We start from the raw sequence: 72089 nt of genomic DNA, 5'->3' as shown, positions 1-72089 counted from the left end.
AAATGGGCCTTAACTATTAGCCTCTGGAGTTCATACCCCATGTCTTCATGAGAAAATTGGTTCTCCGCATGGACATAGGGATATGTATCCTCTCGAATTGAACTTGGTTCTTTTAAGCCTGTAGTGGGTGAGGACCGAGGGTCTGGCAGGCCCAAGGGGGCACCACCACTGAACAATTCGAGGACCTTTTAGTGGTACTGAAACTCTGTCTATTTTGTATCCAGGTTCTTTCCATTTTGTACTGAAACTCTGCCTGAAGTTTTAAAAGTGGAAACTCACTCTAACCTTTGCTTAGATTCATTTTTTGCAAAATGCATAAGAACTAGAAAAGTGTGTGGTTAGGTTTTATATTTCATACAAAGCATGTGAACTAAAAAGAAAGCGTTTAGGATTTATTTGTCGAATAAAAATATGGGGTAGACATCATGTTTGGGTATGACCTATTAAACCATGTTTTGGGTAGGCAATATGTAAGGGTAGGTTTTACTGGTTAATGATAGTTCTTACTATTTTGTTAATTATCTTATTAGGTTTTAACATATCTTTTGTTTTGATTTCCTTTCTTTATTTTGCATCATCATGCCATTTTCATCATCATGACGAAGAGGTGTTACTTCAAAAAATTGTTACAAAAAATGGGAGGTTTTCGTATTGATATAGTGGCTCCATAATTAGGTAGTTAAATCCAGATGATCGATGGAGTTAACCGAGGAAAGAAGAGCTCAGAGTCGATCAAAGACTCTCATTGAAGGCATAAAGATCGAGATGATATCAAATGGTCAGATACTAACTGGAACAAGAATGAGAAGACCCTATACGAGGCCTGAAGATCATTTTCCTCTTGAAAAATATTATAGCAATAGAAGTTTAAAGATCCAACAATTATAGTGAGCCAACATTAGCGAACACAAGGGCGATTCAACAATACCTACATCGTATCATGAGGAGAGACAAGACTAGAGATGTGAAGAAAATAAAGCTTGTAAAATTTGACTATATTATATGAGGAGAACTTGTGTTTTGACGAAAGTCTTCCTAATGGTGGCCACTTTTAGAATTGTCACCTTCTGCATTTTTCATCTTGCATTTTTGTGTTTACATTTTACATTTTTTAAGTGTTGCATTAAGTTATTTTACATACATCAATCATGAAAGTATGAGAATGACTCGTGGATGATTCTTTGTTAGAAATTTTGAAAGCAAATTGAAGTCACCGAAGTCATACCTAGAGAAAGATAGAGAACCATGGATGTGATACTATAAAGGATTAATAAAATTGCAGAATCAAAAGAGCATCTCGTTAAAGCAAAACAAGATATGAATTACCAAGTAAAAAACTTTCATGATATAAGAGAGCAAATGTAAATTTAGTTTCTAACCTACAACAACACCTGGACTATAACAAGTTCTTCTCGATGAGCTCAAGAAATCCTGAAGTTGAAAACTCATAACATTAATGTAAATTTGGTACGCTATTGTATGTTTGAAGTAAACAAAAAAAGAATAAAAACAACAAAAAGAAAAGAAAAAAAACAAACACATACACAAGAACGCCAAGGTGAATTCAACAAAGGTGACAATGCTCAAAGGTTCAGTTAGGAATGAGTTCAGACGGAAGATGGACTAAGGGAGTTGAGAAATACTTGTTATAGTCAACTCACATGAGCACTCAAGAATTTTATTTTTAGACTGATATTTCTGCACTGGTTTTGCTAAAGAAGTATACGTAGCTTGAACAAATAGAAGATTTTAGAGAATCGAAATGGAAACGTTCTAAAAGGTTTGGAAATTGAATATACTAGTTGTTTCATTTTGTCAGCATTATGTGGAAATGCCAAGCTAGGATAGAGGGGCATGCCACAATGTTCGCAAAGACCAAGAAATAAAGAACATTTCAATGATTGAAACTCTAAAAAATAAAAAGCCAACCTAAAACCAACCCATTGATCTTAACACGTCAAAGAGCAGTGATTTTTTAAAATAATAATTCTTGATTTACCTGATATTCATTGAATTTATGATTTGTTTCAATTGTGAGCCTTCCAGTTTGAAAAATTCTTTCATTTTTATTAATTCTAAAAATAGAAGAAAGTAGAATAACATTTTCAAACAAGACAATCTCTTGAGGATGAAGAAGGTCATTGGAAGCTGACAAAGCTTATTCAGCCTTGAGTGAAGAAGTGAGACAACAAACTTTAGTCCAAAGCAAAAAAATAAATGATGCCAAAACAATGAAGACATTCTCAATCTTGAAAGCAAAATGGTCTGAAAGAGAAAATACTTGAGGATAAAACTTTTCACATTTTTTTGGTGTTGTTTACATCAGTAATCTATCAAGAAGTAGAAGATCACCTTAGCCAGAGAGGGAACAATTTATTTTGAGATTTTCTAATATTTCAGCTCTTAACAAAGATTTAAGGCATTTCTATTGGAATAATCAATCACTTCTTGAGTGTCCATCCGGTTGAGAAATCGTAAAGAGAGTTCCTTATATTATTTGATAACAATTTTGTAGCATGTGATTCCTTATTAATGATGCAAGAGTAAGACCATATGATGTTGAAACCCACACTTGGGCATCACCAAAATTCAAATCATGTTGAGATAACAAGATTCAAATCAAGAGGATATTTAGAATGACCCTCACCGATTGGAGTGTTATGGGGAAAATATGAAAACAAGAGGATCTTACTTTGAAAAGTGAACCATTCATGCTTCGATTGGTAGAGGAATCCTAAGAAACAATTTTGATATAACAATTGAATTAGAGATTGAAAGAGGCATCAAGACCGTATTCCTGACTGTAGGAAGAATTAAAAAGCAAACATTCATTGTGAGACTTCAATGAAGAAACCAAAAGATAGAAGAAAGGAAAGGAGATTTGCATAAGATGATCATATCATTCCTCAAAAGATGAAAACTTGAGCTGACAAGTTGTCACACTAGTATTGGGGCAACCTCTAGGAAGACTACATTCTCTGCTTTAAATCCAGAAGAAGACTCAAGATCAACTTTTCTGCATATGTTGAGCAAGCCATACATTACAAGGCATTTAACTGTATTCATATTTTCATGCATAAGTGCATAAATTTTACAAATTTTACAACGAAAGATGACGACTCAAGCAAAGATAAAGATTCAGCGAAGAGAATAGAGAAAAAATTTACAAGACAGTGGAGATTAAACCACTAGAATGACATAATGCATGCTTATTTAAGCATTTGCAAAATAAGAACATACACATTCATTCCACTAAGTTTTGAATGTTTGACGGGAATTCAAGAATCCCAACAAAGATTTTATTTCACATTTTCGAACAGAAGAAGAAGATTTCAAGAAAGAACCAGTCCACATTTCACAGTTGAAAGAAGCAGATTTCAGCAAGGATTTGATACCTTCGTGTACTACCTTTGGGTAGTTTAAATACATATCACTGACATATGGTAATCTTTTACAGGTTTAAAATCATCAAAGAGAGGATAAACCAATCAACATTTCCAATGGAAGGGTTCATAATGAAAAGAACTTGTCCGATGAGGGAGAATAAGTTCCTAATGATAAGAACTTGTTCGACCTTGGCTCATCTATCACATAAGGAGTTGGACCAACACTTCAAGTGGAAGGGTCCATAATGATAAGAACTCATCCGATGAGGGAGAATAAGTTCCTAATGAGAAAAAGTTGTTCAACTATGGCTCATCCATATCATAAGGAGTTGGATCAGTATTTCTAGTGAAAGGGTTTACAATGAGAAGAACTCATCCGATGAGGGATAAGAAGTTCCTAATGAGAAGAACTTGTTCGACCATGGCTCATCCATCACATAAAGAGTTAGATCAATATTCCCAATGAGGAAGAAGAAGTTCATAATTAGAAGAACTTATTAACCTTGGCTCATACATCACATAAGGAGTTTGATTAACATCAATTTTTTGCCTGGTTCCCTCACATAAGGAGTTGGACCACCATCACCATTCCACTCAATTCAATCACATAAGGAGTTGGATCAACGCCACTCTTTTGGCTCGTCCATCATAAAATGAGGTGGATCAGTACTTTTAGTGGAATAGTTTGAAATGGGAAGAACTCATTTGATGAGGAGCGAAGAGTTCATAATGAAAAGAATTTGTATCTCAAGTATTTTAGCAATTAGGACATATAAAAATGGTGTTTTTTTTATCTTTGCTCCATTTCGTTTCACATCAATGAGCAAAGAGGGGCAATTGTAATCACCATTTTTATGCTAAGTAAAAAAAATAAAATATTACCAAATGTCTAAAATAAATTAAAGAGTTCATATATGTACAATAAATATAACAATACCAACACAAAACTAAATACCTACAATTACAAAGTCCGATCGCTCAACCCAATTAAGACCAATGACCCATTAAACCTTTAACCCAACCCAATTGACCCATATTTTAGGCTTACTGAAAAACCCTAGTTGAACCAACTATGTTGTCACCTTCTGGAATGTTCCATCATTCTAGTTTCTAGCTAGCATGCGTGAAGAACACATGCGTCCCATTATCTCCCTTTACGTACCCTTTCATTCTATGCTAGCAGCAGTCGTGGTCCTTCTCTCAACCGCCTCACCCACAGTGGTCTCAAAAGCCTCAATGATCCTCGTCAGCAACCCCCAACATGCGAGTGGGTCATTTTCCAAATCATCCGTGTAACAAACAATCCCCCGACAATGGCAAAGGCATAATGAAAAATGGTTTTGACAGCAAATCAGAGGGATCCTCACATGCAAACAAAAAATAAAGAATTGTAAACAATTTTTTTATTTCTTGTAAAAATTCGTCTACAAAAACTGAGAGAGCAAAAATGTAATGAAGCAGCAAAGAATAAAAAAATCAGATCTTTGTAGCATCTCGAAGGCATCTTTTTTTGCTATTTTTATTTTCGTTTCAATTTTACGTGTGTGTGTTTGGTTTCAAGTTTAAAAGAAAGGGCTTAGGGTTTACCATAGAGAGTGATCAAATTTGTGGGAGTTCTCGAGTAGTCAAAATGTTTGTCTAGATCTAAGGGGTTTTAGGGGTCTAGTTTAGAGGTGTTGGTCTCAAATTTAGGTTTTAGTTTGTAGATTAGGGTGTTTGGGTTCTTATGAGGACGGTTTTGAGTTTTCTAACCACCATAGACAGTGGTCAAAGGTTTGGGAAAGCTATCGATTTACGGAGGTCGGCTGCGTTTAGGCATTTTTTTGGGTTTTAGCTGAGAAAGAAAAAAAGAAAAGGGACAATTTTTTTAATCTTAGGTCAAAATGAGTTAAAAATTGACTTTTATAGCTTGACCCGATCTGTTTAGTGGACCCAGTTAGGGTTCACGTGTTTTACAAAAAGGGGATGTTGCGCTTAAGTCCCCCGAATTTAAGTGTGTTTTCACAGTTTGGTCACCATACCTTATTTTTTTAATTTATTGCAATTTTGACTCATGTTTTGCATTTCTCACAATTTGGTCACTTGTTTGTGTTGTTTTAATTTCACATTTGTTTCTATTGTTGTGTTCTGTTACATTTCAGTCTCTACATTTAATTTTGTTATTAATGTTCTATCATGTTAATTCATTTACTAACCTTACTAACGCCTAACTTCTAACATGCTAACTTCTAACTGTTAACCTTTGATTTTTGTTTGATTTACATTTCGTTATTTACATTTAAGTATTCTATTTTTCTGTTGTTTATACTTATGTCCTTTAATTTTATGCACTTTAATTCATTCCCTTTAAATTTCTAGTATGTACATTTCTATGATTTAGATTTCAAAGTTTATTTTTATGTTTGCTAATTTGAGCTTGATATTTTATTTCATTTTGACATTTCATGTTATTTTTTAGCTTTGTTTCACCTCTAGTGCATATAATTGTTTAGTACATTCAATAAATAGATGTGATGCCTTTTTGTTTGGAGAATTATGGAAAAGTCTCACAGATACAAGGTAAGTGTGTTTTCGAGGATTGTTCATACAAAATGGTATTTTTTTTATATGAGTAATCTACAAAGAAGTTTCCTAGATACAAGGGAAGTGTGTTTATGAGGATTGTTTATATAAAAGAATTCCTTTTTAAATAGATCATAATTTAAATATCACTCGAATTTACAATTTTCAAATACATAGATGATGTATAATCGAATAGGTACCGATTTCGGGCACTGTGGAGGTGCTCATCATTCCCCACGAAAAATCGACTTCCAAACCCTTTTCAAAATGAATTTTCGGTTAAACGCATGCTAGTTTTTTTTCTTTTAACTTGATTTTTTCTTAAAATTATTTTAAAAGACATTTTTAGGTATTCGACTTACCTAACCTAAAGGTCAATGACGACTCCAAATCATTGGTTTTATCAAACCCCAATCTTTTCAAAATTAAGCTGGTTCGATCCCATTGCAGCCCCAAAAAGCTTAAGGATCGTTTCAACAGTTATCTCGTTGATCTTCCCTACTTTGGACACTCGAATTGGATTTGCACACACAACATATGATCGCAGATAATTATCTCGTGACGCTTTGCTCTGATTTACATTTTGTCAGTGGTCTTTCAGTAGTTTAAATCCCCTATTGTGGTTTGTTTGCAGTAGCAGTCAGATATGTTTGTATCTACCCATTGTTCAAGGTTTTTTGGATGAGATTTTTCATCTTTTCCTTGTATGGTCCTGATATGATCTTGAGTGGCTAGTTTCTTAATATTTTAGAAAAATATCTCAATTATGTATCTAATTTATGATTTTTGTCGTAAATTTTATTGTAATTTTGAGTTTTTCTTATTTATTAATAAAATTAGCTTCTTTTATTAAAAAAGGCGCAAACCAAAAGGAGTACACTACCATGCACAACACACAACCATGAACCATAAACTTAAAACAGCAAAAAGGTAAGATGCTTTTATAATATAAAGTTTTCTAAAAAAACTAAAAATAAAAAACTGTATTTACACTAAAGTTTGTGCAATTACTTTTTATAATACAAATATTTATAATATAACAAAAAAAAACTTTTGTTTTGAATGAAAGAATATAACAGAAGATTTTAGTCCTATATATCCATTTATTGTACTGAATGTGACTAATATTTTGGGGGTAAGCCTGCTTTTCTATTCAAATTGACTTGTGAAAGAATTGGGGGCCAAAACATCTCTCTTAAGCTAAGGATGTCTTCTTAAATTTATTTGGGAGAAAAAGAGACCAAAGAAATGAGTGTACCATATGCATTCCCAAACTAAAGTATGCAATACTTGATATTCAATAATTACGCAAAAAGCTTTAAGCTTCCTTATAATAACAAAACTTATTTCAATTGTATTCTCATTGCACGTAATAATATATATATATATATTGACAACTTCATGCATGTTGCTGAAAGCAACCCTAGTTTTACATGATTGTGAAATAAATGAGAAAGGAATTATCTCATCCATAATCAGTATTATTGAACATCAATTGCTTGCCCTCATATACATCATTATTGAGTATTAATTCCCCTTTTCAATAGAAATTGAAAGTAACACGAGGTTTTATACCACTTTAAGCATGCAACCTAAAATTAATTTGTCACCGTGTTAGAGTATCAACAACTTGTCCCCGTATCATAGAAAACAAGTTGCTGCCTCAAAACATCATTCATCTTAAGCATCAAGAGTTTGAATCCTAATGTTTATGGATAAAGTGATGAGTTGAGAGTGTTGTCCCCGTATTGAACCTCTACAACATTGAACCATATTAGTCAATTAATAAATTGAATATCAGTAATTGTAAAAAAATAGTATCATTCGTCCCGAACTTAACAGTGTTAAAAGCAAAACTAAAATGGATGATGGAATGAAAATTTATGTATCAAATTTGAACATAATCTTCAGGTATCAAATTAAAAGATATGGACAATTTCAAATACTAAATACATATTTAAGCATTAATTTTTTTTAAGTCCATGGATGTTCATTGCTGCTTATTTTCATTAATTTCGCTGGAAATTTTTAAATGGAAGCCAAAATATAGAGTGCATTTAGATGGTTAAAATGCCATAAGAGTCTATTTCAATTCCTTCATTTGTGATTTATGTATTTTCTATTTGTATGATATCATTAATTAGTAGTAAATGTTGCTTGTCATCTGTATTATACATCGACGAACACTTTGATCTCAATATTCTTCCATTACGAAATGTCACTTTTGATCCAACATCCTAAATTTTACTATTCATTATAAATTGTGTTCTAAATTACTTGACTAGCCTATAAATGTCACTTTTGATCCAACTTCCTAAATTATTTTACTATTCCTTATAAATTATGTTTTAAATTATTTGACTTGTCTCTTATTCTTTAGACAATATGAAATCTGCCAGTGGTTAATCCAAAAAAATATTATGGATTGGACTAATATAAATAAAATAATAAAAATATTATCGATTGAGTTAATATCAATTGCCTGTGATAGTATTATTGTATTGAAATTTTGAGAGACTTAAAAATTGAAGAGTTATTATTTATTTTTATAAATTATTTATTAGATATATTGAATTACTTTGTTGGGGCACGAGGGGTCATGGCCTGGGTAGGCCTAGACTTGAATCCTCCCAAGATCTGCAAAGTTATCCAATCATATAAATACTAGAAAAAATAGCAATAGGTTTATTGATTGTCCCCCAATTAACTTTCTAGGCACTTGTAAACAGTTCATGTAATATCCTGAATTTCGATGTTTAGACCAATAGATTGATTTACTGAATCTGATCCGTTATGTATTTTTCGAATTATTTATTTATTTTATGATTTGAAACTTTATTTTTCATTGATCCTTAAAAAAGAAATAAAATATTATATATATATATATATATATATATATATATTTGGATTTGGATTTGGATTTTTTTCAAATAAATTGTAGATTAAAATTCGATTTTAAAATAACAGTGAATAATTATAATATATTTTATATTAAATAAATATATGCTGTGTTTCTTAATTGAAAAAAATAAGATTTATTTCTCTGTGTTTTGAATGTGCTTACATTTTAATTATTTTTAAATGTAACACGAATTAAGCTACTTTAGTGGTTAAAGAGATGGTTGTTATTCTTTGAGATCCTTGATTCGAGCACCAGGGATTGTAGAGTATTTAAGCATTAATTATCAAATGATTGAGAATCTTTAAAATAGATATTACCACTTGTAATCGCTTAAATTATTAAAAACAGAATACTTGATTTATTTTAAGGGTAAATTACATATATCATCAATGTACTTTTCTTTATTTCATATTTTACTCATTGTACTTTAAATATGTTCAATTTCATCATTGAACTTTATGCATTTAACGTTTTTGGCCACAAAACTTAATAAAATTAGTTTTTGAGTCACTGAGTTATTACATCCGACTAACAAAATGCTCACGTGGCTTTTTTTAAACTATAAACTTGCCACGTATGATTAGTTAATAAAACAATAAATAAAAGAAAAGTAAATTGTATATATATTTGAGATTACGTTTAGGGGAGTCAAAATCCCTAACCCTAAAATAAGCAAAATAGAGAAGGGTCGTGAAAGAGAACTCCAGAATATGTGAGGCAAATCATGTCCCAATATGTAAGTGTGGAATTCCAGCGATAGTGAAGACAACATGGTCGGACGAAAGCCCTGGGACACGTTTTTTGGTTACAATAATTACGGAAATAGGTAACGTCAGTCGTGTAATTTTTTTCAATGGTATGAGCCACTAATGACTCCTCGTGCAAAGGTGCTTGTGGTTGGGCTGCTCAGAAACATCAAAAATATTGAGAATAGTAGAAGAAATGAGATATTTGTTTGGGTTTTTGCTATTATATGTTATGTTCTTCTCACCTACTATAACACCCTAGAGGAGTTCGATACACAGTCGACCGATTAGAGTGTCACTCGGAACCACCAGAGTGACTAACCATATTTTTTCTTGAATAAAATGATTTCTTTGAAAATACTTATAATAAAATAATCAACCCCAGTTATATAAATATTTACATCATACAGACCACTTTAAAAAAGAGTTATGACTCGAATATACAAAATAAAATGGTCTATAAATATACATGGCCTTTAGAAGATAATCATGAGACGTACTTTGTACTGAAACTCGGTTTGGAAATGCTTCTACTCAAAAAGGCTCCTTGAATGCTCCATAACTAACTTGCATAAGGAAACATATTCCAAACGCTGAGATAACTAGCTCGGTGGCACGCCGACAACAAAGCCATACTAAGAGTGTTCAATAGATGCTCAAGCTAACTGGTAAAATACAACAGTGAGTATACTCGTATATTGCACTCTCTACTCTATGATAGACATCATGGTGTGACTGAGGGTTCAGCCTCTCGAAGCTCACACACCCCTCTAGTCTACCGAGGACGAGGCCTGAAATCTCTACATCGATCACAACACCCTCGTCTAACCCACCCCTCGTGAGTGTTGAGCCTCGACTCTAGTTAGTAAGTTTAAAGTGCCTCGCGCACTACCTAACGATATCCGGACTGATTCTACTGTTTGATACTAGTATCATTTGTTAAAGTGACTAGGGGTGTCCTGATTATTTCCCGAGTGCAAAAACAAGGCTAATTTTATTTGATCTTATTCATTTCCATTTCTATTATTCTCATATGAATTTCAGTTATCAATTGGATTCTTATCTGCTATTAATCTGAGTAGGTGGGTACCTCAAGTCTGATCCCATAATCCTTGGATTAATTATCCAGAAATGTCTGAGGTACTGATAATGATCCATCAGTATCAATACTAAACTTTGGGTATCGATACATACCCGATGGTATCCATACCACTACACTAATGTAGATTATTTGGATGGAGTAGTATCGATACACTAGGCAGAGTATCGATACTCTAGTGTCGGGGTATCGAAACCAAATATAGGTTCAATGTTTTGAAAAGTTCCCCAATATTGATACCCTGTGGGTGTATCGATACCACCCTTTAAAATTTTCTAGTTTAAGCTTGAAGGATGAACAATATATATACCATCACTACAAAGTGCCCTGTTTTGGAACAGAAACACCTATTCATCTACCCAAAAGTCTTATTTGAGGTCTATAATTAGGGTTTAAATATCTTATTTGATATTAGGGTTCATATATAAGGCTTTGAACAAGCTAAAAATCAAAAAACATAGAATCTATCATGAATGCTACATAACTCAAATTTAGACTTTAATGTATCTCTAATGACTTACAAGGGATATGAATAAGTTCTGGATGTGTTACCTTGAATTCTTAGCTGCTAGAAATGCCCTCAAATCACTCAAGAGGCAACTTTATCTTTTCCCCTTGATTTTGAGCTTTCTCTCACTTCATTCACTAATCAAAGGTCAAAAAAAGGTGTTACTAACTCAACTAAGTGGTTGGGAAAATGCTAAAAATGTTTCCTATAACTTGAATTTTAAAAAAAAGAGCTAGAATCCATAGATTCTCTTAAAACTCCCAAAAACCCATTTTTGGAAACTAAGCCTAGAACTTGAGAAATAGAACTTCAATTGAAGCTTGAAGAGTGGGGATTAATAATCTGACCTTGATTAATAAAACCTACACATGAATCTCTTAAAATCTTAACTTTTGCAAGGGAGAAGTAGAGATAAAAGATGGAAGGAAGAAGAAGAAGAGTGTTTGGTGAGGGATGAGGGGAGTGGTTACATGAAATCATGCTATAAGAAATGAGTTTTCATATTTTAAAATAACAAAGGGGAAATTTTTATAGTTATTCCCCTACTTTCTATTTCATAAAATACCCTTCACCATTCAATAACTCTATTGGCACAACTCAAGCCCACTATTACTAAACTTGGTCCAAGCTATTATAATAGGTCACTTGGGCTCAACTATGGATCTCAAGTTGACTCAAGCTACTAGCCCGAGATTCATGGCGTTACAACTCGCCCCTCCTAATAAAAAAAATTCCTTGAAATTTACCCGGATAGAAGAGATGCAGATACTAAGCTTCATGTCTTCCTTGGTTTCCTAAGTAGCTTCCTCGACCCCATGATTCATCTAAAGCACTTTCACCAAGGAAATTTTTTTATTCTTAAACCCTTTTACATCTTTAGCCAAAATTTGAATTGGTTCCTCTTCGTAAATCATGTCACAGCTCAATTTGACATGTTCTAAGGATAGAACATGTGATGGGTCAGAACGATACCTTCAGAGCATAGACACATAAAACATATTATGAATGTATTTCAACTCTAGGGACAAAGCGAAATGGTCAGTCCGATTCTCTCTAGCACCTCATAAGGACCAAAGAAACATGGGGTCAACTTCCCTTTACGTCTAAATAGAAGTAGTTTTTTCAAGTGAGACACCTTAAGGAGTACTTTTTCACCCACGACAAACTCAATTTCTTTATGCTTTGAATCTGTATACAATCTCTGCCTATCCGATGCCTCTTTTAGTATACTATGAATCATTCTGACTTTTTTTTCTGTTTCTCTGATCAAATGGGATCCCACTATTTTTCCATTCACTAAGATCAGTCCAACAAAGAGGAGTTCTACACTTGCATTCATACAAAGATTCATACAGGTTTGTATGAACGCAAGTGATCTTCTCACTGTTTTTCATTTGTATGCTCGATTGGTAGCTATTGTTACATGCGAACTCCACCAAAGGCAGATGATCTTCCCAACTACCCTAAAAATCTATAACAACACACCTAAGCATGTCCTCAAGAACATGAATAATGCGCTCGGACTAACCATCGGTCTGAGGATGAAACGCGATGCTAAAATATAGTTTGGTGTGAAAGAACTCATAAAGAACTTTTCAAAATCGAGAAGTGAATTTAGGGTCTCTGTCCGAAATAATTGATGCCAAGATTGCATGTAACATCACTATATCCCGAATATAGAGTTATTTTAAGGAGAAATTCATACTAACTAGTAAGAAGTGGCTGACTTGGTCAACTGATCAACTATCACCCATACCGCTTCATGCTTAAACCTCGTTATCGGTAACCTAATAACAAAATCCATCGTTACTCTATCCCATTTCCACTGAGGTATTTGAATTGGCTAGAGTAATCCTGAAAGAACTTGATGTTCTGCCTTAACTTGCTGGCACACCAACCACTTCGCAACGAACTCATACACTTCTCTCTTAATACCTAGCCAATAATATAGGGGTCTAAGCTCTTGGTATATCGAATAACTACCAGGGTGAACTAAAACCGGACTATAATAGGCCTCGTGAAGAATCTTATTATGCAAATGATCCATATCAGGAACACAAAAATAACCCCTAAAGAACAACCCCTCACCATCACGCAACTCGAACCCTAGGGCCTGGCCTCGGTGGACTAGCTACACGTGAGCCCTTACACGTGAGTCCTCACCATCACTTTGCATCCTTTTTTCCTTGCTCACTAATTCTGGTTCTCCTCAGAGTTCAACTAATAATACCCATTCATTAGATAAACTCATGTGCACTAATAAGGCTCTCAACTTTGACATCGATTTTCTACTTAGCTTATCCGTTACAACGTTCACTTTTCCTGGGTGCTAGTCAATAACTCAATCATAGTACTTTAATAACTCAACTCATATTCATTATCTCAAGTTTAGCTCTTTCTAGTTAAGAAAATACTTTAAACTCTTGTGATTGGTGAAGATGTGACACTTCTCCCCAAATAGATAGTGCCTCTAAATCTTGAGTGTAAAGGCTACAACTGCAATCTTTAGATAGTAGGTGGGATAATTCCGCTCGTGAGGTTTAAGCTTACGGGATACATAGGCTACTACTTTTTCCTCTTGCATCAACATGCATCCAAGACCATTTAATGAGGCATCGTTAAACACGGTGAACTAATTCCCTGACTTGGGTTGGGTTAAATTTGGAGCTTGGGTCAAAAAGGTCTTTAACTGCTCGAAACTACCTTCTTCTCACCCCACACAAACAATACTTCTTTCTAAAGAAACTTAGTCATTAAGGCTGCTATCATTGAAAAACCCTTTCCAAATCAATGATAATAGCATACAAGACCTAAGAAACTATGCACCTCGGTTACACTCTTTGGTGGCTCTGACTCAAGGACTACGTGGACTTTCTGAGGGTCAACACGGATGCCATCTGCTACCATGACGTGGCCTAAGAATGAAACTTCAGATAACTAGAACTCGCACTTCCCAAACTTGGAAAATAATTGGTTATCTCATAGGTTCTAAAGAATTATTCAAAGATGTCGATCATGCTCTTCCTCTGATCTCGAGTATACCAAAATATCATCAATGAAAACCATAAAAAAAATATTCTAAATACGAGTGGAAAACTTGGTTCATGAGGTCCATGAATGCCACCGGGTGTTGGTGAGTCCAAAAGGCATTATATGGAACTCATAGCGATCGTACCATGTTTTGAACATTGTCTTTGCTATATGTGCTTCCTTAACCTTTAATTGATAGTACCCCGAATCTCAAATCTATCTTAGAGAAGACACACACACCCTTGAGTTGGTTAAAAAGGTCATCGATTCTAGGAATGAGATAACGGTTCTTGATGGTCAACTTGTTCAACTGATAGTAATCGATGCACAACCTCATCAACCTATCATTTTTCTTAACAAAGAGAACTGATTCTCCCTAAGGAGAAATACTTGGCCAGATGAACCCTTTCTCTATCAACTAGTGGATTTAAACCTTCAACTCTTTTAATTTCATTGGTGTCATGCGGTAAGAATCAATGGACATCGGGGTAGACCCCAACATTAGCTCAACACCAAAATCTAACTCTCAGGGAAGGTGATAATCCTGGAAACTCCTCTGGAAATACATATGAAAAGTATCTTACAGTTTGGATGTCCTCTAACCTCATATCTACAACTCTTGTGTCGTCCAAGTGATCCAAGAAGGCTTCACACCCCTGATCCAATATACTTTGCACATTGAGGGCCAACACAACCCTTGCACTCTTGGGTTTTTTGTTGAACATTACGATCTGAGTCTCATCCTTTTTTCATAAGTTTGAGTAATCGAAGCTTACAACACTCGACAACCAGTTCATACCCAAAATCATATCAAATTCCCTAAATGGTAGCTCTATAAGATCATCCAGAAAGGTCTCACCTTAAATTTCAATTGGACATCTGCAATGGACCTTGTTCACTAAGACATCTAATCTTAAAGGCCTAGACACCCAAACCCCTATCTTGAGATTCTCAACTAGAATATTTCTTTCTTGTACTAAATCATAACATATATAAGAATTGGTGAATCCTAGATCTATTAGTGCGGTAACTAGAAGAGAAAACATTATAAAAGTACCTGAGATCACATCACTGGTGTTGTAATCCTCTTGAGCTCAGACTGCATACTAGTGAGCAGCAACTCTAGGCATTTGGTAAACCTGTCGACAATAACCCAAACTATGTCATACCATTGTTTAGTCATTGGTAACCCGGTCACGAAGTCCATGGTCACTATATCCCACTTCCATTGAAGAATATGAATCGGTTAGAGCAATCCCAAAGGAACCTAGTATTACATTTTAACTTATTGGCATACCAAGCACTTTTCCACAAACTCAGACATTTCCCTTTTCATACCCAACTATTAATACAACAATTGAAGCTATTGATAAATCTTGCTACTACCTGAATGAACTAAAAGAGGACTACAATGTGTTTTATGAAGGATCTTACAACAGAACTTCTCATTAGTGGGTACACACAAATAACCTCCAAAGTAAAATTCATCTCTCTCACGTAATTCGAAATGGGGGCCTTGCATCGATAGACTTTCTCCACCCGAGTCTTTAAATGATTGTCTGAACTCTGTAGCCTTTTAATTTCACCTACTAACTCAGGTTCTACACTAAGTTCATCCAATAACCCTCCATAACTGGACAAACTCAAGTATGCTAACAAGGTTAGCAACTCGGACATTGACTTTATGCTCAAATTATTCATGACAACATTTTCTTTCCTCTGGTGATAGTCAATTACGTAGTCATAATCCTTTAATAACTCAACCCACCTATGTTACCTTAAACTAAACTCTTTCTTCGTAAGTAGGTACTTAAGGCTTTTATGGTAAGTAAAGATGTGTCACTCTCCCTAAACAAGTAATGTCTCTATATCTTAAGTGCAAACAATATTGATACAAGCTCTAGATCGTGGGTGGGGTAATTATGCTTGTGTGGCTTGAGTTGATGGGATGTATAAGCTACTACATTTCCTTCTTTCATAAGTACGCACCCGAAGCCATTCAGCGAAGCATCATTAAATATTGTGAACACCTTGCCTGATTTTGGTTGGGTTAATACGGGATCTTGGATTAAAATGGTATTCAAATGTTCAAATCTTTTCCAACGCTTTTTATCCCACACAAATAAAATTCCCTTATGAAGTAGCTTAGTCATTGGACCATCTATCACTGAAAAACCTTTTATGAATCGATTGTAGCATCTCATAAGACCTAAGAAACTACGAGCTTCTGTCACATTCTTTGACGATTCCCACTCGAGCACTGCTTAGATCTTCTGAGGGTCAACATGGATGACATTTGTTGCTTCCAAATAACTCAAGAAGGTACCTCAAACAAGAAAAAATTAAACTTTCCAAACTTGGCAAACAACTGAAGATCTCGTAGTGTCTGTAAAACTATGCGAATATGTCGATCATGATCTTCCTCTGATCATGAGTACACGTGGATACCATTTATAAAGACCACTATAAACTGGTCTAGGTACGGGTGGAAGACTCGGTTCATCAAATCCATGAATGTCATCATGGCATTGGTGAGTCCAAACGACATCACAAGAAACTGATAGTGACCATACCTCGTCTTAAAAGTCGTCTTCGCTATGTCGGTTGTCTTAACCTTTAGCTAATAATACCCATAACTAAAATCTATCTAGGAGAAAACAGACGCTTCCTTAAGCTGGTAGAAGAGGTCATCTATCCTAGGGAAATAATATCAGTTCTTGATGATCAACTTGTCCAGCTGACGATATTCGATAAATAGACTCATCGACATGTCTTTTGTTTTCACAAAAAAGATTAGCGCTCCTTGAGGAGAGATACTTAGTTGAATAAAGACTCTCTCCAACAATTCGTAGAGTTAGACCTTTAACTCCTTGAACTCAGTCGGTGTCATGCGATAGGGAGAGATAGACACCGGAATGGAACTCAGCAACACCTTAATGTTAAATTCTAATTCTCGGTTAGGGGTAAACCTAGTAGTTCTTTTGGAACACGTCTAGAAAATCTTCAACAATTCGGATATCTCTAATCATCAGACCTATAACCTGAGTATTGACTACATAAGCCAAAAAAGCTTCACAGCCCCTCTTGGTCATTCTTTGAGCCTTAGTTACTGAAACCATCCTTGAGCACCTATGTTTCTCGCCAATCATCACATTTTCTAAGCTTGGGTCATCTGGCGTTACACCTCAAACTAGTATTGTTCTTAGAAAACTAATATATGCTCAATATCATACCAAACTATCTGAATAACAACTTTATCTTATCGGTGGGGAAAATCTAAACCTGGATTTTAATTGGCTAACGACTATGGATCTTGTCGATAAGAATATATAACCCTATATAACTATACACACTAAATCTTATCTCTAAATCCTCAACTGGAAAGTTTTTTTTTGGAATAAGTCATAGCATATGTAGGAGTGTGTGGGTAATAGGTCTACTATTGCTTTGATTGTAATAGAAAACATGGTAAAAGTACCTAAAATCATGCCCGTTGTGTCACACTCTTCCAGGGTTCGCACGGTATGCTGATGGGATGTTACCCTAGGCTCTGGTCCAATCATTGATATGGCAGGGCCTGTACTGTGCTATCTAAATACAAAACTACCATCTTTTGAGGGTATTGGCCCCTTTAAATTATTTGAGCTAATCTCTATATTGGTGTTGGTGTCACACTCTACAGCTCTAGATAATCCCTGATAAAGTGATATGGCAGGCCATAGCCAAAACACCCTCTAGACCCAAAATTACATGCTTCAAGATGCCTCTTCCCATAGGTCTAACAGGTTTGGTATGGTTTCCTCACTGATATACTCACACTAGTAACTGATGCTATCGCTAAGGGTCTCTTGCGGGAACCTGATCTACCTTTGCGGTCTATAATTTGAGTTAATATTTGTGAATGGCTTGCTGGTGTCCTCCACAGGCCATGAGAATCTACATCCCTCTTGGTCGATAACTGAAGCAAAAATGGACACTCTGGACCTCATCCTCAACACTCTCTCAATATTGTTCATCTAAAGAGTCAACTCCACAAAGATCATAGGTGGGTCAGCAGCTAGGTGGGTAAGAATATCAAGGTGGAGGCCCTCCTTAAACCTCCTGCAGTGGTTGTACTCAAATACCACCAACCCCAATGCATATCGACTTAATCAGAGGAACTCTCTCACATACTCCATCACTGATCTATCCCTCTGAATTAGGTGGAGGGCCTGATCTCTCAAGTCGTTACTGTGAGCTTCTCTAATATCTTCACTCATAACTAACTTAGCGAACTTCTACTAGCAATGGAGTTAACATTCAACATTAAGGTGATGCACTTTAAATGACCCTCGAGGGTCAAGTGCAACTGTCAGAATGTGCGGAGGGTCTCTTTAAACCACTGATCTACCACGATAGGATTATCGTCCTGTGAGCCAAAGAAGTTAGTTATCTTGTACTGACGTAGTTGCTAGACTAAAAGCTCTTAGGCTGCTACTCCTGGAAAGGCTAGTGGTGTAGGCAAGGGAGGTGGTACGGTTGTAATCTTATGAATGACCCTCACTATATGCCTCAAGGTCACCGTCAAATCTCTAAAGAATGTCACCTCGTTGACCCATTATCTCCCAAAATCTCAAACTTCGAATCTGAGATTAACGCATCCCTAGAGTTGTCTGCTAATGAGGCATGACTCTACTCTATACCCTCATAACTAAGGACTGAGCCCTCGTCCATTATTCTTCTTTGAAATAATAAGGAAAAAAAGAGACATTAACACTATCCCAGACACAAAAGTACATCTCAATACTGAATGGACATGTATACATACAGACCTTTATCGACTTTAACCCATGGGTCCTAGAAACGATTAAATTTAACGCTCTGATACCACTAAATATAGCGTCTTAGTCTAATACGACCCGAACATCGATGGGGAAAGGCATCAAACATGACCAATGGAATGGCTAAACAAAAGATCTTTTAAAACATTAATTCATCCATTTAATGTCACCCATAATAAGAATAACAAAATAAAATCATAGTATTTGATTTATAAAATACAATAGCCCTAAAATACATCCCAATTAAGTTTAATCAATATTTCAAAATACAGTTATGACTAAAATACCATAAATATACTTAAGACATAATCAAAAAGCTAGCATCGGTCTAGAAAGTGGATTATACGATGGATCCTCAAATGCTCCTCCTAAAAAACTATGTAGGGAAACAAATTCTGAATATTGAGCCTACAAGCTAAGTGACACTCTAATAACCAAACTATATTACATGCGTCCTCTACACACACATGCTAGTAAACATAGATGTTTGCATACAAATATATTAAGCTAACATACATAGAGAGGTAGGCATCATGGTGTGGTCATAAGGTTTTGCTACATCTCAGACATGCACACCCCTCTAGCCTACCTAGGGTAAGATCCAAAATTTCTACATCAAAAACATTCACCCAACCAACCAACTCCTTACGAGTACTTAGGGCATTTACTCCTAGTTGGTAAAGAAGTACCTTGTGCACTAGTCTATACTTGTTTGGATATTCTAACATACAATCGTTCATCCTGTTACAAGAGCAACTCGGGTGTCTTAATTATTTCTCGAGCATCATACAAGGCTAGTCTTATGATTTCCTAAATTTGTAGGTTTCTAGGTGTAATTACAATTATTAGCATTGTTCTCTCTTGATATTTTATTGGAGGTAATTAAAGTGTTCTTGGGTCCCTCAATAATACCTCTAATTCCCTTGGATTTATTGACCTAAAATGTATGATGGTACCGATACTGAGCACCTTGGTATCAGTACTGACCCACGAGTATCGATACTCTCTCTTGGATATCAATACCTACAATTAACTTAAGGCTAGAATGAAAAGGTAGTTTGATATTCCCGAGCTAGAGTATTAATATCAATCAGGGTATCCATAACAAATTTGGTTTTGATGTTTTGAAAAATACCTTAGTATCGATACTTCTATTGAGAGTATCGATACTCTACCCTTCGTATTGATACTTCCATGAGTACCGATACTAAAATTAACTACTAGAATTTCGGTCTCAAAACCTTTCCAGCGAGTATCAATACTAGACCCTTAATATTGATACTCAATGAATGAGTATCGATACTCCTAACCCAAAACCCCTTACTTTTTGCTTTATAACAATGGTATTGAAACTGTTCTTCCTGTACAGATACACAACCCATAGATACCTTGTTTGGGCCCGAAAACACTATATTATCTCCCCAAGTGCCCTACAGAGGTTCCAAAACATTATTAAAATCTTATGTGAGTTTATAAGGATCATAAAGAGTCATTTTCATTGTTTAAAAACACTTCAAACTAAGATTTACCATAGGCATACTCATATGCTTCAGTAAAAAGTCCAAAAAAGGAATAAGAATGTTAGAACTGTGTTACCTTAGTGTTTAGCTATGAAACAATGACAACAACAACAACAAATCCCTATTCCCATATACAATGGGGGTAAAGGGAGGTAGGGTAATAGGCTGCCCCCAATGCCAGGTTAAGAGTAGCTTATGTGTAAGACCTTCGGCAGTCAGAAAATTAAAAATAAAGATAAAATACAATGCATGTATAAATAAATAAATATATAGTTGAACAGTCTTCATATGCATAGAAGGATACATAGAATTCATCGATAGCAATCTACGAGAAGGAATAAAGTCAAATGGGTAAAACCTAAACTAAGGTAATACTAGTCCACTACCCTAGTTCTAAGCCTTCATAAACTCTAATGACCGAAACGTATAAAAAGTATAGGTCAATGGTAATTACTACAAAGGCAATTAAAAAGAAGACAAAGATGTTACACCATATGGTTGTGACCCACACTACTCGGCTACCCTGGTCTTAAGTCTCCATACTTTCCTATCAGAGGTCATGTCCTCGGTAAGGGCTAATTCATTCAAATCAGATCTCAAGCAGTCTACCCACTTCCTCCTTGGTCGTCCTCTCCTTCTAGCACCGTCGACTGTAATCGACTCTTCCCTCCTGACCTCATCCGACGGTTATCGCCAAAGGACATGCCCAAACCACCGTAGTATTCCTTCCCTCCATTTTTCAGATATAGGCACCACCCCCAAGGACATCCTAATTGCAGAGTTTGGTGTCATGTCCCACAGAGTCCTACCACATGTCCATCAAAGCATTCTCATTTCAGCGGCCTTCATCCTCCTTATGTGATCCTTCTTGATTGTCCAACATTCTGATCCATACAGCAGCGCTGGTCTTATTGCCATTCTATAAAATTTTCCCTTAAGTTTTAGAGGCACATTCTTGTCAAACAAGACTCCACTAGCATCCCTCCACTTTATCCATCTCGCCTTTATACGTGTGAAACATCATCATCTACATCCCCATCTTTATGTATCATAAACCCTAGGTACTTGAAATAATCCTTTGAGGGGAGAACGTATCCTTCGATGCATACTTCTACATCCTCATCGTTTTGGTTCCCACTGTAGTTTGAACATAAATACTTTGTCTTTTCAATATTGATCCTTAGACCTTTTTCTTCCAAAGCAGTCTTCCAAGTAGCCAGTCTACTATTCAGCTCATTTTTTAGCAACTAGTACAATGTCGTCAGCGAAAAGCATACACCATGGAACACTGTCTGGTGTCGCCCAATAGATGTCGTCCATAATCAAGGAGACGATGTAAGGGCTAAGTGCCGACCCCTGGTGGAGTCTTTTTTCCACCGGGAATGCCTTGGTGTCACCAACTGTAATCCGAACGTATGTAGTAGATCTACAGTACATATCACGAATTGCCCGGATATAAGCAGTTGGGGTCCGTATCGTTTCCAAGGTCTTTCAGATCGTATCGCGGGATACGCTATCATACGCCTTCTCAAGGTCAATGAACTCCATGTGAAGATCTTTATTTTTCCATATATTTCTCCATAATTCATCGAAGTAGATGAATCGCCTCCGTAGTAGACCTGCCTAGCATAAATCCAAATTGATTTTTTGAAACCCTAGTAACCTATCTCAACCTAGCCTCTATCACTCTTTCCCATAGCTTCATGGTATGACTGAGTAGTTTAATACCTATGTAGTTATCACAACGTTGGGGATCTCTTTTATTCTTATAGATTGGTATCATCGTAGACTCTCTCCATTCCTCTGGCATCTTGGCAGTCTCTAAAATAATATTAAAGATGTTGGTCAACCACTGAACTACCTCTTCTCCTAGGGTTAACCACACAGTGATAGGAATTTTATCTGGACCGACAGCTTTGTCTCTCCTCATCTTTCTGAGGGGCATTTTGACTTCCTCAATCCCGATCCTACTAGTATGACAGTCATTGGCCGTAGTATGATGGTCGACTGACCCATCAACATTACTATCTCTACAGGGAGAGGCACTGTTTTTAAATAAGCCAAAGAAGTAACTACCACAAACCCTCTTAATATCATGATCTTTCACTAAAAGAACACCATTGTTGTCCTTAATAAACCTAATGCTACCTAGATCTTTTTTTTATTCTCCCTAGATTTTGCAAGCTAGAATTCCTAGATTCTTAAACCCCCACTAAATCCAAAACTATGGTCATTATGGACAAATTATGAGATTAGTCACTCAAATGAAAGCTTAGGGTGAGGAGGTTATGATTCTTACTTAGAATTTACACAACGAGCTTAGAGGGTTGACAAGTTTCTACCTTTTCTTGTTTTCTTGAAGGAGATAAGTTAGAGAAGAAGAAAGAAAATAGAGGACAGGAAAATGATGAAAAAGACAGAAGTAAGGGAAGTGGGTAAGCAAATTATATCATCATCATCATAACAAAAACTGACTTTGTTTGAAATTAGGGTATAATTGCTCTTTTAATCCTCAAACTTCCACTTAAACATTAAAATTGTTCATATTTCCATCAGTTGGGCCTAACACAAGACCACTTCCAAATCTTAACTTAGTCCAAGTTATTCTATAAGTTTATTGGGCTTGTTTTATGAATCTAGGGTTGGCTCAAAACTACTAACCCATGATTTAGGGCATTGTAAAATTTTAGTACGACATATCTCCCGTAATTGGATGGACAATATGAACAACTTACTTAGATTCTGGAAGACATATTGAAAGGATGTGTTATAGATTTCTGAGGTAGTTGGGGAGGATCACTTATCATTGGATGAATTTTCCTATAATAACAACTATCAGACCAGAATTCAGACGGCACTATACGAGGCCTTATATGGTCGAAGGTGTTGTACTCTGTTATGTTGGACTGAGTCATCTGAGAGTACGGTCATAGGACATAATCTTACTTGGGAGATTGAGGGTACAATTAAGTTCATTCGGGATAGGCTTAAAGCTACTTTTGATAGATAAAAAATATTATGTTGATCTGGAGAAACGTGATATTGAGTTTAATATCGTTGATCGAGTCTTTCTGAAAGTATCTACTTGGATGAAGGTTCTTAGAAATGGTCATAAAGCCAAGTTGAATATGAGGTTTATTAGACCTTATCCGATTCTATGTCGAGTTGGCCAGTTGCATATCAGCATGAGTTATTGCCTGAGCTTGAGCACATTTGAGATTCTACCATTCTGATCCATCTCATGTTATTTTTATTGAGGATGTTAAGTTGAGACTTGATCTTAATTATGAGGAGAAGCCTATTCATATTCTTACCTATGAGGATCAAATTCTAAGAAGTCGGCGTATATCGATCGTTAAAGTACTATGGAGTAAACGTAGTCTAGCAAAGGCCACATGGGAGACTCAAAAGTCTATGGAGGAGCAGTTCCCTCTTCTCTTTCTGTCAGGTAAAATTTTGAGACCGAAATTTTCTTAATGGGGATAGTTATTGTATCTTGATTTTAGGGTTAAATTAGACTTATATCATTATAGTGTTTATACATGAATTTTTAGAGTTCAAGGTCTAAGGGCGTAATTAGCCTAATTCTTAAGGTATTTGTATACCCATGCATTTTTTCTTCTTTTTCCTCTCTTTTCTTCTCTCTTATTCATGAAAATTTCGTTGATCTTATTATTTTTAAATATTTTCCCTTCCTCGATTTTTTTCTAATTTCATCGTTATTCGAACCATCTTGTTGTTTACCGTCAATACTCTTTTGTTTATTATGTCATTCTCGTTCAGTCGATAGTGTAGACACCCATTTTTGTCAGGGTCAAAAATATTATTATTATTATTATTATTATTATTATTATTATTATTATTATTATTATTATTACTATTATTTATTTATTAACAAAATTATTTACATTTTGTAGGTGAAATTACAAGCCTAGCAGTACATGCCCAAAGCCCTCACCCAGAGCCCAATCCAGTAACCCAACTGGAACCGGATCCAGGCCCAGTATCAACTCACTAAAGCCTATTACAAAGGGCCCAAAAGACCCATCCAACCAGGAGCCCACTCGGCTCCAGAAATCAACCCAATAAGCTGACTCGAACCGACCCAAATAGAGAGGATCCAACCCGGACCCCTAGGGATTTGATGCTACCGCTGCCGCCATTATCGTCCCTGCCAGAGTTGTCTCAGCCTGCTGCCTACTCAAACAGTGACCCCATCAGTCATAGTAGTGCAACAACAGTAAAAAAATAATAATAAACATGCCAGATCAAAAGCAAAAGAAAAGAGATGTTATCCCAATGCAGATCTAAAAATGTCACAAAGTTATCTCATAAGTGCCAGAAGAACCATCACAAATATACCAACACAGAAAGCATTCGAGAGAGATAAAAAAGGGAAAAAAAGGAATATTCAGAAAAAAGAGAAAGAATGGATGAAGAAAAAGAACCCAAAGAACACTTATCTCACTCGAACCCAGAAAGAAAAAACGAGGAAGAAAACCCAAATAGATTCCACCAAACATAAACAAAAAAAAAAACGGTTCTTACCTCTTCTCGAAGCCATGGGAGTCCGAAGGTCGCCAGATTTTACTTTGTTTTTCGAAATGTAATCTTTAGATCTAGGTCTGATGGTTGGGATTTAGGTTAAAATGAGTTAGGTTTTGGGTTGAGTGTGAAGAGAGGATTATTTTAGGGTAGTTTGTACCCTCCGACCACTGTGCGCTCCACTATGAGCCGTCGTGGCTACCGTCGATGGGAGAAGACTCCCTCTCTCCGATGAGAAAATGTTGAGATAGTTTTATAACTCTCTCTCTTCTTTTTCTAAAATGAAACAAATGAAGGCTCATGAGAGATGAAGCCCGATTTTTGGACTTATATATCTGGACTGAAACGACACTGATTCAATGGGGGTTCTCTGTGTTTTCAAGTTCTGGGATAATAGTTGTTTAGGTCCCTCATGCTTTGTAACTTTAATTTTTAGCCATTAAATTAAATTCTATTTTATTTTGTTTTAAACACTTATTTTTTAGTACTTATGTTTTAGTCCTATTATTATATGCTATGTTATTATTGTTAATGTTTGACTTTGGTCAAGAGATTTGTAATTATTTCATTTTAGCCACTGATTTCATGTGTTATAATATTTTCTTTGGTGTTCAAATTAGGCAATGACATTTGTGAATCTTTTATTTTAGTCATCGTTTGGTATTTTTTTAATTATTATTTACTCTGTTATATTTTTGGTTTATTTCATTTTAGTCCCTGATGTTATTAATGGGTTATTTTCATTTCCAGTACATGCATTATTTAATATTTTCGATCTTGGCTCCGGTTTTTTTATAATTATTGTTTGGTTATTTCAAGTTCATGTTATTCTCATTCTGTTCCTTGGAATTACCAAATACTTCATTTTTTTCCATTGCATTTTGATTTGTAATATTTATTCATTTTCATTTCAGTCCTTTATGCATGTACATATTTTACTTATTATGTAGTCATTTGTACTATATTAAATAAATGTTATTTCCTTTATTTATTGTAAATATTTTATTTTACCTATTCTCATTCGCAATTGCTTTAGTACATACCTTTATCTATAAATATTATTTGAATATATTCGAGAACTGCATTTGTAGAACGTGCGTGGAAAGTAGCACTTAATCGAAGTGTTGCAATCCGATACAACATTTGAACAAAATGAGAGCTTGAAATGAATCAAAACTATTTTTAGTGCTAATTAATTTTTCATCAAATGATGCAATGCATGTTTCTAAATGGTAATTTATGTTATAGAACGAAATTATAAATATCCAAAATTACACACTAGTCCTTTTAATTTAGGGGATAATTCAAGTTTGGCCCTCGCCTAAATGCTCGAAGGATCATCTCAATTATTCAATTCAGTAATTGATTCAAATCAAATAAGATTAATATTAGAACCTACACATCTAGGTTTTAGCCTTTGGGTCCTTTAACTTTCATAATTTGACACCTTAAGATAGAAAAAGCCTTTAATTTACCTTAGCTTAATTAGGATTAAATAAAATTTTGTTTGATTGCATTGTTTTTTTAACCTAAGGCAGTTTTCACTTATTAGGGAATTAATAGTATATCTCCCACAAGTGTGCTCAGGGGATGATTACCGGTGAATCCTGAAATAGGTCGACATCCTTTTCAAAGACCACATCATGATTTCTAAAAAAATGAGGCAATATTCAGTTATTAGACACAATAGTTGATCTCCTGCATTTACACTTGGGAGCGAATGCTATCGATCTCGATAAACTAATACCCTTTTCAACTCTGCATTCATAATGATTTTCAAATTAAATAAAGATCGAACTCAAAATTTTCGATTTTAAATATAGGGTAATCAACTAGGCACCAATTTTTAGGCATTTGTGGGGTGTTAATCCTTCCCTACGCGTAACTGACTCCTGAACCTGATTTCTGAATCTTTGCAGACCTTAAACTTGGTATTTTGATAAAAATTAAATGTTTTATTAAAATCCCCCGAGTCGGTATTGGTCTTTCCCCGCCCGGGCAAAAAACGGTGTCGACAGCTTGGGGACTCCACGGGGATGTTGTGTTTTAAAAACAACTTGAGAGTCGAGCCACCACCGTCACTGGTGGTCGTTTGTTGCCAAATTTCACCTAGAAGTCCTTCTTGGCCTCCTCATCTTGGATCTAGAGTCAGTTTTGCATGTATTGGCTTTGTTTGTCGTAAAAAGGCCAAAAACAATTCGGCTTAAGTTTCTCCTATTCGCCTCCGTCCACCGTACGATCGTCCTGGTTTTCAGTACGTTGTTCTTGTTGGCCTTGCGTAACTTTTCACCGTTCGAAACATTGATCGGAGATCCCAATCGTCGTAAAAAGGCCAAACACCGTTCAGATTTATTGTCTCCGATCCGCCACTGTCCACCGTCCGATCGTCCTGATTTTTCAGTATGTTGTTGGTGTTGCCCTTACGCAACCTTTCACCGTTCGGAATTTTGATCAAAGATCACGATCGCTGGCAAAAATTATCCAGCATAATCACATAAGCTTTTTTTTCTTTTTCTTCAATTTTCTTTCTCCTCCACGTATGGTCTCCACGTTTTTTCTGGTGTCCCCCTTCTTGTCTCCATTGCATGTGGTTTTATGGGTTATGAGATATGGTGGGTATAGTAGAATAATTGGGAGCTTTATTTAATGTTTAGTGGGTTTTATAGGGGTATTTTTTAATATTTAGTGGATAATTTGGTGGATAGTGGTATGGGTGGAGTTAGTAGAGGATTTGCTTAATTGGAAGTGGGTGAGGGTGGTAGTGGTTTTAAATAATAATAATAATAGTTATAGTAAGTAATAATAATAATAATAATAATAATAGTAATAACAATAATATTTAATAATATTTTTTAACCCTGACAAAAACGGGTGTCTACGGCTGCCCCTCTTTGCATATTCTTATGTTAACAAGAATATGGTAAAGACGAAAAAGGAAACAATTTTTTGTCCTGTTCTCTTTTTTGTTTTGGAGACTTAAAGAGTTCAGATCGTCTAAGGGTTAACACGACTCCAACGTGATGAGTAGATTAGGTCGGGTGATGACACGGTTCCTACATAATGAGAACGACATGTCATCTAAGGGTGATAACACGGTTCTTACGTGATGAGGACAGTTGGTTATCTGAGGTTGACATGGCGCCTACGTTATGAGAAGATCAGGTCGGTGATGACACAGTTCCTATGTGATGAGGACGGCATGCCATCTAAGGGTGATAACACGATTCTTACGTGATAAGGATGGCTGGTTATCTGGGGTTCACACGGCTCCTATGTGATGAGGAGATCAAGTCGAGCGATGACACGGTTCCTATGTGATGAGGACGGTAGGCCATCTAAGGGTGATAACACTGTTCTTACGTGATGAGGACGACTGGTTATCTTGGGTTGACATGGCTCCTACATGATGAGGAGATCATGTTGGGTGATGACACGGTTCCTACGTGATGAGGATGACAGGCCGTCATTAGGGATGATAACCCGATTTCAAGAGAAACCGACTCACATATGATGCTTTAAGAGAAGCTGTATCAAAAGAGATAAAATCCGTTTCAAGGGAAACGATCTCAAAGATATGTTTCAAGAGAAAATGTCTCAAGGGAGACAAAATTTGTTTCAAGGGAAATGTTTTCAAAGTTTATGTTTCAAGAGAAACTGTCTCAAGAGAGATAAAATTTTGTTTAAAGGGAAACTGTCTCAAGGAAGACAAAAATACATTCCAAGGGAAACTATCTCAAGAAAGACAAAATTCATTTCAAGGGAAACGTTTTCAAAGTTTATGTTTCAAGAGAAACTATCTCAAGGGAGACAAAATTTGTTTTAAGGGAAACTATCTCAAGAGAGACAAAATTTGTTTCAAGGGAAACTATCTCAAGAGAGACAAAATTCGTTTCAAGGGAAATGTTATCAAAGTTTATGTTTCAAGAGAAACTGTCTTAAGGGAGACAAAATATATGAAATCGTGGATGGCCCCTTCCTCGTGAAGTCAAGACTCGAATTGGATATCCTTCATCGTGAAGTTGAAATTCAATTTAAAGATGAATGTTGCTGATGGACAAGATATCCTTCGTTGTGAAGTTGAAATCATGGATGGCCCCTTCGTCGTGAAGTTGAGCCTTGAATTGGACATCCTTCGTCGTGAAGTTGAAATCCAAGGTTTGCATTGCTGCTGGTGAGCACGATATTCTTCGTCGTGAAGTTGAAATCGTGGATGGCCCCTTCGTTGTGAATTTGAGCCTTGAAATTGGATATCCTTCGTCGTGAAGTTAAAATCCAATGTAAGTTTCGTTGTTTCGAGGCCAATATCCTTCACCGTGAAGTTGAAATTGACTCTGAAACTGGAAAGTTTATTGAAAGCCACTCCTTCTTTGAGTTGGATATCCTTTCTTCATGAAGTTGAAATCCAATCTAGAGATGGATGTTTCTTGTGTGTACTATTCCCTTCATCGTGAAGTTGAAACCGTGGATGGCCCCTTCGTCGTGAAGTTGAACCTTGAAATTGGATATCTTTCGTCGTGAAGTTGAAATCCAATGTAAGTTTCGTTGTTTCGAGGCCAATATCCTTCGTCGTGAAGTTGAAATTGACTTTGAAATTGGAAAGTTTATTGACAAACACTCGTTCTTTGAGTTGGATATCCTTCATCGTGAAGTTGAAATCCAATCTATAGATGGATGCTGCTTGTGTTTACGATTCCCTTCGTCGTGAAGTTGAGCCTTGACTTGAATATCCTTCGTCGTGAAGTTAAAATCCAAGCTTGTGCTATTTCGAGTCCAATATCATTCGCCGTGAAGTTGAAATTGGCTCTTAAATGAAATTGGGAAGCCCCTCCGCTGTGAAGTGGAGCTTTGAATTTGATATTATTCGTCGTGAAGTTGAAATCCAATGTAGAATTAGTTTTGAGTTGGATATCCTCTGTCATGGATTTGAAATCCAATTTCAAACAAATTGTGTCGCTTCGAGTTCAATATCCTTCGTTGTGAAGTTGAAATTGACTCTGAATGAAATTGAAAAGTTGTTTGTTGACAGACGCTCCTTCGCTGTGAAGTTGAGCATCCACCATCAATTTCTGAATGTGCTTTTGAATCGAGTATCTTTCGTCCTGAAGTTGAAATTAGACTCTAAAAGCTGCAAAATAATATATGCTAAAAATGATAAATGTGATGCTCTTAAGTATGTCTAAGATGCATGTAACATGAATTAGTTCTTGTTTTATCTCTTAAATGGAGCCTCATTCTTTGTCTGCTTGTTTCTACATGTAGAGAAAAAACCTCCAAAAGATTTGATAATCCGCACCAGGATATTGAATTCCTAAAGATGCCCCGATATTAGATGTTTAATCTCAAAAGATGCCCCAACATTTGATGTTGAATCTTCAAAGATGCCCTCTATTGCTTCAGCACTGATTTTAAACATGAGCTTTGCGTATGAGAACCACATGTCAAATACCAAGATCCACTGTAGAGAGATTGTCTTGTTTGAAAAGTGTTTTTTCTTCTTCTTTTATTTTCAAAAGTTCTAAAAATATCAATTAGAAGAGTTTGAAAAATGTTTAATCAAAAGTTTTGAAAATATTACCCCTTTCTCGGTTTCATAATTGAGATGAATCATAAAACTAGAGTTAATTGGACATCAAAGAATTAATTACATTGTTAATCCTTTAATAAATTATAGCTATTTGACAAGTGTCAAGATCAAAGCTATTTTCGGGAAATGGTTAAGTAAGGAAAGGATAAAAAGTCTCAAGTTCTTGTGTTTGGTCAATAGTTTGGCCTTTTTATTTCTTTGATGTTCACTGGTCTGATGGGGTAGCTTGTACGCTCCTCTACTGGAAGTGTTTTCCAACTCCTAGCCTCCATGGTCACACTCAGATTATACGATGCCTTATCAAGGAATTTGTGTGATCGCCTCAGCTGCACTATTTTTATATTCGAGCCACCTTTTCAGGTTTTCAACTCGAATCCTCCTTTGGTTTCAAGACATCATTCAGAATTTACATCTTAAACCCTCTTGTTATTTTTTCTATCATGCATTAAAGATTTTAGAAAACCTTTTGCAAATAAAGATTAATCCTGATGGGCAGAATAAAATCTGAAGATAGTCTCTTCTGTTTAGAAATCCATGTATGATTAGAAGGGACTTTTTAAGGCACGTAATGTAGGCCATGGTTCATGGTTATGAAAGAAAATGACAAATAGGCCCAAACAAGTGTTCCAAGGTATTGAACCAATGATCAATTCATTCTAATGTCGTCAATCCTGTCTTGCTCAATTTGAACCTGCTCGTATGTGTCTCTCTCTTGATGCTATATGATCTTCGAGTGAAGTGTTATGGAATAATTGTGCTTGATCAATCTCATAATTTGAAACTTGATGCGCCATTTGTGTCGATTCTCATCCATTTTTTTCTTTTTTCTTTTTTTGATTGGATCTTCACATATGGCATTTGGTTATCCTTTTGATATTGTTAGAATTTTTGGAAGCTCAAATCGACAACCGGAACGGTTTGCAAAGAGGGGTCGGAACGGTTTTGTGTGTAGGGAGTAAGGAGATTGAAAGATAGAGAATTGTACAGCGATTTATAGTGGTTCGACTTTCTCAACCAAAGTCTATGTCCACTACCTTAGCTCCTTACCAAGGATTTTCCAACAAATTCACTAATTTGTTCTTTCTTTTGAGGATAAAGAGTAACCTTAGAAAATCCCTAGTTTTTCCGAGCTAAACTAGAACCTTTCCCTAGCTTTTACATGGGATTAGCTAGAACCTTTCCCATTTACAAAATTATAAGAAATGTAAACAAGAAAATCTCTCTAAGGTAGGTGTTTACAAGAATTAAGCTCACAAGAACAAAATATTTACAAGAGAAAGATGAAATAAGAATGAAAAACTCTTCTCTTGTGTTTGATTGCTTGGATGGTTGTTCTCTTGCTTCTTCAAGTGTCCTTAGCTTGTATTTATAGCTTGGAATGTGTTTGAAGTCGTATATAGTCGTTGGGGATGTTTTGGAGCCGTTTGGGGATGAGAAACAAATAATAAAACAGCTTGGAGCATGGGGGAATAGGTACCCCCTCATGGGGAATCAGTTCCCTAAGTGCAATCTATTTTTGACCGTTAGACAGGGGGAATCGGAACCACTTGGGGGGGATCTATACCCCCTGCGGGGATCTGTACCCCCTGGACAATCTGATTTTTCTTGAAACCCTTTAAAAAGAAAATATTTTTGGCTCGATTAAGGATCGAAATACTTTGTAAAATTGTTTTAAAATAGTTTAAGTATAAAACACAATTTTACACTTTAGTAAGGATTAAAATGAAATTTGAGAGACTTGGAGTAATATTTGATATTCGAATAATTACATCGAATATACTTAGAAAATCTTTTGTAAAATCTTAAAATTCATTTAACTTAATTTGTTATATCGAAACATCAAAATGTTTTCAACAATCTCCCCCTTTTTGATATAACAAAACATTTGAGTAATTTTAAGATTTTGAAATCAAGTTTGAAATTACTCCCCCTTACTTTAACACTTCTCCCCTTTAACACCTTTACACTTCTCCCCCTATTTGCTAAATCAAAAAGACTCTAATCTTTAAAGTTCAAAGTAACTTTGGAGAGTAAGTAGTAAATTTGACATTTTAAAAATCATTTGAAAAATCAAAGCTCCCCCTCAATAAATGCATTCCAAATAAAATTATGCTTCTGGATCTTGACACTTAAACAAAATTGAATTTCAACAAAGAATAAAAAACATGTTAGTAGCACAAGAAATTCAATACATCCAAGTCTAAAATACTTTATGAAATATCAACTATTGAAATTAAGTGCATATGCATAAAGTTTTCCAAAAATGTTATGCATTTGAAAATTTTGATATCAATTGTTAGAGAGATATCCTTTTCATTTAAACCACATGCATAAACATTTAATTTTAGGTCAAAAAATTTTAAAATTTATAAAATCAAAACATTTGAAAAGTTTATATCAATTGTTAGAGAGATATCATTTGCATTAAAACCAATTTTGACCAAAATTCCTTATGATGAACTAAAAATTAAAAAAAATCATTAAAACTTTAAAATGTTCATCATAAAACCTTTTTAACATACATGAGATTAAAAAAATAATGTATAATTATTTAAAAACAAAACTCATGCATGCTTAAAATCAAATGAGCAACCAAATAACTAAAATTAAAAAACATTAAGCTTAGAGGTTACGCATTCCTTTTCATGTGTGGCTTGAGCATCTTGAATATCATCAAAAGTAAATGAATTAAATTCATTTGAGTTAGAAGATACCTCGGGCTCTTCAAGAGCCATTAGAGACACCACCTTTATTGGTTCTTCTTTCTTGTTTCCATAGATTTCCTCGAGCTTATTCCAAAGCTCATTGGCACTTGAACATGAAGAAACCCCTTCATAGATTTCATAACCAAATGCAAAAAATAGCATGTGCATGGCCTTGGCATTAAGTTGAGCTATGGCCTTGGCATTAAGTTGAGCTTTCTTTTGTTCTTTGTCACTCCTCTTCTTCTCCTTCTTCTTTGGAGAAGAGTAGCCGTTCTCGATTATTTCCCATGCATCAAGATCATTGGATTGGATGAATACCTTCATTAATTTCTTCCAATGATGATAGTTGACTCCATTGAAGTATGGAGGTTTGTCGGTTGGTATGGAGTCTTCCATGTGGAATGAGTCGGAGGTGAAAGCCATCTTCTCGGTTGTGTCGGGAATTGGTAGAGCTTCTTCGAGGATCGTCTCAAGGTGGTTAAACCTTCTTAACGAGTTAGGCTCTGATGCCAATTGTTAGAATTTTTGGAAGCTCAAATCGACAACCAGAACGGTTTGCAAAGAGGGGTCGGAACGGTTTTGTGTTTAGGAGTAAGGAGATTGAAAGATAGAGAATTGTACAGCGATTTATAGTGGTTCGACTTTCTAAACCAAAGTCTACGTCCACTACCTTAGCTCCTTACCAAGGATTTTCCAACAAATTCACTAATTTGTTCTTTCTTTTGAGGATAAAGAGTAACCTTATAAACTCCCTAGTTTTTCCGGGCTAAACTAGAACATTTCCCTAGATTTTACACAGGATTAGCTAGAACCTTTCCCCTTTACAAAAGTATAAGAAATTTAAACAAGAAAACCTCTCTAAGGTAGGTGTTTACAAGAATTAAGCTCACAAGAACAAAATATTTATAAGAGAAAGATGAAATAAGAATGAAAAACTCTTCTCTTGTGTTTGATTGCTTGGATGGTTGTTCTCTTGCTTTTTCAAGTGTCCTTAGCTTGTATTTTTGAAGTTGTATATAGTCGTTGGGGATGTTTTGGAGCCGTTTGGGGATGAGAAACAATTAATAAAATAGCTTGGAGCGTGAGGGGAATCGGTACAACCCTCATGGGGAATCGGTTCCCTAAGTGCAATCTGTTTTTGACCGTTAGATAGGGGGAATCGGTACCCCCTGGGGGGAATCGGTACCCCCTGGACAATCTGATTTTTCTTGAAACCCTTTAAAAAGAAAATATTTTTGGCTCGATTAAGGCTCGAAATACTTTGTAAAATTGTTTTAAAATAGTTTAAGTATAAAACACAATTTTACACTTTAGTAAGGATTAAAATGAACTTTGAAAGACTTTGAGTAATATTTTGATATTCGAATAATTACATCGAATATACTTAGAAAATCTTTTGTAAAATCTTAAAATTCATTTAACTTAATTTGTTATATCGAAACATCAAAATGTTTTCAACAATCTCCCCCTTTTTGATATAACAAAACATTTGAGTAATTTTAAGATTTTGAAATCAAGTTTGAAATGACTCCCCCTTACTTTAACACTTCTCCCCTTTAACACCTTTACACTTCTCCCCCTTTTTGTTAAATCAAAAAGACTCTAATCTTTAAAGTTCAAAATAACTTTGGAGAGTAAGTAGTAAATTTGACATTTTAAAAATCATTTGAAAAATCAAAGCTCCCCCTCAATAAATGCATTCCAAATAAAATTATGCTTCTGGATCTTGACACTTAAACAAAATTGAATTTCAACAAAGAATAAAAAACATGTTAGTAGCACAAGAAATTCAATACATCCAAGTCTAAAATACTTTATGAAATATCAACTATTGAAATTAAGTGCATATGCATAAAGTTTTCCAAAAATGTTATGCATTTGAAAATTTTGATATCAATTGTTAGAGAGATATCCTTTTCATTTAAACCACATGCATAAACATTTAATTTTAGGTCAAAAAATTTTAAAATTTATAAAATCAAAACATTTGAAAAGTTGATATCAATTGTTAGAGAGATATCATTTGCATTAAAACCAATTTTGACCAAAATTCCTTATGATGAACTAAAAATTAAAAAAAATCATTAAAACTTTAAAATGTTCATCATAAAACCTTTTTAACATACATGAGATTAAAAAAATAATGTATAATTATTTAAAAACAAAACTCATGCATGCTTAAAATCAAATGAGCAACCAAATAACTAAAATTAAAAAACATTAAGCTTATAGGTTACTCATTCCTTTTCATGTGTGGCTAGAGCATCTTGAATATCATCAAAAGTAAATGAATTAAATTCATTTGAGTTAGAAGATACCTCGGTCTCTTCAAGAGCCATTAGAGACACCACCTTTGTTGGTTCTTCTTTCTTGTTTCCATGGATTTCCTCGAGCTTATTCCAAAGCTCATTGGCACTTGAACATGAAGAAACCCCTTCATAGATTTCATAACCAAATGCACAAAATAGCATGTGCATGGCCTTGGCATTAAGTTGAGCTTTCTTCCGTTCTTTGTCACTCCTCTTCTTCTCCTTCTTCTTTGGAGAAGAGTAGCCGTTCTCGATTATTTCCCATGCATCAAGATCATTGGATTGGATGAATACCTTCATTAATTTCTTCAAATGATGATAGTTGACTCCATTGAAGTATGGAGGTATGTCAGTTGCTAGGGAGTCTTCCATGTGGAACAAGCCGGAGGTGAAAGCCATCTTCTCGGTTGTGTTGGAAATTGGTAGAGCTTCTTCGAGGATCGTCTCAAGGTGGTTAAACCTTATTAACGAGTTAGGCTCTGATGCAAATTGTTAGAATATTTGGAAGCTCAAATCGACAACCGGAATGGTTTGCAAAGAGGGGTCGGAATGGTTTTGTGTTTAGGGAGTAAGGAGATTGAAAGATAGAGAATTGCACAGCGATTTATAGTGGTTCGACTTTCTCAACCAAAGTCTACGTCCACTGCCTTAGCTCCTTACCAAGGATTTTCCAACAAATTCACTAATTTGTTCTTTCTTTTGAGGATAAAGAGTAACCTTACAAACTCCCTAGTTTTTTCGGGCTAAACTAGAACCTTTCCCTAGCTTTTACACGGGATTAGCTAGAACCTTTCCCCTTTACAAAAGTATAAGAAATGTAAACAAGAAAACCTCTCTAAGGTAGGTGTTTACAAGAATTAAGCTCACAAGAACAAAATATTTACAAGAGAAAGATGAAATAAGAATAAAAAACTCTTATCTTGTGTTTGATTGCTTGGATAGTTGTTGTCTTGCTTCTTCAAGTGTCCTTAGCTTGTATTTGTAGCTTGGAATGTGTTTAAAGTCGTAAATAGTTGTTGGGGATGTTTTGGAGCCGTTTGGGGATGAGAAACAATTAATAAAACAGCTTGGAGCGTGGGGGAATCGGTACCCCCTCATGGGGAATCGGTTCCCTAAGTATAATATGTTTTTGACCGTTAGACAGGGGGAATCTGTACCCCCTGGGGGGAATCTGTACCCGCTGGACAATCTGATTTTTCTTGAAATCCTTTAAAAAGAAAATATTTTTGGCTCGATTAAGGCTCGAAATATTTTGTAAAATTGTTTTAAAATAGTTTAAGTATAAAACACAATTTTACACTTTAGTAAGGATTAAAATGAACTTTGAAAGACTTTGAGTAATATTTTGATATTCGAATAATTACATCGAATATACTTAGAAAATCTTTTGTAAAATCTTAAAATTCATTTAACTTAATTTGTTATATCGAAACATCAAAATGTTTTCAACAGATATCTCCTCTGATTTTATGTCTTCACTCATGTGAGTATATTTATTCCACCTTGCCCCCAGTGTGGGGGTGATCCTTGGTTAGGGTTGAATTAGAAGAAGAAAATTTATAGGCTCAAAAGGGGACAATAAGGGATATATATATATATACACATATATGGATAAATGAAACAAAGTCTTTCAGTATCTCATACACAAAGGTCTTCGTAGAAGAGGTATCCCCAGGGGGATAGATTTTCAGGATTAATTCTATTCACATGAAAAAAATGTAATTAATGCATGATAGAATAATTTCGAAGTAATTCTCCTTTCTGCTTCTTGCTCCCAACATGCCTCAATTGCTCAGGCTCGTCCTCAGAAGATTGCTTCGAGATGCCCCACAATATTTATTCTGGTATAAAGGTTCATGTTCAAGTGAACATTCAATGTCTGCAAGTTTTATTGGTAAAAAAATGTTAGTTTTACGTCTAAAAGGACAATGTTGTGACTTTATTACTCAAAGGTATCAGTATGACTCTCTATGGATTATTTTGGGTAAAGAAAAGAGGGATTTTGTTTTTTTATGGAACATGATAAGAAAGGTATGATCTTACTATATGTCAAAAATCTATAATTCTTGAAGAATAAAAAGAATATTTAATTCATTTAATATTCGAAGAACTAAAGATTAAAATTCATTCAATTATTCCACCTTAGAAGGTAACATAAATTCAATTGTTTAAAAGATTAAGTGAACATGAAAGATCAAAAGCGTGCTCAAACAAAACAATACTCTTACTGCAAATGGTAGATGCAATGCCCTCTTCTTCGATTGTCCATGCCCCTGAATCCATCAAGTTTTGGATTTTTCGGTTTAGTGTCTTACAATTCTCAGAGGAATGTTTGGAGCTTCCTATATGATAATTGTGCACGATATCAACATCGTAATCCTCGGGATATGGAGATTCTTTTCTCAAATCATTCTGGAAGGCTCAATCCTACAATCATCTGAACAAGCTCTAACTGTACTGATTTCAATTTTTTCTTTAATTGTTCAAATCTTGCTTCCATGTGGTGTCACGTGATTAAGAATATTGCATCGAATCCTCCATGAAGAAATTTCATGTTTATGAAAATGCTTTAAAATGAAATGTAGATGCAAAAATGCATGAAATGCTCGAGGCATTGATCCGAAAAAAAATGTATGTTATTGTAAATAATCCTTATTGGGGACAAAAGTGTTTTATCTTTTAAGAGACAAAAATATCCTGACAGCTTTTTCAAGTTGACTAGTCTTCTGCCTTCGTCTGTCACCAGTTGAATAACCTGTCGAACCACTCTGGCTTCTCTGGATTAACCATGCAAGTGTTGAGCTGCTTTTTGTACTTGTCCCAAGAAGTCTCGAATGACTGCATCTATATTATTCATCTTTTTTTGAACCTGTTCCCAACGAATACGTCATTTGAGTCTTCCATCGAAAGAAGTATCCAAACCTTATTTGCTTGCTTCTTGAATTCGTCAACAATGGCCTCCAATTTCAGCTATCATTTTGCTTTTCTTGTATTTGAAGGGACTCCCAAGATTAGTAACCTTCATCTTACCTCTGCAACCTCTGCCAGTCAGTTCTTCAAAGGTTGACTTTCGTTGTGCTTGATGTAGACCCGGTTCATTCTGATTCCCTCGCAATGCCACAATGTAGTATACTCTTCGATTGTGGGCACCACGTCTTCTGGATTGAATGTAACACATAGTCGCCTTTTAGATTGTCCTCTGTATTTTTCATCTATTGTATTACAACCCCTTTGTCCATTAATGCAAACTATTCATGTTTAACAAACATATTTTTGTGGATCAACACCGCTTACATTATGTTATGACAATGCAAATGCAATGTAGAGAAAAATGACACAAACAAAATAAGGGAGATAAGTTAGTGTACTAAAAAAATGAAATTGGTTAGTACATGTAAAACAATCGGTATAGATAAAAATTTCATTCAAAGATGAATATAACACCTACTCAGTCATGATATCTACTCGAGCATGCTTTTATTAGATAGTAATCCTACCCAAACATGCTTTATACCCACAAAGATGTATTTAAAAGAAATTAATCATAACTGCATGATATCTAGTTCGCATGTTGTCATTAAACAAAATTTAAAGCAAAAGAAAAGGTTCAGAAATGATCCTCCTTTGTGTACACTTAATTTGGCTACCTATTGATGAACAGATGTTCAGCATGACTATACCTATGGTGATCATTCTACGGTTCACTATATGCACGGTTTCGGCTCTAATGAGGAAAAAGGTACTCGAATTGTCCTTGATGTCAGTGCCCCCTTGGGCTGCCAAACCCTCGATCCTCACCCATTACAAGTTTCAAGCGAAACGAGTTCAATTCGAGATGATACATTCCCTTATGCCCATACGGAGAATAAATTCACACAAAAGCATAAGGTAAATGAATCCCGAAGGTACTTGCTAGGCCCATACAGAGAATAAATTCCCACGAAGGCATCGCTTTCACCCCCACTTAAAAGGGTTCGAAGCTCGGGTATAGAGCTTATGTAATGCAAATGCCCGTGATGTGTGTGAGAAGGAACATTCAACCCTTTTACTCAAAAGTAAAACTAAACCACTCGATAAAACTTGGACAGATCTGAAAGCAAAAAATCAAAATGTTAGTATAACAAAAAATGAAGCAATTACAAACTTCAATAAAATGATCATAAGTTAACTAAATATTCGAACTCATAATTTCCACCAAACGATAATGTGTAAGCGACTTACAACCTGACTCTCTAAAAAGTCCCCAGCGGAGTCGCCAAGTTGTTATAACCGTTTTTATGTGGAACAATTAAATATTGTTTTAAAAACAGTTACGACTTTTAATTTTAGAAAATGGGTGATTTTTGAATTAAATTTGATAAAATCGGATAGAGTCGCCATCAACCTTTGGGTTAAGTAGGTCGAATACCTAAAAATGTCTTTTAAAAAACAATTTTAAGAAAATCGTTTTTAAAGACAAAAGTTGGTATGTGTTTACCAAATATTCGATTAAAACGGGTTTGGGAGTCATTTACGCGTGTGGAGGATTAGCACCCCCATAACGCCCAAGATTGGTACTGTGTCGCTTACACGTTGTCGTAAAGGTAGAAATCCTGAATCAAATATCAAGTTAAAATATGATCCATTTATTAAATATTGATTAACTTGCTTCAAATTAATTAATTAAAGAAATTATTTTACTCGAATAATAGATCTAGCAAAAATATGAACTTAAAGGATTAAATGGTAAAAACAAAACTTACAAGGCTAAAACAACTAAAATAGAAATTTAAAGGACATAAATAGAAAAAGCAGAAACTTAAGTGACTAAAATAAAATAACATAAACTAAAGTGTCAAAATCAGAAAAACACAAAGATTCATGTGTTGGAATGAAAAACATGAATAAAAGCTCAGGGACTAAACAGAAATTATATCAAAAATACATAACATGTATCATAAATGACTCGTCGGCCACCGTTGCAGCACCACCGCGCTGCCACCGGCGACCGTCGTTGTGCCACCGCGCCACCACCGTCACTGGTGACCGTTGGTTGCCAAATTTCACCTAGAAGTTCGTCTTGGCCTCCTCATCTTAGATCTAGAGTCGGTTTTGCATAATTGGCTCCGTTTGTCGTAAAAAGGCCAAAAACCATTCGGCTTAAGTTTCTCCGATCCGCCTCCATCCACCGTTTGATCGTCCTGGTTTTTCAGTATGTTGTTCTTGTTGGCTTTGCGCAACTTTTCACCGTTCGGAACATTGATCGGAGATCCCGATCGTCGTCAAAAGGCCAAAAACCGTTTAGATTTATTTTTTCCGATCTGCCGCTGTCCATTCGTCTGATCGTCCTAATTTTTCAGTATGTTGTTGGTGTTACCCTTGCACAACCTTTCACCGTTCGGAATGTTGATCGAAGATCCCGATCGTCGATGAAAAAATCTGATAGAATCACATGAGCTTTTTTTTCTTTTTCTTCAATTTTCTTTCTCCTCCACGTATAGCCTCCATGTTTTTTCTGGTGTCCCCCTTCTTGTCTCCATTGCATGTGGTTTTATGGGTTATGAGATATGGTGGGTATAGTGGAATAAGTGGGGGCTTTATTTAATGTTTAGTGGGTTTTAGTAGGGTATTTTTTAATATTTAATGGATAATTTAGTGGATAGTGGTATGGGTGGAGTTAGCGGATGATTTGTTTAATTGGAAGTGGGTGAGGGTGGTAGTGGTTTTAAATAATAATAATAATAATAGTAATAACAATAATATTTAATAATATTTTTTTGACCATGAAAAAAACGGATGTCTACACAATTAAAATCTTATTTGTAGTTTGAGGGATGGAAACCATCCCAAAATACATATTCAGATGCATTGGCACATGTTCCGATGGAATGCTAATTACACAATATTGAGCTTTCAACCAATCCTGTCCCGCAACAACCTCTTTTTACCTCCGAAAAACCTATTATGAGATTGTTTATATTAATCATTGCAAAAAAAAGTAAACACTTAAAAATGGGTAATGTACACAAATGGTCCCTCAACTATAGGTGCTACTTTGTTGAGTCCTCCAACTATTAAAAGTTACAAAATGGTCCTTCGATTATAGGACGATATTTTGTTGAGTCCCTTGACTATTACAAGTTACAAAATGGTCATCTGACAATTCATATGTTTCAAACTCGTCCTTTTTTCTTTTTTTTTTCTTTTTCTTTTTTTGAAAATTGGCTGTCGTCTGAGCTGAACGTTAACTTGCAAACTAGGATATGATAAAATCTTATCACGTAATCTCAAATGACTATACAACTCAAACGGTTCCCGGATCAAATTTTATCATATTTCTAGTCAGCATGTTAACTTAACTCAAACTACCATCAGTTTTTTATCGAAAAATGATGAGTTTAAAAAACATGTGAATAGTCAGGTGACCATTTTGTAACTTTTAATAGTCGACGAACTAGATAAAGCAGCATCTTATAATTAATGGATCATGTTATAACTTTTAATAGTCGGGAGACTCAACAAAGTAGCGTTCAATAGTCGAGGGACCATTTTTGTACTTTACCCTAAAGAAAATTGATATAGGCTACCGTTGTTTGCAGGGTTCATGATTAGATCGTAGAGAGGAGTGTAGATGTCTAAAACAACTAAATTAAGGTTACGAAACATGTTCTTCAAGCTTTGAGACCGATCATTGAGTTTATTGTTAAATGAAAATGCATTGCTGTTCAACCGAGCCACACACTGATTTCTACCGAACCCAAATTTCGTGATGGCTGCTGGTAAGCACCCAAGTGGTCGCAATGTTGTTACTCCGATTCTCCTTGCTCCAAGCTCATACAAATTTTGAATTTTAGTGGAAGATAATGTCATTATAATTTGTTTGGTATAATGGCAAAAAATCCCTTAATGTTTTCTAATTTTTACAGTTGTGTCTTTAAAGTTTTTCCTTTAACAATTTAAACTCTAAAGTTTCCATTTTTCGATACAAAATAAATCTTTTTGATCAATTGACAATTAACTAACCGTCAATATTTTTGCTGATGTGTCACGCTAATATTAAGGGTACAATTAATAAAACAAGTTAACGTTGAGGGTTATTGAATAAAATTATATATATATATATATATATATATATATATTATAATTCTAAATCTAATCCTAACGAGAGGCGAGGGGAAGAGGAGACTCTAGAAAAATGAAGGGAAGTGTTCCTAGTGAGTCTAGAATATATGACCATGACTTAAAAAAAGATGAGGAAACAAAGATAAACAGCTTAACCAATTGATGAAATTTTATATTTTACACTCACACGGTAAGTTCAAAAAAATATTATTTATTAGTTTTAAACTTATGCATATCATATTACATACTAATCAATTATGAAATTACTACTACAATGATATTTAAAAATAAAAATATTTTTATCAAGAAAAGTAAAATTATTGGAGACAAAAATTAAAAATATTAAGGGTTTTCTAATTATTATGTCTAATTATTTTAAATTTAAGAAGAATAAAAACTTAGAGAACACCAGGATGAAATTATCAAAGGAACTAATAAGAATATTGGAGAAGTCATCAGCTGAGTAGTTTGTAAATAATAAAGGATAATGTAAAAGTTCTGAAGGAAGTCGCTGCTACTAGAACTGATGAGATAGATTCCAGCAGATATAATTGAAGAAGCATTTGATTTCCCTGTGATAGCTATTTATGTACTCCTCGAAGTTCTCCAATTGCTCATCCAAAGAGATTGTATTCTGCTCAAACAAATAACAAGCAATAAATATTATCCAATATTTGAGAAGCAAAATCAATTCTTTTGTTCACATTTGATTACCCATAACCTTGCTGTAAAATTATAGTAACCAGATGCAGCTGATGCGAAATTGGCTCCAATTAACAAGTTGTTGTCTTGGGCCTCGTCACTCAAGTAAGCTGGTTGGTATTTGGTAAAACCAATTGCCTCAGCTGTGTTTACAAAACAAAACAAAATAAATAAAAATAAAAACAATTCAAAACGGGTAATGTACACAAATGGTCCCCAACTATAGGGCATTTCTTTGTTTAGTTCCTTGACTATTGAAAGTTACAAAATGGTCACCTGACTATTCATGTGTTCCAAACCCATCCTTTTTTGTTAAACAATTGATGGTCGTATGAGCTGGATGTTAACCTACTGACTGAGATATGATAAAATTATATTTTAAAATGTCTACAGGCATAACTATTTCTTTCAAGCACTAGCTCGACGACATAATATAAATGAAGAATCAATCCACAGAATACAACTCAAACGATTTTTGGATCAGATTTTATCATATCTCAAGTAGCAGGTTAACGTCCAACTCAGACAACCATCAATTTTTTAACGGAAAAGGACAAGTAGCATGTTAACGTCCAATTCAGACAACTACTTTTGTAATTTTTAATAATTTTGGGACTCAACAAAGAAGCGCCCTATAGTCGGGGGACTATTTGTGTACTTCACCCTAAAGTTTTATAGGAAAAATGAACATACCAATGAAGTCTATGCCTATTTTCAATAGCAGAATCTTCCTGTTGATTTGCGATCAACATAGTCCGTTCCGTAAGGTGGGAAATTGGCTTGTACAATGGTGAGAAGCTGGTTACTGTTTCCGGTATCCAAAATAGAGTCCCCAAATATGAACATTGCGGGAACAAAAGATTGGGAACAATGTGCTGCGGGTAACACATAGGCAAAAAGAATAAATAAAGGTGACGAAGAAACAAGATACTTCATTTTCTATAACGCTATTGTTTTCTGTTTTTTGAGTTCTTACGTTAGAGATTATGATTTGTAAGAAGCTCAACATATAGAATTTGTGCAGAAATTTTGATGTCAATATCATTCCCAATTCACACTTCTCCAACTCAAACTCATAATCTTTTTTCACTCAACCAATTTAGGTCATTCATGCAGACTTCACTAACTTAATTTACATTCTATGGATTCTAAATTTATATGATAAAATATAAATGCTTAACCACTATGATAAGCTTAACATTTTGCTTATATTTGATCAACTATTATTAGATCTAATAAATTTGATCCGAACAAGATTACTCGAATTGATTTACTCAAATTGATATTCAATATAGACTTGAAGAAGATTATCCAAATTTGATCTGAAACTATAAATAAACCAAACCGAATCAAAATGTATCCAAATTTTAATTGGACAAATATGAATTCGTATCCAATTTGACCTGAATTGAAAGCAACTCGAACTAAAATTAATCTGAACTGAAAGTAACCCAAACCAAAAGTAACTCAAACCGAAAATAGTTGTTAATGCAGCGTGGCTTTTGGGAACGGACTACAAGGAGGCCCTCGAGACCAAGGACAACAAGGCCGAAGGAAAATCCGGAGCAAGCCCATTGAAAAGGTGATTAAAATTAATGTGGATGGGGCGTTCATTCCTAACGTGAGGAAGGTTGCTATTTGTGTCGTTGCTAGAGATCATCAAAGGATGGTGGTGGGCGGGGATTCTAGAAGTTGGGATGGACCGCACTCCACAAAATCGATCGAAGCATTAGCATTTACCGAAGGCCTATGTTTGGCTTCCAAAAATAGGTGGGATCACGCAATGATGGAAGGAGATGTAATCTCAATTGTGAACCGTCTGATCAACCCGTACAAAGACATTTCAGTGACTAAATTAATGCTCAATGAGGCTTGCGCTTTGCTAGTGGTACCTGTCGGCCTTAAGGTTCATTTTATCAATCCAGAGGCAAATAGGGTAGCACACTCCTTAACAATAGCGGATCCAAAGTTTTAACACATCGTTTTTCAAATATTGAGTAAGCAATTTTTCTCCTCCCCCTCATCCATCAACTATTTTTTATAATTTTTCTAAAATAATAAGAATGTACTTACTCTTATAGGAGACTTAGTGCATTCTTCCCTACTTAGTACATTGGGCGTTGTCGAGGACCAACCTTTTTGTTTTACTTCGAAGAACCGAGATATATTAAAAACGATGTAATTCTTGATGTCATTAAGATATGAACGAATCTTTCCTACCTTCCAAAAAAAATCTTGAAAATAACCACAATTTTTTTACAGTTTGACCACAAAATTTTAACTTTAAATGGTGCAGCCTTAATTAATCCAAACCAACAAACCTGCCTAATTGATAGGTCTTAGTGAAATCCAACGAATGAATCATTTTCATTATAATCGTGTTGTAACATTTTGCATAAAGAAAATGTTTATACAAAAATAAGTGCCGAAACTTTGTCTAAAAAATGTTTTCGTGTATAAAAAAATTTTCACTAAAAATAGGTACTTAATGTTTCTAAAGTTATACATTTAGGTGTATGCCATTAAAAATCACCGTTAACTAGTCGTTAAGTGACACGTGTCATGTTCTGGTAATTTTGACAATTTATTTATAAATAAAAAATATTTTTTGTAAAGAGAGAGAGAGAGAGAGAGAGAGAGAGAGAGAGAGAATGAATGATGCCCCCTCCCCCACGTGCTCCCTCTCCCGCTTCCCCTTTCCCCTTCCCCCTTCAATAGGTTGTCGATCGACCGGCGGTGACCATCACCACCACTATCATCGGCACCAACATCGACCTCTAATTAAACCCCCGTTGACTTTTCATTGTAAGCTACTGCCGTTTGCTGTGGAGAAGCGTTCGAAGTTTCGTCGGATTTTAAGTCACTGTCGCTATTTTTCATCGATTTTGACTGATCCCGACATCCATATGCCACGCCATCACCACCATTCAAACCACAATCCTATTCCGCTTAAAACCCATCCTCATTGTCGCTCTGTCGGTGTTCCACCATGGTAACGAGATTGAAATGAGATATTTTAGTTTTTTTAAGTTCTTTTTATAATTTCTTTAAAAGTTTAGGGGCTCTTTTGTAAATGAATTAAGTTTTTTTTAAAATATTTTTTTAATTAAAAAAATATATTTTTATTATTAAAAAATTTAAAAATATATATATAACGGTAGTCATCTAAAATTGTAACTGAGAAAACTTTATATATTAATTTTTAACGAAAAAATCTTTAGACAGCAAATCGCTTTTCGAGATAAAATTCAAACACTTATTTTTGTACCGAGCCTAAAGAAAATAGTAAATAATGATGTATACAACAGGAAGGAATTCAAAGATTCTCAAATCTACTTGCATAACCAGCCAACTAATAAAAGATAAAATTACAGCATTCTAATTGTAGATGATATGAATCTCCCAAAAGGATCCAATATCACAATTTATGAATGTCAGATTCACACTTCGCCGTGACTCTTTAAGAATCAACAATTTCGACTTCCAACGACACCTACATGGAACCCAACCTGAAGTATCAATTCAAACTCCATCCTTCAACAATCACCAGGCTTTTAAATCCTAAACTTGCATCATATGAACCAGCTCTCAACACCCAGACCTTAATCCAAATCCGAATGAAAGACAATAGAGCATCTTTTAAGGGAACATACACACGCATCGATACGGGAAGATATTCTCTGTCCTTTCTTACTGTTTAGCTAGAATCGTCAGATATTTACTTGCTGGCCTTGCATGCTTTTCTCACGAGCGATCGAAGCCGAGAGAATCCCAAGATCACAGTTTAAGGATGTCAATGCTGACCACACTCGGAAATAATTCTTGTTACAGGAGAAGGTTCACCAGCAACTGTTTCAGATGATCCAACTGCAAGAGCAGCATGGGAGTCTCGCAGATTCCTCAAGTTGCCCAGGAACTGCCACACAAGCAAAGGAATCTCAACTTTACTAACAACTCAGAATTAAAATGAAGAACGCATGTGAATATTATCAAATAATCTAGGAATAAAATCTGAAAGTTGCATGAAGCTATAGTGCAATATATCATATGCTATCATCATTCTGGCAATAGTGGGATATATCATATGACATCATTCTTATCTTATATTAGTTTGCATTATTTCCAACCTGATATAGCCCTCCCCGTTTCTTTTTCGTGCATAGGAGTTTAGGCGAAGGATCTCAATTGGGACTTGCATCAGGTTTACAAATTTCTGACCAAGAGGTATACCGGTATTGGGATTCAAACCTAAGCCTTACAAGCAAAGTATTAGAACGTCTACTCAACCCCATTGGCATCTCCTCCTCTCTGTGTATGTGCACATTCTCTCTTTTATTAATGTACATCACATTAGGATATTTTCTCTCGCTATAATAAATCCAGATGATGATTCTTGCACGGCACATCAAAATATATGTTTTCCAGCCATTTTATGCAACTTAAAGATCCTATGCAAATAAGGGTAAGGGCTATTGTAGAAAGCTGCTGTGATTTAAACTAGTAGAAAAGAAGTTTCTGTTCATCCTAAGTTCTAATTTAGTTGGGATTAGGTTTTATCTGTTTAAAAAAATGAGTTTTCTTAGGATATAAAGGTTAAAAAATACCTAATTAAATTCTACTTTTGTAAGTCTTAGTCTATAAAACAAGCTGATTCTTTTATTTTTAAGATAGAACAAGTCAAAATTTTCTCTCTCTTTTCGTTCGGAATCTCTCTTTTTTTTTCTGTTCTTGAATACTTCATTTCTGTTCTTCTTAGAATATTCACATGGTATTAGCTAGGTTATCACCATTAGAAATCATGAAAAATCCAGCCACTCCTAGCAATATATACAATGATAGTGTTGAACATGCTTTGATGTTTGATATACCAAAATGATTATTATTTTAATAATTTTTAGGATTACATTCGAGTTGGTTATTCGAATATATAAACTTTTTCTAAGCTCAAAAACTCAATCTCTCTCTTTATATTCTTGACAAATTTTGGTAAACAAAAATATTTAGAACAAATTTTTCTAAAAGTTTCAAACTTTAACCAAGTACAGCGTTGTAGTATCGATACTATAAGAACAGTACCGATATTGTTCTTATGGTATCGATGAGTATCAATGCTAAAAGCTTTAAAATCATCAAGTAGTACCGATTCTACCTACTGTTTTGAAATTCCAGTATACCAAAATGGTACGATACTCCATGTACCAATACTATTTATAACAATAGTACCGATACTTCCCATGGTAGTAGCTATAATACCCTTTGATTTTAAAACCTTGATTATTAGGCTAACTTTTAGGAAAAGTATATATTCCACTAATTGTAATATATTTAGTTACCTAGTTTAGATATACTAGCTTGTGTATATATAACCCTTTTCCATTGATGAATAAAATACTACGAGACTATTTTCTCTACTGATTCTACATGAGATCAGATGTATATTCGAATAATTTAATTTTTTGGGTTGTCTGGGTATCGAAAGAAAGAAGTGTTTTTTGTCTTTTTTTCACTGGAGACTTTTGGAGGCTATTCTTTCGACACCGCTAGCACCAGGATGTCCACCGTGAACCGATCGGCCGATCTGGAAAGTTCGGCCGCCAGAATCCCTACGTGTGAAGCTCACGCGCTGCCACAAGTTTTCGTCGTTTCTTCACGCTGGCGTGTGATTGATCTTTCTCGACGCTGATTCACGCCGCCATCTTCTCCGCTTGTTTCCGGCTGTAACCTACCGCTGACCCATGCCTCTGTTCAATTTTGTTTCGGGTTGGGTGTCATCATTTTTGAAAAAAAATATTGTTTGGTTGTTGGTTTTGTGTTTGCTGTGGATTCTTTGTCAACTTGCAATTATGGCTCATGCTGCATCTAGTGTAGAAACTTCTTCAACGGTTGTTACAATATATGCGGATGAGGATGCCGAGTTCCTTCATCTTCGAGAAACTATGAAACAATCATCTAGTCTTATTTCTACCCTTGTCGAGTCAAGTAAATCCAATACATGTCTTGTTTCCACCTCATCGAAATGGGTCATTGATTCTGGTGCAACAGACCACATGACAGGTAACCCAACCTTCTTTCTCATTTTAAAACCCATTCTATCACTGCTATTACCTTAGCCGATGGTTCCACATCAATTGTTATTGGCTCCGGCACTGCGAATACTACTCAGTCTCTTCCTTTGTCATCTGTTTTGAGCTTACCTCAACAAAAACGAGATAACTAAACGGAAAAAAATGACATTAGAAGTAACAAGATCTCTAATGTTCACTCATAATGTCCATAAACATTTCTGGGGAAGCCATTCTAACTGCTACATACCCAATAAATAGGATGCCTAGTAGAGTGTTGAAATTCCAAAAACCTCATGACGTCTTCCTCCAAAAAAAATTCGAAGTATGTTTCTTCTGACCTTCCCTTCAAAATATTGTTGTTCACATTCACCAAAATTGTCACACCAAACTTGATCTCAAAACAACAAAATATGTGTTCTTAAGGTATTCCTCCAATTACAAAGGATATGCATGTTACTCTTTTGTCACTCACAAACTATACAATTCCAAATATGTCACCTTCTTTTAGCATCAGTCCTATTTTGCCAAAACTATAATTCAAGGGATTGAAATCTATATGTCTTCTTGTTGGGTTAAGGTTGGAAGGTTGATTGTGGAAAGTGACTGTAAGTCGGCTGTGGAATGGGTCCATACCCCAGCTTTGGCCCCTGTTTTTATCCTCCCATTAGTTAAAGAGATTTCACCTTTTATCTCGGACAGGGTGCACTCAATTAGACTGATTCCAAGGGTGTGTAATGGGGAGGCTGATAGTTTAGCAAAGATGGGAATTGGTTGATGTTTAGTCGTTTCCAGTGCATTTTATCGTTTGAGTTTAGGTTTTTGGTTCTGTTGAGTAGCTTAGTCTGTTGTGTTTTTTCAGTATGGTGTTTATGTTAAATCTTATGTAATTTCGGAGGAGTAATAAAGTTTCTAAGGCACTCTTTTCCTCCTTATTGGATCAAGGAGGTTTTTAAGGAGGCCTGTCATTCTTATCAAAAAAAAAATAATTCAAGGGGAGAATTCAAGGGAATTTCAGCTTTTGGGATAATCTTCAAAACACTCTGTACAAGTATATTCCTTATTCCTCTTCAAAATCTAAAACTACTCAACCAAAAAATTCATCCTCTCCAAAACCAAAAAGCTCATCTTGTTGAACTCCTCCAAAACAAACACCATCAAAACCAACTCCTCAAACCAAAACATCATCCCTCATTCAACTTGACACCAATGAGGAACTTCGTGTCTATAGTAGGAAGGGACAACCTACTACAAACCTAGAGGGTATTACACAGGTCAACTGTCAAGAACCTGAATTGGAACTTCCTACCTTAGAAATTAACACAACTATGGAATCTTCACCAACAAGAAAATGAGTTCGAAAATATTAATCATCCTATTGAAAGATATATAGCTTATGAAAAACCGATGCCATTATACAGAGCTTTCACTGCATCACTTGATAGTATACATATTCCAAAATCAATTAAAGAAACCCTGAAGATTCCAATATGTGAAAAAGTAGTTGAAGAAATTGAAGCCAATGGTACTTGGACTCTCAAAAAAACTACCACACAGGAAAAGAACAGTAGGATGCAAGTGGATTTTCATAGTCAAATACATGGCAGATAAAAGAACTAAATGGTTAGTCGGGAAGTTAATTTATCTCTCACACACTAGATCAGTTATTGTATACTCAGAAAGCATTATCAGCCAACAGATGAACGATGTAGATTGGTGCAGATTGCTGAAAAGTAGTGAATATCTAGCTGCTAACATTTAGGGATTTAGCAAATATTGTAGGTGCTGATTTTGTGTAAGTAGCTGATTTTATGAGATTTTTTCCTAGATTAGGATCTCCTTGTAACCTATATATACCTATATATAGGTGCCATTTTTATCAAGACCTATACCACTATTCTACAGGGTATCAATTTAGGTTAGTCGATCCTTTAAACCCTAGCCAAATGACTACCAAAACATTACCCAAGACTAATACTTCCAATTTTCTTTTCACATCCATAAAATATTTTTTTCTTTTGCCTCCATGATTAATAGAAATGGATTGGGAACATGGATTGTCGACTATGGAGCATCTGATCAACAGGAGACATTACCCTACTCCAAAATTTTACAAAGTCACTTTTTCATCCTCATGTCAAGATAGAAAATGGGTCACTATCACCAGTTGAAGGGAGTAGTTTAGTATGGATTAACCAGATTTTTCTCTTAAACTCCGTCCTTTATGTTCCATCACTTACTTGCAATCTTTTGCCAGTTAGTAAAATCACTAATAAAATGAAGTGTGCAACTAAATTTACTATGAATGGTTGTGAATTTCAGGTACTAGATTCAGGGAAAGTGAATTGGCAATGTGAGGTTGTCTGGTGGCCTCTACATCGTTCAAGGACAATAACCTCCTGTAAGACAAGCCAACTCAAGTTTACCTTTACAATCTAGTATTGTTAAATTTGATTTTTCTCCTATTGTTAGCCAAATTATGTTATGGCATTTTAGGTTAGGACACCCTAATTTTTTTCTATCTTGCAAAATTGTTCCCTCGTTTATTCATTAAGACAAAACATGGTTCTCTTAATTGTGATGTCTACCAACTTGCAAAACATTAAAAACACACTTATCTTCCTTCGCCTTACAAACCATCTAAACCCTTTTCAATTATCCACAGTGACATTTAGGGCCTTCACCAGTTAAGAATATTAATGGTTGTAGGTGGTTTGTTTCTTTTATAGATGATCATTCAAGAGCTACTTGGACCTTTTTAATGAAGGAAAATCTGAAACATAAGAGAAATTTAAGATATTCCATAGTATGGTTGAAAAACACTTTCAGAGTAAAATAAAAATTCTTCATAATGATAAGGGGGGAGTACTTTGCCAAAACTCTAGGGGCTTACTGTCATGAAAAAGGGATAATCCAGACTAATTCTTGTGTAGATACCCCCACAACAGAATGGGATTGCTGAGAAAAAAAACTGACATCTTTTAGAAGTCACTAGGTCCTTACTTTTTTCTGGTAACCTTCCTAAACATTTATGGGGAGAGGCACTTATTACTGTCACATACTTGATCAATAGGATGCCTAGCAAAACTTTAAAGTTTCGGACACCTAGAGAAATATTCCTCGAGAACTTTCCTTATTTTCAGCACATGAATACTCTCTTTCAGAGTGTTCGGATGTACTGCTTTTGTTCACAACCATCACCAATCCAAGTCAAAGTTAGATCCCAAGTCTGTCAAATGCATATTTTTAGGATACTCTTCAATCAATAAGGGTTACAAATGTTACTCCCTTATCAGACAAAAATTTTATATATCAATGGATGTTACATTTTTTAGCATACTCCTTTTTTTAGCTAAGAATGAAATTCAGGGGAGAATTTGAGTGAATTTCAAGCCATCACTAATCTCCCGCCTTCCCAAAACTCTTCCGAATTGCAACCGATATTCCAACCTTCACCAAATTTGCAGTCTATTTCTCAACTTCCAATAGTACCTCAAATGCACCTTGTAACCCCTTAGGCCCAGCCTATGCGTTTTGACTAAGTCTAGCGAATTACATTAAAGATTCTCAAAAACATTTTTCCCAAAACATTATTCGATAATATATATATCATATTATAAATGGCATTTATAAAAGTATATAATAAGTAACGATAAAACTAAATTTGTAAATATAAAACATGAAAGAGACCAGGTAAAATATTACATGAAATAAATCCGGAGCATCGAAAATCAAATATCAGTAACAAAAGCAGAAAACATCATAAAACGATAAATACTTCAAAAATAAGGTACATGTCACTATAATTAAAAATAACGGAGTGTCTATCCTAGAGTATCTGAAAGGGGTAAAACAGTTTGAAATGTGAGCTAGAGGCTCAGTGTGTCCCAACAGTACAGAAATAAAACATACAGTTATAATTTTTAAAACCAGTACAGATCACAGTCATTAAAACACATAGGATTTTTTAATTTAAAAACTCCGCATCGTCCTCCAACCGAACGCCATGTGCAGATCCCCAGAACTACACAACCTAAGGGAGTAACTCGTGGCCTGCGAGCCTACCCAAAACAATTCCTAGGGCCACTAAGGCTTACCTAAGAAAATTCTCAGGGCCGCAGAGCCTACCCAAGGCCCGACTTAGGTCCATAAGGAATTATCAATCGGTGCTGAACCTGTCAGAGAAATTACCAACAGCAACTGAACCTGTCAGAGTCTTCATACCAGAACCCAAAGTACCCTGAAGAAAACATTTTTCAGATGGTAAGAAGTAGTAACAAAAATTCAGAATTCAGACATATCATCAGTTCAGTAAACCGGTATCCAAAAATCATAAAACGGGCAATCATGCTTTATATTTCCGTAAATCCAGAATCAGGTAAATCATACAGTAGTTAAATCAGATCAAACAATGTATTTCAAATCAGAGAAAACAATCATGTGCACATGAGATTTCAAACAGATATTTAAAACATTTATTATGCACATAAGGAACACACCTCGATAATAGGGTCAGTCCGGAAGATCTATCGAGCACTAGCTTTACTAAACTCTTCGACTAAACGAGAACCTAAGCCATATCAGAACAGGGTTATATTCGGAATAATATTCTAAACATAATAACTAACAGGGTTTTAGAACTATGCGAGAATTTTTCAGGTTTACGGGCTAATTCGGAGGCTTTCGGTTTTGAATTTGGTAAAACGGACTTCGAATTCGGACTCAAGACGTCGAAAATTGTCAGAGTAGGCATACCCGGAAAAATCAACGGCCGGTCAAAGTTATGGTCAACGGTGGTAAACAGTAAACGGTCAACTTTTACGCAAATATCACCCTAACAGAAATTAATTACGTATTAGGCACCCTTTTAAAAATATTTACAAAAATAACACCTTACCATAAATTAATTACGTATTAAACACCCTTTTAAAAATATTTACACAAACACCTTTTAAAAATATTTACAAAATATCACATTTTTATACTTTATCAACAATCTAAACCAACACCAACTATAACATGTTTTCAAGCTAAAACACTGAAATATAATCCAAATTAAATGATCTAACATTACCCACGGAGGACGGACGAAACGTCAATGTCAACGCAACCCACCTACTGGGTTTTGATCGGGAGGGAAAACTGAGTTTTCAACACAGGAAAGAGGGATTTGCCAAACATGGGTAATCATCCATCTATAAAGATAAAATAACCCTCTATTATTTTGAATAAAAAAATATAATATGACATGGTGGTTAAGCCATTGTCTGCCACTAAAATTTTTGAAGGTTCAAAACCTCATGACCCCCATTATTATAATCTTAGTGCTATATGATATATTTATTTTTTTATATTATTGTGGCAAATTATGGGGTATGACACAGACTCCAGATATGAGTCATAGGCAGGGTAAGACTTCCGGATCTGTTTCTAGGGTTGACAGTAGAGCCCGATCGCAGAGTAGAGGACCAGATGCTTTTGAAGCTCGACAGCCTGCTCTTGTTTACACTACCCGAAGTTCCAGTGATCAATTTGAGTTCAATACTTCTGCAGGTATATTTATTGTTAATTATGTTTCATGTCATACATTTCTAACAACACTCTTTCTATACCCGAGTTTTGTAACATAAGACCCTAAGACTTTGGATTAAGGCACCAAGACCATGTTTCCGCTCCGAGTCTATTAAGATATTTTGATATTGTCAAATTAGCTTTGTCCAATAAAGGATCTATCAGAGACCTAATCTCAATTTCTTATCTGATTCTGATAAATTTCGAGGACGAAATTTCTTTGAGGGGAGAATTGTCATATCCCATAAATTGCCACAATAAAATAAAAAAATAAATATATCATATAGCACTAAGATTATAATAATGGGGGTCATGGGAATTTGAACCTTTAAAAATTTTAGTGGCAGACAATGGCTTAACCACCATGCCATATTGTATTTTTTTTATTCAAAATAATAGAGGGTTGTTTTATTTTTAAAGATGGATGATTACCCATGTTTGGCAAATCCCTTTTCCCCGTGTTGAAAAATCAGTTTTCCCTCATTTAAGCTAGCTGCCGCCCCTCCTCCTCCTCCTTGTTCCAACTGGCAGTGGACGTCACCGCCACCTCCATCAGGCGCACCTGGCCTCCGCGAAGCGACCCGAACAACCTCGCTCCGAAATCAATCACAATTAAGCCGAATCGAGAAGGGAAATCAACACCCAAAACCCCGATCGTCGTTTTAATTTTGTCGATTCCGACCATTTCAGCGACTGTCTTGTATCACCGCCCGATTTCAGACTCCTCGTCGCCTCCCGATCAAAACCTAGTAGGTGGGTTGCGTTGACATTAACGTTTCGTCCGTCCGCCGTGGGTAAAGTTAAATCATTTAATTTGGATAATATTTTAGTGTTTTAGCTTGAAAACATGTTATAGTTGGTGTTGGTTTAGATTCTTGATAAAGTATAAAAATGTGCTATTTTGTAAATATTTTTAAAAGGGTGCCTAATACGTAATAAATTTCTGTTAAGGTGCTATTTTTGTAAATATTTTTAAAAGGGTGCCTAATACGTTATTACTTTTTGTTAGGTGATATTTGCGTAAAAGTTTACCGTTGACCATAACTTTGACCAACGTTGACCGGCCATTAAACGGCCGCTGATTTTTTCGGGTATGCCTATTCTGACATTTTTCGACGTCCTGAGTTCAAATTCGAAGTTCGTTTTACCAAATTCAAAACCGAAAGCCTTCGAATTAGCCCGTAAACCTGAAAAATTCATATATATCTAAGTGAGTTAAGTTAGTTAATTGATCTGAATGGACAATGACTAATTATAGTTATGTTAAAGGTACTCGGGGATCTCCTGACTGTTTCACTGCTCGACCCGATTCCTCCCGATCCGCTCGTCCACGAGAAACCGTGAATACTCGTATAGTTTTAAAACCCTGTTAGTTATTCTGTTTAGAATATTATTCTGAATATAACTCTATTATGATATGGCTTAAGTTCTCGTTCAATCGAAGAGCCTAGTAAAGCTGGTGCTCGATAGATCTTACGGACTGACCCTATTATCGAGGTGTGTTCCTTATGTGCATAATAAGTGTTTTAAATATCTATTTGAAATCTCATCTGCACATGATTGTTTTCTTGATTTGAAATACAATGTTTGATCTGATTTTCTATTGTATGATTTACCTGATTCTGGATTTACTGAAATGTAAAGCATGATTACCCGATTTATGATTTCTGGATACCGGTTTACTGAACTGATGATCTGTCTGAATTCTGAATTTCTGTTACTACTGCTTACCATCTGAAAAATGTTTTCTTCGGGGTACTTTGGGTTCTGGTATGAAGACTCTGGCAGGTTCAGTCGCTGTTAGTAATTCCTCTGACAGGTTCAACACCGATTGGTAATTCCTTATGGACCTAAGTCGAGCCTTGGGTAGGCTCTGCGGCCCTAAGAATTTTCTTGGGTAAACCTTAGTGGCCCCAGGAATTATCTTGGGTAGGCTCGCAGGCCCCGAGTTACTCTCTTAGGTTGTGCAGTTCTGGGGATTTGCACATGATATTCGGTTGGAGGACGATGCGAAGTTTTTAAATTAAAAACTCATATATGTTTTAATGACTATATATGTACTGGTTTTTAAAAATTATAATTGTATGTTTTTATTTCTACATTGTTGGGACACACTGAGCCTCTAGCTCACTTTTCAAACTATTTTACCCCTTTCAGATACTCTAGGATAGACACTCCGTATCAGGCACTTGGAGGATTGATGCATTTTGTTCGGAGTATTTTGTTGTAATATTCTGTCTTCCGAACTATTTTTAATTATGGTGATATGTACCTTATTTTTGAAGTATTTATCGTTTTATAACGTTTTCTGCTTTTGTTACTGATATTTTATTTTCGATGCTTCGGATTTATTTCATGTAATATTTTACCTGGTCTCTTTCTTGTTTTATATTTACAAATTTAGTTTTATCGTTACTTATTATATACTTTTATAAATGTCATTTATAATATGATATATATATTATCGAATAATGTTTAGGGAAAAATGTCTTTGAGAATCTTTAATGTAATTCGCTAGACTTAATCGAAACGCATAGGCTGGGTCTAAGGGATTACATTTAATTGGTATCAGAGTATAGGCTGGTCTAGGGGGTTACACTTAATTGGTATCAAAGCTTTTGATTTTTAAACCTCGACAGTGTATGAGTCCAAACTGAAAATACGTTTTGAAATGTTTTACAAAAAAGTCACTAAGGTCATGTCACAAAATGTTTACGATTTTAATTGTGTTCGAGACTCCAAGTGACTATCTAACCCTAGGTTTTATTTTGTGTAGTAAACTCGAGATTCACCAAGATGAGTGCTAGATGTGGTCGTCGAACTAGCCGTGGTTGTGGCAGATTGGCTAGATTTGTAGACCCGGTTGATGATATACGTGTAGATCCCCCACCTTCGATAGATGATCCTGCTCCTATGACTCCGACGAATTTACCTCCTGCCTTTGGTATCGGAATGACTGCTCCGATAAGAGGAGCAATTGGTACTGAGCCCGAGTCTACCAGAGTTGTATTAGATGAGAATTTTGGTAGACAGTTTCTTCAGATGATTCAGGGAGCTGTCAGAACTACTGGTGTTGTACCCGAGTTTCCTATCTCTCATACCCTTATTGCAAATGGAATAAGGACGTTTAGTGGCCTTACTGGTGGAAATCCGACTGAGGCCGAGGATTGGCTTAGTGATACTGAGCGAAGCATGGATCAGTTAGGTTTAGATATGCATCGACGTTATTTAGGAGCAATTTCTATGTTGGATGGGAATGCTCACACCTGGTGGGAGTCAGTAGTTAGTAGTGTTTAGACCGATCGTCTGACCTGGGATTTCTTTAGAGAGCGCTTTAGGAGTCGTTTCCTGGGAGAGCGTTATTTAACTCAGAGACGACAGTAGTTTCAGGACCTGGTTCAGGGAGATATGATCGTTTCTGAGTACGAGATTGAGTTCTTGAAATTGGTGAAGTATGGATTTAGTTTGGTATCTACCGAGAGATAGATGTCGAAAGTTTGCTCAAGGACTTCGATTCGAGTTGCGTCGCCAGGTAGTTACTCATCAGGACGAGGTATTCGATATTGTAGTTGGGAGAGCAAAAGACGCAAAGGAAGTCGAGGCTTCTGCACCTGACAGTGATAGAGTAGGTCTAGAACGATCTAGGAAGCCTTCTGGTCAGTTGGCACCTTTTGCACGCCCTGATAAAAGATCTCATACTGTTCCTTATCAGATGAGTCGGTCTGATTCGAGGCCTGCATATCCTCCACATACTGTAGCTAGTCGAGAGGATTCTGCATATTCCACTCCGAAATTGAGTTGTGAGTTATATGGAAATCAACACGGAGGAGAGCGTCGTAAGTATATGGGTACCTGTTTTCATTGTGGATCTAGCAAGCACTTCTTAAGAAATTGTCCATATCCAAGTCCTGTCGATCATGCCTCTGTTCAGACTCCTATACGTTCTCATGCCTCTGTTCAGACTGTCATACCCCATAAATTGCCACAATAATATAAAAAATTAAATATATCATATAGCACTAAGATTATAATAATGGGGTCATGGGGTTTTGAACCTTTAAAAATTTTAGTGGCAAACAATGGCTTAACCACCATGCCATATTGAATTTTTTTATATTATTGTGGCAATTTATGGGGTATGACACACCTACCCAAACTGCAGTCATCTCTACCATAACTTGTTCTTCCAAACATTCCTTCAATACCTCCACCTAGCCAAAATTCTCCAAGAACACCTCAAAGTAACCAAGTCCCACTTGAGAGAAAGGAACTCAATGTTTACATGAGAAGAAAAAAGCAAAAGTCGATCTCAAAGGCCGTCACACAACCTGGAATATGCCAAGAGCTAAACTTGAGTCCAATTGCCTTTAAGGAGGAAAGTGGAGGTAATTCATCATCTCTTAGTGAAATTTGTGTTACTTTTGAGGATGATATTAACATACCTATTGCTCAAAGGAAAGGGGTAAGGAAATGCACAAACCATCCCATACAAAGGTTTGTTGCATATGGGAATTTAATGCCTTCTTTTAAAGCATTTACAACCAAATTGGGCAAAATTCAAATTCAGGAAACAATGGTGGAGGCCTCGAAGAATCCTAGATGGAGGTTGTTAAGGAAGAAATTATAGCTTTGGAAAGCAACAAGACTTGGACCCTAATCGATTTGCCACAAGGAAAAAAAACCAGTTGGTTATAAGTGGGTGTTTACTGTGAAGTACAATTCATGGCAATGTTGAAAGGTTCAAGGCAAGGCTAGTGGCTAATGGCTTTACTTAGTCCTATGGTATTGACTACCATGAGGCATTTGCTCTGGTAGGCAAACTTAATACAGTTAGGGTTCTGCTAAGCTTAGCTGTAAATGAAGATTGGGAATTACATCAACTAGTTATCAAGAATGCATTCTTCAATAGAAATCTAGATGAAGAAGTATATATGAGACTACCTCCAAGAATGGAAGTAAATACAAGAACTCAGATGGTGTGCAAGCTAGAGAAGTCTCTTTATGGCCTAAAACAATCTCCTAGGGCCTGGTTTGAGAGATTCACCAAAGTCAAAGTTAAAAATGGTTATAAACAGTGTCAGACAGACCATACATTGTTTGTAAATGTGCCTTCAAAGAAGAAGAAAGCCATCCTCATTGTTTATGTAGATGACATCATCATCACTGGTGATGATAATGCCGAAATTAATAACCTGAAGAAAATGTTGGCCAGTGAATTTGAAACTAAATATCTAGGAAGTCTAAGGTACTTCTTAGGGATGAAAGTTGCGAGATCAAAGGCTAGTATTGTCTTCAACTAGAGAAATACACTTTGGACTTATTGTCTGAAACTGGAATGTTAGGATGTAAGCTAGCAGAGACTCTAATGGAAGCCAATCTAAAGTTGAGAAGAGATGAGATGGGAAGTGCAGAAAACAAGGAGCAGTACCAAAGATTGGTGGGAAAATTGATTTACCTTTCTCTCACCAGACCTAATATTGCCTTCTAGGTAAGCATAGTGAGCCAGCATATGACATATCCGAGAGAAGAATATTTGGAGGCCTTAAACATGATTCTAAGGTATTTGAAATGACTCCTCGCCATGGTCTAATTTTCAAGAAAACAAAAGACAGATTAGTAAAAATTTTCACAGACTCAAGTTGGGATGGGGAGCTGACTGATAGAAAGTCTACCAGTGGTTATTGTTCTCTGGTTTGGGGCAATTTAGTTACCTGGAGAAGCAAGAAACAATAGTTTGCTCCCAGAAGTAGTGCAGAAGCTGAGTATAGGGTCCTTGCACTTGGAGTTTGTGAAGATGTATGGTTGAAGAGGTTACTAGTTGAATTAGAGCTAACTCAAAACAATAAGTTTGAGCTACTTAGTGATAGTCAGTCCGCAATTAGTATAGCTAAAAATCCAGTTCATCATGACAGAACAGAGCATGTGGAGATTGATCGACATTTCATCTCAGAAAAGGTTAATAGTGGGATAGTAAAGTTGAACTTTGTTTCTACGAAAAATCAGTTAGTTGATATCCCCACTAAAACACTGCCAAGAGTTATCTTTGATGAAATCACATTCAAGGTGAGAATCTACAATGTATACTCACCAGCTTAAGGGAGAGAGTAGATTGGTGCAGATTACTGACAATTAGGGAATATCTAGCTGCTAACATTTAGGGATTCAACAAATATTGTAGCTGCTGGTTTTGTGTAATTAGCTGATTTTATGTGATTTTTTCCTAGATTAGAATCTCCTTATAACCTATATATATGTGCCATTTTTATCAATAAAATATCAAGAAATACATAGAAAATATGATATTCTCTACACATACCACTATTCTACAAACGATCTATGTAAAGAACACCCTAAATGGTATCAACTGAATCCCAAGATACCTAAAATGACTCCAACACATGGATTACTCTTTAAAAAGATTGAAAAGATATTCCCAAATGCAAGTTGGACTGGAGAATTAATTGAAAGGAGGTCTGCAAGTGGTTATGATCAATTGTTTGCTTAATTTTAAAAGGCGCTAGGCGTACCGAGACTTAAAGGGTCCCTAGAGCTTAAGTGCAAGGCAAAAACACACGCCAATCGTAGGTGATGCGCCCTTTCTATGATCAAAGGTATATAAATCAATATTAGAGTATATTCACACTCATTGCCCACTAATTCTCTCCTAAAGCACTTAATCTCCTCTACACACTCGATTCTTTCACCACTGCTTGCCCCTTCCTCAAGATATACTACATATGTGGTATGTTTTTGGTGGAAGAGGATGTTGAGAAGTTAGCAGGCTGTTGAAGGTTGTTAGGAGAGTTGTATCTGGTTGTTGCAGCTGGCCAAAGTTATTAGTTTGTTTGAAACGTTTAAGCTCAGGTAATCCATGATGGATCAAACTCCTTGTGTGGATCTATTAGACTAGGTTGGGGCTTATATAAAAGCTTAATTGGATAAGGACCAAAATTCATATTATGACCTATATTTATGTACTTTAAATGCTTGCTTTGTTAAACCTAATTGTGTTTGCAGCCATCGTTCATTTAGCTCTTTCATATCTAGCTGGGTTCATGCATGTTTGACTTGGAGAATGTGATGCTGACTATACCATTAATTGCCTTGGTAACAGTTATAGACGATATTCATTGTATCATCTCAAAGGTCATTTAATATACGCTAACTCAACCATTAATTTCATTGGTAACAGTTGTAGATGATATTCATTGTATTATCTCAAGGGTCATTTTATATATCATTATCTTCCTCTTCTTTAGCCTGCGGAATCTTTGAGCTTCTATTTACATTTCTTCTCTAGTCAGTACTTCGAGTTTTCAATAGAGGCAAGCGATGGAAGAGGCAAGCGATGGAAGAGGCAAAAATGGAAGAAAAGTAAACTCTTATCTCTTATCCCTAAGGCGGCAGAAGCGCGCGTCTGATGACTATGCAGAAAAGTCCCCCAAGCGAGCGCCTAGGAGGGTTTCTCGTGTTGCATTACACCTAGGCGATTTGCTCACCGCCCACCTATGCCTGGCGCCTTAGGTACACTTTTGAAAACTAAGATTGTTTGGGTCAATCTTGTCACATGAAGAAGCAAAAAGCAATTTGGTGTCTCAAGAAATATTGCGGAGGCTAAATTTAGAGCACTTGCTTCAAGAATTTGAGAAGGAATATGGATTCAAAGACTATTAAAAGTAAAGGTCGATTTAAAGAATGACTTCAAGATACAATGTGATAACCAATCAGCCATAAGCATTGCTAAAAATCTTGTTCATCATGATCAGACAAAACATGTGGAGAAGAACAAACACTTTATTTCAGAAAAAGTAAACAATAGAACTGTGAAACTAGGCTATATTCCTACTCAACAGCAACTTGCAGATATTCTTACCAAAGCCCTTCCAAGAACGAGCTTTGATGAACTCAATTTCAAGCTAGGTTTGTACAACATAAAAGCCCAACTTGACAAAGAGTGTAGAAAGTTGTCGTGATTTCAACAAGTAGAAAATAAGTTTTCTTTCATCCAAATCTATGTAAAAGAAGACCATGATAGCAGCGTTAGCTAAACCTTTTTCCTAAATAATACAGGCAACATGGAAAAAGAAGACCAGGGAAAGGGAGGCAGATGTTCAATCAAGAGACAACATAGGAATTGTTTATGTAGCTAAGCTTATTAAAGGGGAAAATTTTTAATTTCACAAACAGTGAATGAGTTATGACAATGATAGAATCACCATTGAGATACCTTTAAAAGCATCTTGTAAGCCTCCAACAAGCGATTGGCAGCAGGCCCAAACCCATGAAGTTGTGGTACCTCCATCATATGCGTCCATGGACGAATTTCCTATAATGGAAACTTTCAAATTTTAGATGATTCCAGAAACATACACTGACAGATAAATATGAAAAAAGTTCCACAAATTCTAGAGCAAAAGATGATCATATGAAGTGTGGAAGACGTCAAATGGATGATATGTATGAGTACATGCTCGGATAAGGTTTTCATGCAGAACCAAAGTGACAGCTCTTTGGTACAAAGAAGGCCACAGCCTGAGAATACTGTAAGGGATTTTGGATGCTCAGATTGGAACACAACCCACGGATGCCACCTTTTAAGGGTAGCTATATAAACCTTCTAAGCTAAGCTCTGGGATCAGATCCAATGTGTCATTGAAGTCAATCAAACTTCAACCATTTAGACATTGAAAATCATGCAAAAGGTGTTCTGAAATAATCTTCCTTATAGGGACTCAAGACATCAAAATATGAAATTCTATTAACTAAAAATCATCGAACCTACAGACCCGCCTAAATGGGGTTTGGCTACATCATTCCATGTTATACCATTATACACTGCCAAGAGCATATTGAATTAATGTACATGTAATATCTTTCAATTGACTGTTCTTAAAACAAGAGATAGTTGAGAAAAAAAAATATAGTAGCTTATCAACTAAAAGCAACAGAAGCTAGAACCTTGGTGTAAATCATATTGAATGATCTTGATGTTTCAAGAAAAGATTCCAAATGTGCCCGCAGTTTTGATTCCACCTCTGTATACTCCTCGTCAGGGTTGTAAGCATGCTAGAAATGGGGAAAGAATTTAAATTAAATAAAAAAAGAAAATGAGTAATTATCAAGAGACACATGAGGCTCAACACAGACATTGAACTTGAAAAACATGAGCCATGAGTTATATAAAAAGCAAAGTTAACCTTTGATGCCAAGTCATCAACTTTTTGCTGAAGATTTGAGAGTATCTTGGTCTGTTCAGAAAGTTTTGACTCCAGCTCAGAAACATCAGGTCTGTAAGCAAACGTAATTAAAGGAGGCAGGAGGCTAGTAGCATTGGTGGACTAGCAAGAAATTAACTCTGTAATCCAATAGTCCATGACATACAACGATTTCATGTTTTAGTTTAAATAGAGCCTAGACACTTGTACTAAGAGAAGCCCCACTATCAAGCAATAGTCCCAATATATGTCAACTACTATGAGTCTATGCAGGGGCGGAACCACCTTCACTATTGGGGTGTCATTTACAACCCAAAATTTTAAAAAAGAAATTATAAACTTTTATATAAAAACATTAAAAATAATTACTCTATCATTTAAAAAAATATTGACACCACTTTAAAAAAAACCTTTTTAAAGAATATTGACCCCCACCTACTTTAAAAAAAATCCTTTATCTAAAATTTTAAATTATGACAATTTTTTTTGTGATAAGATTTGAAGGTCTCATTAAAAACCTCCTTCTTGATTAATGGAGCTTGTATAGAAGCTTCTTAATCATCTGAAGGAGGAAAAGAGTGCCTTATAATTTCATTATAGAAAATAGAATTACAACCTTGGAACAACTATTCCAAAAAACCCTTACAAACAATACAGGAGCCAGAAAACCAAACTAAAGAAGCCAACAACATAAAAATCAACCTATACCAGCCTTTGCTAAACCATCAGCATCCATATTCGCTGTCCTTGCAACCCATCTAACAACCCCCCCGAAAGTTCTAAGACTATCAACAATATCTCTAACAATAAAACCATATACAATTGAACATGAGTCAACATTATTTATCCAGTCTACTGCAACCCTGCAATCACTCTCAACGATCAGCCTATCTTTAACCCTCCGTTGAAAAGAGGCAAAGAAAGAAATACCCCTTTGAATAGCTTTAAGTTCCTTCAATGTTGGAGGTCCTGAACCAGCAAGCTCCTGAAAAGAACCTAGGATTGCACCAGATTGATCCCTCATAAGACCTCCAAGATACCCCTTTAAGATGATCATCAGCAAAAGACGAGGAGCATATTGACAATTACTGGACAATCACTTTCAGATGAATCTAAGGCTTTATTGATCATAGAACAATTGAGATGGAATCAATGCTCAAAAGGAGGAAAATGAAAATTTTCGTACATTTATATTAAATAGTATTGCAAATAGAAGAGAAACGAGAAAAACATAATCAGGTTAACATGTGGACTAGACACTACTAATAATAAGATCAAACGAATGCTTACAATGGATATATGGATTGAATCTGAACATCTGCAGGGAACAACTTGCATTCCTCAGAGAATATTAAGGCTTGTTTCTCTGCAATAGCATCTATTAATTGTATGTCCTTCGCTACCTGCTCATCCACACTGCAAAAGAATGTAAAGCAGAATAGGAAAGAGAAAATGATGATACTATGATACCAACTAAACTTGAAAACAATGACTGAAACAAATAATGATATAAACATAAGGAAATAAATTTCTTCCTTGAAAATTAAAGTGATTCGAACCAAATTTAAACTCCATAGCATCTGTACCTCCATTCTGGATTATCTGCAGATATGCTTGCCTCCACCAGATCAACAATAAGGCGAAGCATTTCAGTTCGATCTTCGTAGCTTCCTTGTCCCTGGAAAGAACAATGTTATTACTTGTGCCAAAACTTTAAAATACAAGGCTTCAGATGTGCTACATAAACAAGAGTAAACTATAAATAGCACAGGATTCTTCCAATTACGGTCATAATCAACTCTCATTGCATTGTTCCATTGAGACAATGATTGACCAATTTAAGAGATAGCCTCTATAATCTATACGTCTCAGTGATTTCTCAAAAAGGTGCAAATCTGTATTGTTAGTTTTGTTCATCTTCAAACCAACCATGTCTGGGAGACAAGCGGAAAAAGTCAAAAGTTAATGAGAGAAGCTCCAGCTTCTCTCTTGAATTCAGGCGATCTAAGATTGGAGTATATTCTTTTTCTACCCCGACTCCCTCTACCTTTTCTCTAGGCCACGCCATCACCGGTGGCCGTTGACCATCGAAACTTCACAGTCTGCTCGCATCGACGCCAGCAACAAGGATTTAGGCTTTGTTTCATGAGACAGAGCCTACATCAAAGCAGATCTAAGCCGAGGCCCACCGCATTAGCCGCCGTCAACGGTGATTTTGAGACACAAACAACCTTGGTTAACTCACTCCGACACTGGGAATTCAGAACTAAGTTCGGATTCTGAAGAAAAAGCCCCCATCTACACAAAAACGACGGAAATCGCAACAGCTTGGAGTGTTCCGATCTCCTTCAGTAGCCGTTGGATCGTCCCGGATCCGAGGTAAGTTGCTCCCGGGGATATTCTATGCCTTCCCACCTTTGGGATTAACCAATGGAGAGCCCAGACTACGGTTAATGGCTACGTCCGAGAATTCTGGTTCAAAGAGGGTAGCTACGAGGCGACTAAGGGTTCTACAAACACAGCCGGGAAATAAAACTTGCGTTGATTGTATCCAAAAGAATCCTCAGTATGATTCGGTTTCCTACGGTGAATGGAAAGATCCACCTGTTGCGAAGGAAAATGTCAATGGTGGTTCTGGTAGTAATCGGAAACAGCCATTAAACGAATCTTTGAGCGACAATAGGAGGAACCAAGCAGCAAGTGATTTTAGATCAGGGAATTATCACGGTGGTGGAATGAGAGGTGTTCAGGCGAAGTCAAGGTTGAGTAAGGATAAGTTAAAGAGATCTCATTTGCAGGCATTGTTAACAAATAAGGATACATCACCAGCTCAAACTGTTGCAGTGGTTGTACATGATGGAACCAAGGAGTTCATCACAAAGGGGTGTTGTGATGAAAAGCCTGGTGAAGTAGCAAGAGGTGGGAGAATTGGGTTTAATAATTGGTGGAAGGAAAGCCATCCAAAAATAAGTAATGGGTACAGGATTGGATGCTACACGTTATTTATTGAAAATTTACCAGAGAAGATCCATTGGAAGAGGTTTGGATCTTTATTTTGCACCCATGGTCGTGTAATTGATGCTTTCATTCCGAACAAAAGAAATTTAAAAGGGGTTCGTTTTAGGTTCATTTATTTTGCAACAATCGAAGAAGCAAGGAAAGCAATCTCAGAAATGAATGATTTTTATATTGACGGCATCAAAATTAGTGTTTCTTTGGCTAAATTTAAACCTCGCCAGTCTTTTTGGAGAAAGACCTCGACAACTATTCACAACAAGGCGGGGATGGTAGTTGTTTCGAGGAATCATTGTGAAGTTGAAGGTGTTATGGACGAGGATAAATTTCACGCGTTGAGTAAATGTCTAGTGGGGTGGTGCAAAGATTTTATCAAAATCGGTAATCTCGTTAGTCAAATGCAAGCCAAAGGCCTCACTGGTTTCTCGTTAATGACAGCTGCTGGAAATACAGTACTAATGATTATTTAAGACTCTGCTTCATTGAGTGTTGTGAAGAATGATAAATCAAAGACTCTCGCAAAGTGGTTCTCCAGAGTTGAAGCCTGGTCAGAGAGTCTGGTGGTGGAATATCGTCGAGTATGGTTAGTTTGCGATGGAGTTCCTTTTCACGCTTGGAATTGGGATACTTTCAAAAACATTGCAGACAAGTGGGGTAATTTATTAGCAATCGACGAAAGTTGTCAGTCACCATCATCTTTTGATCGGGCAAATATTCAAATCCTTACAAAGGCTCATTTGAGAATTGATGAGTTGTTGGAGTTGAAGGTCGGTCCTAACTCCTTCAAAATCATGGTGCATGAAATTGAGCCTTCCTTCAAACCAAATTCTTGAGTCCCTAACGAAGACGATACTCTTTAGATATTGTTTCTTCAATTGGGGCTTTGATTTAGTTTAAATGGTTGCAGGTGTTGGTTTTCTTTTGTGTTATGTTCTTTTGCGTTGTTTTTTCCCTTTTGTTGGAGGTGTAATTTAGAAACAGGGTGATTATCGATCGGGTTTTCAAGTTGAGGATGTTAGATTTTAGGTGTTTCTGGTTTGTTGTAATGGTGTATTTCTCTATATGAGGATATTCCGTGTTTCCATATGTATTCTATATTATTATTAATAAACTATGAGGTACTCTTTTCTTCCTTCCAATGTTCGTTAACATACGTCTTAGTATGTGGACGAATACGAAAGGAGTTTTTAATGAGACCTCCAACTTTTATAAAAAAAAAAAAAAAAAAAACCAACCATGTCCAACCAATCTCACATTCAATCAGGATATAATGTCCCAAAATATAACTTTCGAACATCATTAGTTACTTTGTTTCTTGTTGTCTCACTTCACAGAACAAGATGCAAACTGTCAAACTACATCAAGTAAACTAACACTATGCCTGAATCCAGCACTGTACAAAAAATGCAAGTACCATTTATAAATTATAGCTTCAAAAATTCATGAAAGTTTGACAGAAACCAAAGAAAAAAGTAGTCATTCAGATACAAAAATAATAACTTAAGTTTAAACTTCTAAATTGTGAATGATTAAACGCATGATTTGTTGTATTTCCATATAAAACCATTATATTTGAACATGTGTTGCATTCTTTTTAGACAACTTTCAGAGAAGTAAAGCAAAGTATCAAACAGAGCCTCTAAAAATATTATTAACTTGGAATAAAAGTTAGCTTACTTGTATAGCTTCTGTATCAACTGTAGTAGTAATCCCCAAAAATTTCGCAATCTCAGCCAAATCTGCAAAATTTAACAATTTTCTCCCAGACCAAACAAAAAAGTGAACACAACCCAAATCCAAAATAAATTAATAAAGAAAAGATAAATTCAAGAGATAATAAACTCTACGTTGGATTCTAGAAGTTTCCTCATCACGATCCATGGCATCCCCTTGCAAATTTTGTTGCGAAAACGGTGACTTGTCCCCTAACAGCCTGGATTCAACCCAAATGAGAATACCAATCAAAGAAGAATCTCAATTCCGAAAAAAAATATAAAAAAGGAATTAAGTGTTGAATTTGAAATTACCGGAAAAAGAGCCATTCAAGAAGAGCGTATCGTTCCATGCCGGCAAAGAGAAGAGACTGAGCTGGAGCATTGGCTCGAGGGTAATTTAACATTGATAATTTTCTTTGAATTTCCTCCATTTGTTTTGCTGCCATTTTTTGTTTTCTTTTTTTTTTATGTTCCTGTTTCTTAAGCTCAGTCAGGGCTTCAAACTTGAAAGATCTACTATGGAAATTGGGATATCAAAACTTTGACAGTGATGATTCAAATTGGAACTTTGTTTGGTAACTTTTTTTAAGGTACTTGTTTGGTAACTTGGTTAGGTCTAACCGGGTGGTGAATAATTGCAAGCAGATTCAAACGAAAATAAATTTTTAAAAATATCATTTCTGAGAATCATTTTTATGTTTAAATCATATTAATATTTTATATAAATCATTTTCATTGATCGAAATAATTTCTTAAAACTTATTATTATAATATTAGATATGATAAATATTATATTATTAAAATAATAATATTATTATAATATTAAAAATTACAATATTCAAATAAAAATATTATATATATTTTAAAAATATTAATAAATATACTTTAAATAATTAATAATATTCTCACCAAAATATTAATTAATAATATTATTTTTTCATAAAATTAATAAATAAATTTAATTTTATTAATAACCTATTATATATTATTAAAATAAAAATAATATAATTGAGTATATTATAATACTGAAATATATAATACTATACTATTAAAAGTATTCATAAATATATTTTAATAATTAATATTTTTATTAAATAATTTAAAATATTATATTAATATTTTTTTTTGGTAAAGAATGATTAAAAGCTACAATTAGTTATCTCTCGAGTTTCGTAAGTTCTCTTTGACCATCGCAGTCACCTCTTTTGGTGCAGCCTCGAACATTATGCATTTATGTGTGTCCCTTTGCGCCAAATTCGTCATACCATCATCCACGCCATGACTATCAATATCAACAATCACACGACGACAACCCATCCCTCAAGAGCAAAATAAACCAATATAAACACTCCAGAGTTCTGCCTCCACAACTAAACAAATACCAATGAACTTAAAAAATCCCATTTGCCAAATGCCCTCATGATTCCAAATCACACCCCCACAAGTAGATCTACCGGACTCACGACGGTGAGCTCCATCAGAACTAACTTTCATCCACCCAACCGGAGGTTGTAACCACTTCCTCAAGCTCCTACTTGCCCGCACCAACAAACTCATATTAGTCGTCTCCATCGCTAATACACGTAGCGTCACCTTAAGCAGCTAACGACTCTTCACCAGAATGGGACGATTCTTCGTTGCCTCCGAATCAAACGTCCTCGTATTACGATGCAGCCATATGTTTCAAAAAATTGCTCCAAATAAAATATCCCAATTGTCCGATTGGTGCACAAAGTCATTCGTGCCTCATAGATTTAACACTAGCCAAGGCCTTAAATCCATGGCAATGTACTCCTACAGTTTCAACGGCTTAATCACAGAAGCCCAAACTGCCAAAACTTCCGGCCAAGTTCTCAGAACATGGCTAATAGCTTCAATAGGATAGTAACATAAAGAACAACGACTATCAACGGCAAATTACCTTCGCATCGTCTCTGCATTCGTCATAACACGTTAGCAGCAAATTAACCACAAGAAAAGCTTAAATTTTTTAAGACCCCTTATTTTGTTAATGAAACCCCACGATGGTTCGTTATTCCCCTGAATCTGAGCATGCACTTTTCGAATAATATACGCTGACCCCACTGAGAATCGACGATCCTCCAAAAGATTCCACCCAACGATATCAGAACCAAAACTCAACAAAGGCCTCTTAATCGCCGAAATTCGCAACAAAATATTATATGCCAAATAAGGTTCAATTAACGCCCACTTCTATACCCCGATATCATCCACCATATCAACCACCATAACACTAGACAATCCGATAGTCCCAACTACAATCATATGTGTCGTAACCGGTTTTCGCCCGGGCACGAAATATTTATTTGGCGGGAAAATTGATGTGAATAAATGGTTTTGAAAATAATTTGAGAGTCGCCATCGGCCTTTTGGGTCAGGTAGGTCGAATACCTAAAAATTATTTTTTAAAAGAGTTTTAAGAAAACATCAATTAAAAAATGATCTGATCTGCGTTTATAACCAAAAATTCGTTCTTTTTAATAATAAAAAGGGATTCGTGTCGGTTACGTTTAGGGAATGATTAGCACCCCTACAACGCCCAAAATTGGTACTTTTTTTATTATAAATTGTCTCTATCATTAAAAATTTAAAAATTCAGAATATATTTAATTTATAATCCTATTATTTCAAAATTATATAAAAAATATTTATTTATTTAAAAATATCAGAAAAGGACTTCTAGGTGCCTTAAGACAGTTCTTTTCTTTGATATTAATAAATATTAATTTAAATAAAATTAAATAATAATTTTTTATAGCATTTATTTTAAAAATACCAGAATAGGACATCCAGTTGTATTAAGACTGCCCTTTTCTTCGATATTGAAAAATAAATATTAAATTTATTTTATTGAAAAAATAAATTATTATTTATTATATATATATTTATGACTACATAATAATAATAAAAATATTTAAATATATAAACAAGTAAAATTAAAACAATAAAAATATTAGTGATTAAATTATAG

General features: G+C 35.4%; 1 protein-coding gene and 1 pseudogene across 1 annotated transcript; both read right to left on the bottom strand.

The window, feature by feature from the left end:
* Positions 1-41511: 41511 nt before the first annotated feature.
* Positions 41512-44455, bottom strand: LOC120179138 (annotated as a pseudogene).
* A 2712-nt stretch (positions 44456-47167) lies between these two features.
* Positions 47168-69543, bottom strand: LOC120179109 (AUGMIN subunit 7). Its single transcript, XM_039184817.1, has 9 exons — positions 69410-69543; positions 69230-69315; positions 69060-69121; positions 65954-66045; positions 65658-65783; positions 64350-64440; positions 64111-64218; positions 63380-63478; positions 47168-47435 (listed from the first exon to the last, which is right to left on the bottom strand). The coding sequence occupies exons 1-9, from the start codon at positions 69541-69543 to the stop codon at positions 47313-47315; spliced, it is 921 nt and encodes a 306-aa protein (XP_039040748.1). The 3' UTR covers positions 47168-47312.
* Between the last annotated feature and the right edge of the window lie 2546 nt (positions 69544-72089).

The sequence above is a fragment of the Hibiscus syriacus genome, unplaced genomic scaffold (genome assembly GCF_006381635.1).
Source record: "Hibiscus syriacus cultivar Baekdansim isolate YM2019G1 unplaced genomic scaffold, ASM638163v2 tig00112402_pilon, whole genome shotgun sequence".
In the NCBI taxonomy this organism is placed as follows: domain Eukaryota; kingdom Viridiplantae; phylum Streptophyta; class Magnoliopsida; order Malvales; family Malvaceae; genus Hibiscus; species Hibiscus syriacus.
This window is presented reverse-complemented; position numbering and strand designations above follow the sequence as displayed.

What these genes read in the sequence shown, in the direction of transcription:
- LOC120179109 (XM_039184817.1), bottom strand. Translation starts at nt 69,543, where the DNA reads ATGGCAGCAAAACAAATGGAGGAAATTCAAAGAAAATTATCAATGTTA. An exon ending in CTTGAATGGCTCTTTTTCCG is followed by an intron (nt 69,316 to 69,409) that starts GTAATTTCAAAT and finishes GGTTGAATCCAG; the next exon opens with GCTGTTAGGGGACAAGTCAC. An exon ending in TCAATATGATTTACACCAAG is followed by an intron (nt 63,479 to 64,110) that starts GTTCTAGCTTCT and finishes TTTCCATTATAG; the next exon opens with GAAATTCGTCCATGGACGCA.